Genomic DNA, 60171 nt, shown 5'->3' with positions numbered 1-60171 from the left:
GCTCCAAGCACGTTCATCCTCTCATTCAAGCTAAAGTGTAGCTCCAAGCACGTTCATCCTTTCATTCAAGCTAAAGTGTAGATCCATGCACGTTCATCCTCTCATTCAAGCTAAAGTGTAGATCCAATCACGTTCATCCTCTCATTCAAGCTAAAGTGTAGCTCCAATCACGTTCATCCTCTCATTCAAGCTAAAGTCATGTCTTTGTCTCATAAATGTACATGTGTATGCCACAATGGAAAGGAAGCTCCTGAATAGTAAGTTTGAATAATAAATGTTGTTTTAAGGCCACTTTTTAAAGTGCTTTAATGAGCATGGTTCGATATTCCTGAAACCTTCACATATTTCATTTTGAACAGGGTCCTGTATTTGATCTTATTTGTGACTTACAGCTCTGGTCAAAAGTTTTGCATTACTTAGAATTTTAGGATTGAGATTTGTCACAAAATGTCACATTTTTCAATTTTTGTCAATTTTTACATTAAGTATATGGAAAACTACAAAGCAGTATTTAATTCAATATGGTAACGTAACATTATTCAGCAGGTTTCATTCGACTTTATGAAGCACAATTACTTAATTCTATAGGGTGATTCTATAGCTCTACAGCCACCACCCGGTTGTGCTCTGTTTTCTATATTGAACTGTCTGTTGATATTTGGAAAAGCATCTCAATGATTTGCATACCACCAACTTACCAGGGATAAAGCCTACCTAATGACATAATGTGAACCTCTCTGAAGCTAGCAAACCATTTATGTTCAATTTGATTTTGGAATTCGGCTAAGACTACACATAATGAAATAAAACTGAAATCAATTGTTGTATCACTGTAGTCCAGGTAATATAGAAAGCCACTGCAAGCAAAAACTGGTGGTTAACCTGCATGTTATTCAGAAAACAGAATGAATTTGAACTGGTTAAAAAGCTATGAGGTAGAAATTAGGTAAAGACGGTGAGTAAAGCTTTCCTTGCAACAGGCAAATCAGTCAGGAAATCTGACTAAATGCTGGAAGTGTAATGCCAAGTTCTTCATGCTAAGAACAGGCATTTATGTAATGTGTTCATCTTTCTCCGAGGAGAGCTGGCAAACCGTTCGACAGTAACCCCTTACCATGATTGTTGCTATGAACAGCACAGGCTATGCCATTAGGAGGTCCAACATTTTTTTAATTAATAACAGACACATCTCAATATACTTTGCACAGAAACACAAAAAAATAGATATTATTATTTGTTTATTTAGCAGACACCTTCATCCAAGGCGACTTACAGAGACTAGGGTGTGTGAACTATGCATCAGCTGCAAAGTCACTTACAATTACGTCTCACCCGAAAGACGGAGCACAAGGAGGTTAAGTGACTTGCTCAGGGTCACACAATGAGTCAGTGGCTGAGGTGGGATTTGAACTGGGGACCTCCTGGTTACAAGCCCTTTTCTTTAACCACTGGACCACACAGCCTCCCTTAGTACTTATTGCTAAGATACAACTGTTGATATGCATATAAATAAAAATGAATAGACACTACAAGTGTCTCCATTTTTATTTCTACCCCCAGTGTGGAGCAGACATCCACAAACATTCATGAATTCAGAATACAATGTGGAAACAAAACCCAAAAAAAACAATAACACATGATTTTTTTTTTCTTCTTTCTACTGGGCCAAAAAGAAAAGGTAATAGCTCAAAACTTTTTAGTAGTATTTTTTTTTTCTCTCTCTCCTGAACTATGGAAACTCTGTGACAAGAAAAATCTGTAGACTGGCCAGTTCCTGTTCTTTTATTTATGAACAAAGCATGTTCCCTAGATCGGAGGGAGGCTCATTAGCCCTCAGCATTTGCCCATACTGGATTGCATTTAAAAAGACCTTTAGCTGATAATAGAACCCTTCCTACCAATTCCACCCACCTTTTTTTCTCTTGCTAGCTTTTGCATTTTTATACCTTTTTTTGGGGGTGGGGCGGGGGTATTTTCTCTCATCTTTTTTGTTACTGATAAAATATTTTTTCCTTTCATATATATATATATATATATTTACAGTCATCATTAGTTTTTGCATAATTTTAATGCCATTCTGCATAATAATAATAATAATAATAATAATAATAATAATAATAATAATAATAATAATAAAACACAGAGTATATTAAATCTATTTTATTTATGTTATTATTAGATGTGTTTATTTATTCCTGCGCTGGTTGTTAATACACACCTAAACATAAAATAAATTTCACAATGCATTAATTGTGTCACACTTTTATTGTGGTGTGCGAGTTTTAATTCAAGTTTAGGACTGTGTCCAGCTTATGTAGCCTCCGTAACCTGTAACTGGTATTATAATATATAGAATAACTTTTAAAAGCACGGATGGGAGTCAGTGCTTTTAAAAGTTATTCTATATATTTGTATAATTAAATATTTGTAACGTGGTACATTTGCATATTAAATACAGTAATGATTTTTTATTATTATTATTATTATTTTTTTTAAGAATGCAATGCTTTTGTTTTTTAATGCATGCCGAAACCCCAAGTTATTGTGAGTCAAATAATTACAGAACTAAAACTATTCTACCACTGTAGAAACATAAATAGTAATTTTAGGAACTCGGTGTAGTGACAACTGTGGCTAACCATACTACCAAAATTACTGTTACCCACTATTATCTTCCGCTTATTCTGCAGTCATTACTGCACGAGCTGGTTGGTGAGGCGATCCTGTGCGGTTTCCCTGCTTAGTTCTCGTCTTTTTCTGGCTTGCTTTGCAAAGCTAAAGACTAGTCCGCCGGCTTTCTCAACCCGTGTTTTTTTTTTTTTTTTTTTCTTACTTTCCTGCCCTTCTCTATTTATGAAAACGTCACTTCATGGTCCCTCCCTGTTTGAATCTCATTAGTTTCTTGTGTGTTTCTCCCCTGTCAATAATCCCTGAATCCAGACTCTCTCTATTTCCATCCCCTCTATCTGTCAATCAGCGCCGCCTTTGAACTGAAAACCACTTCCGACCAACTTCAACTCACTCAATCCGAGCGGTTCAGCTCTATCTCAGGCTTCTTTTTCTGCCAAGAATCACCCTTTTTATTAGTTTGTACAAACCACCAGCCATTGGAAAACGCTTATACAGAAGCTAAAGTTTAGCTCGGGTCCAGGAACAGAGATCAAGGGTTTAAAAACTTTCCTGTTTTTTTGCCCCAAAATTGCTCGGGGAAAATGCCGCAGCTCAACGGCGGTGGAGGGGGACGATCTGGGGGCGAACGATGAAATGATCTCCTTCAAAGACGAAGGGGGAGCAGAGGAGGAAAAAATTTCGGAGAACTCTTCAGCAGAAAGGGATTTAGCAGACGTCAAATCTTCTCTAGTAAACGAATCAGAAACTAATCAAAACAGCTCGTCAGATTCAGAGGTAAGTGGCAATGGGACCGATCGCCCCGTGTCTGTTTTATTGTAGATGTGCATTCAGTGATGTTTTGTAATATTTAATTTTGCAAACACGCAATGTCGCACCGATTGTAACTTTCTTTCCCTCTCTCTCTCTTATTTTAATGCAAATCCGTGTGTTTCGTTGCATTTCAAGGCGGAAAGACGGCCTCCGCCTAGATCAGAAACTTTCAGAGACAAATCAAGAGAAAGTTTAGAGGAGGGTGAGTTTAATCACACACTTGTTGTTTTGGTCTCTCGCACGGCTTGTTTAAAACTAAAGCACAGTCTTGCGTGTGTATGTGTTTTGCATTGAGGACTGTTTCTGAGATGCCAAAAAAAAAACAACAACAAGTTTTCAAGGCACTTACAAAAGTTTTCTTCTTTTACTCCCGCCATGTTAGCAGCAAAAAGGCAAGATGGAGGTTTGTTTAAGAGCCCACCATACCCGGGCTACCCGTTTATAATGATCCCCGATCTCACAAGCCCTTACCTCCAGAATGGATCACTCTCTCCAACTGCGCGAACAGTACACAAGCCCTTACCTCCAGAATGGATCACTCTCTCCAACTGCGCGAACAGTAAGTTAGTGTTTAATTCCCTTACTATAAAAAACACACGTGATGATGGCAGTCAGATTATTTATGCATGCATCTATACCTGTGTGATTAATTGTTTTAAAAAAAAAAAAAGTTTCGCAACTTTTTAAAGTTCTGTGCAATGTCATTTGTTTAGCCGCATACGCATTCTGTCGTTACGATTAATGCATTTCATAATTCATTTGGCTGCTGGAGTTTATTTTAACTTTTTATTTATTTATTTATTTATTTATTTATTTATTTATTTATTTTTATTTCACGTACCAATACATGTTTTGCTTACTGTAGCCAGAGAATAGCTGCAGTGTATTTTGCGTTAGTACAATAGCGTGTGATTTTTTTTTTTTTTTTTTGTATTCCATTGCCAGTAGTATGCTGTTTATAAAATAGTTTTACTTTAAGATACATGGTTGCACTTTCTCATTTGTTTTTACACGCGATAGTGTTATATTTATTGTACGTCAAAACTGATGTAATTTAATATTTTACTTTTTTTAAATGATCTGTAAGTCCACATTCTATAGCGCAATATACCATGGTATTGTTTTTATTATAATCGTTTATAATAAAAGCAATGTAAATTTAGCTTTCTACCTGCATTTCATCATAGGTATGGATATATGATAGGTGTCGCTTCCATGCAAAATGAATGCCGAATGTGAATTGTTATTCAGTAATATTTTGTTCACAGCACACTGGATGTTTGATTTTTATACAGATTCCTGAATGCCCATAGATTATCCTTAAATTATATATATATATAAAAGTGCATTGCTGACAGTTTAAAAATGTAACTTGTTTGCGCGAATATTAGGTCATTGATTTCACTTGTTTCCAGTCCACCTAGCCCACATCATAACTATGCCCCGTGATGAAAGATATCACGTTATTTTTTGTTTTTTTAATGATTGCTTTGTTTTATAATGAATAGTAAAAAAATAAATAAACAGTAATCCAACATCTGAATTGATACATTGGCAAAATAAAAATACAACTGAAGTGATCATAAAACGACGTCGTTTATCTAAACATGTCTGAAATTTATTTTAACCGGAAAGAGATATTTATAATATTAGAATATTTCAACCCTCCATATTATTGCTTCTACGGTTAAGTGCTCCTCATTGTCGTTATAATAATGGCGCACCTTTGAATCTTAAGCTTTTTAAAATAAGGTTTAATTAAGGCATTTATACTGAATTTAGTTAATAGCAACTATCAACTTTGCTTATATATTTTGAGCAGTGAATAATTATACATATTTAAGAGTTATCCTACAGCACACGAGTCCCAGTGGGACAATATAAATGCAATTGGGGCAATTTTCTAAAGCAAGTGCTGTTTATATATCTTTCTAATTATAAGTCCCTGCTTTAGAACTGCCATGTCTTATTATAGTGCAGTTACAGAAAGGCGTATTGTACAATTATAGGCCTACGTTTTCTTATTTTATCTAGTGTTTTTATTTTATTTATTTTTTTTTTAAGTAAAATTCAGTTATTTAATTGCATGGTGAGTTTTTAATTTATTTTTTTAAACGTGTTTTTATTTGCATTTATGGTTACAGTATATAAAGATATGATGGCTTAAAATTGCCTTTTCCCCCCCAAAGTATTACTTTTCTACTTTATCAATTTAATCAAGTGTCCTATTTATCTTGAGTGTGCAATGTATTTGCAGTCAAATTAGTGTATTTTGCACGCTTATTTTATATAATATAAATGCTGTTTTTGAATTTTTGTTTCACCGAATGCTTTGTATTTTTTGTGATAATTATGGTTATAAAATCTTATTGCAGTACAAGTTAGTAAATGATAGAAATATTGCACACTGGAAATTTAAGATAAGAATAAAAAAGAAGTATAAAATACTTAAAAAAAAAAAAAAAAAAAAAAAGTGGTATTGCTGCCCAGTATGGGGATTATGCAGACTATTAGGAATATAAAATAGTAATTTTCTTCTAATTAAGCTAGTCAACAAAAATTATATGATTTAGTATGGCATAAGCAATTATTCAATTTGGTGAAAAATACCACATTTAAAAATAACCCTGGCTGCAGATCATCCCAGTCATATGTGCGGGCCTACATATTGATTGCAAAAAAGCTTTATAAAAACTTGTAAACAAAGCTGTCTTAATCTGTGACAATCTTATTTAACATTAAAAAAACTAAACAAACACGCTTTCAGGTTTAAATAGCACTTGTGTTTATGCCTTATTACTGTTGTCATGGTGTAATGTTTAACCCTTTGCACCTTAAACAAAAAAAAACAGATGTTACTTCTGAGTTTAATGGAGAAAAGTGTTCAAATGACCCATCCACATGAGGTGTTGTGACAGCTCTGTGTGTCACTCATTCCAGGCATATTCATGTCATGTAGTTTTGCTTAGCATTACAAAGGTCATTACATTTTAAATGGCAGGGAAAAAACAAACACAAAAATAAAATAAATACTTGGCATCCTAAAAAACTAATAAAAATGTGTCTCTTGCATTTCCTTAATGATTGTACATGGTGAGTACCTGAATCTGAGTCCGCTACACTACTATACCTTTTTGTGTTTGGCTAAACTAAATGGGCTATGTCATGGCATGCCGGTTCACTGCCACACTCGGTGCCTTTTAAAGAGGCTTTGTTTGTTAAAACCAGGAAGACTGTGAGCAGCCAAGCTGTATTACATCATTTAAACATGTATAGCGTAAATACTGCATTGAGAGAGTGATCACATGTTCACATAATAACCCAACCCTGCACTATAACCAATAGCCCTTGGTATTATTTTATATTACACCTTTAAATGTTTACATTTCAACTTTAAAATAAATAAACAAATTATTTCGATGCATTTGGTGTAAATAATATAATAAATAAATAAAAATGTAAGGTCTTGATTCTTGGACAGGTTTTCGTTGTACCATCACAATGGAGAAGGCATATTTTGTTTGTTATAGTTGTATTAGCAATTGCCAGAGTGACAGCTGTAATCATTTTTTGTTTAATGCTTTGGCTTGAATTTAATAGTTCTGCAGCTCTTTATTGATATGCTTGTCCAGTAAAGGACATAGATTAGTATGTGGAAAGATGTACCGGTACGTGGAAGCTCTAAACATCAGCACTGTGCCTCCTCACTAACCGCAGCAGTAATATAAACGACAGTGTATTTGGCAGTGATAGCTGCAGATTTTTGTGATAATGTGCATTTCTGTTCCGTTACTAAAAACTCTGAGGAGATTTTTCCAGCTGTCTATGGAGCTGTGTTTAAGCTGGATGTTTTTGGTCTGCCCTGTGTGAGGGAGCCTGGATTTACATGTTTCCTGCAGCACAGTGATGAGATTCCTTGAGGGGGGGGGTGGGGGGGGGGTTCTAATTCCTTTTAAATTTAATTTCTGCCACAGCTTATAAAGTGTTGTTCCAGTTTTGAAATGCTAGAATGTATTTTCATTTAGCAGTTTGGACCATCATGCCTTGCTACAGCAGTATATTTTCAGAATCGATAGTTTAGTGCTAACTGGAGCCCCTCATTAGCTCACGGTGCGCTGGACATTTTTGCTTTCACTGCTCTTAGCAAGTCCAACGCTTGGGTCTAAACCCGTGTTTAAAGTCAATGGGTTAGTTCTGCTGCTGCAGGCAGAAACACACCTCACCAGAAATGTGCCACACTCTGGCTGGCAGGCAGCACAGGCTTGTAAATCCACAGGCTTTATTTACAGCCTGTAAGACTTCTGAAAGTTAAGATATTTGAACGCCATGCTGGCCTTAAAATATCTAAGGTCTGCAGACACTGGCAATGGGTCAGGGTTTCCCTATATAATTATAAGCAGTTTGAAAAATTAAACAAACAGCACAAACCACATTCTCAAACACACTCCCGTATTAAAAAAAGGAAAATAATCATATTTTTTTATATAGTAAGTTCTCCGTAGTCACTGGCTGTTCTGTTGTTAAACAGGGTTATTCTGCTTCATTTTTAGCAGGTATTTTGGAGGTTTTTTCTTTCTCCAAACTTTGGCATTCTGTTTTTTTTTATTTTTTATATGGTTTAGTAGGTAACTGCTTTCATAAAGTCCAGTATGATTAATGAATTAAGTGTCTTTCTTCCTTCTTTATGAAGGTAATTTATTTTTCCGGGGGAAAATAAATTCTATTTAGCTGAGTAGGTTATTACATTTGCTCCAGATTTGGATTGAAAGCAGCCCTGAATTTCTGAACAGCACTGTTGCTTGTTTGTAGATAGCAGCTTGTTTAATTTACTGGGATAAGCGTAACAATAGAATTGGAATTGTCATCTGGATTGTGTGTGTGTGTGTGTGTGTGTGTGTGTGTGTGTGTCTGTGAGGTTGCAGCTTTGAACAGCATTGCCCGAGAGGTGAAATAAAATGGGGTAAGAGGGATTTGGAGAAGGCCTGCACCTTATCAGATTGGCTCTACATGCTAATGGATCCTAATTGCTATCCACAGGGGCTTAATGGTAGCACGTCACTTTGTTTTGTGTCGGTTGTTACAGTTTGTTTAGGATATAGGCATCCTTTTGTTTTGCAAATTACTTTTTTGTTTAAAAATAATAATAATAATGATTTCCAAACATCACTTTGTGTATTTTTTTTAATTAATGAATCTCACATTGCAAGTAGTAGTACATGAATGTATTTGATGCAAAGGGGTTAAGTTTCTAACTAAAGTTTGGCACCATTAAAATACATTTGAGGCCTGGTAGGCATTAGCGGGGCACAGCACATTTTCAGAGCTTAATTAGTCCGAACTGTAATTGTTCATGGTCCTGCCAATAGGAGTAATGTTCAGGAAAAGTGGAGTTGCATTAAATCGGCCTCCAGTTTTTAAAACAATAAATCACTTGCATACTTGTGCAGTGATTCTAATGGAGCCGAGACCTCTCCCATCTCGACATGTGGTAAATTGTAAAGTCAATGAATTGCAGATGTAGAGTACAGTAGGGTTTTGTAAGCAGTGTTGAATGAATGGAAAAGATTCACGCTGTAAATATTTACTGAGCAGATTGCTGGGGTTTAGCTTGCTGGGCTTCATTATCATACTTCATATGATACTGTTCACAGACTGCGCTATTTAGAAGCATCAATTCTGAAATGCACTCCGAAACCACGCTGTTTGTTTTGTGCTTTTATATTTTCTCATTGTTAATGCATTGAACAACTTATTTAATGCTCTGTCCGTATTCAGGTAGACCTGTTTAATTTATGGTGTTCAAAAACAAAGAATAGCAAACTTCTTCCCATTGGTTTATGTTGATTTAAAAAATAAAACAAAATGATGTACAGTGGAACGTCGCATATCCGACCGTCACATAACCGCCCTGATCAATTAACCGCCTCGCTAAATAAATAAATATTAAAAGCAGGCTACGAGAGTAATGGCATTGGCAGCAAATGCAGCTTCCACAATGGAAAACAGAAAGAAAGCGTTATAGCAATCAGCCTTTTGGTGCATTCCCCTTTAAGAGAGGCGGGTTGTGTGCGTGTGTCAGTCATTGTGTGTAGCAGTGACGTTTCAATACACCAGTTCGAGAAAGCTTTTTTTTTTGTGCAATGTGTTTATATGATGGAGTGCACGCTTGCAGATATTGGCAGTGTGGTGTTGTAGCTTTTAAATGCATCTGAATTAAACAAAGCAAGCTTCATAAATGCAATGCTTACCGGCCGTTTGTTTTAAAATAGCCAAAGCAATATTCAAACCGAGCTGCTTATCGGCTGTTGGCAATATCAAGAAAGAGCGCAAAGTATAAGAAAGCAGAACCAGGGAGGCAGGGACTTCTAGAGTTAAGAAAGAAGCCATCAGTTGCAGGTTACTGTACATTTTTTGTTACTGTTTTGTATTTTTTTTTTTTTAAAGCTTTACGTGGAGATGGCTAACCGCATAGCAACACTGTGTATTTGTAGCCTAATTAATCTCGTTTACGTTTGCTTACTTCTAAAGCAAAAAATTCCCCCCATGTTTGAAGCAGTTTGCGTGTTGTTTTTTGTTCACTAACCTATTCGCAAATCCGACTTTTTCACCTATCCGCCTATACCCCAGTCCACAGGGGGTCGGATATGCGACGTTGTACTGTATATATAAAGTTGTCTGGATTGTTTAAAGAGAATACACAGGCAGTAACCCCATTGAGTTATTGCATGTAAAAAGGGATGGTACCTCTTTTAAAAAGGGTTGGTATCTCTTTTTGTCAGTCGTAGTTTTTCAAACTGATTGACAGTCTGCTAATAGACTTTTGGTGGCCCACATTCCTATGAGTTAGTAGGCCAAGGTGCATTGTGTTATTATACCTTCCTGAATAGGAGAACATAATTAGTGTCTGTCAAAAATGGTTATTTACCTACACTAGATCTGAGCTGTTTTTTTTTTTTTTTAAAATAGCTATTGAAATGTACTTTTTATATTAAACAGTATGTACAGTTATTTAAGCCACACTTCAAGGACAATTCAGCATAACTGAATGTTTGTTTGGGTTAGTGCGCTTATCTGTTGGGAAGAAATGTTGTGATCTGCAGGTCATTTCTACCCAGTTTCATTTCTGCAAATTGACTTTGGCTTAGCAGCCAAACACTGGGCCCCTAAGTTATGCATTTCCATAACGCTTGAATACAAAGATTGCTCTGGTACATCTGGAAGACAACGTTTGTCAGCTCTGTTAAATATAGTCTACAGGCACAGACTGTTACTCAAAACATGGAAAATAAATTATTCATTCTACGTGTGGGGAGCAAAGGGTATTAATGAGTATAATAGTACGCCCTGGGTAAGAGTGTCTGCTAAGAAAATAAATAATAACAGTGAAAAAATATATGTTGTAAAATAAAAAAAGAAAAAAAAAAAAATTAGCTGTAAATGTGAGAAGTAAAATAATTAAAATGTGCAATACACGTTTGCATACACATGTCTTCAATAGCATGATTTTGTATAGCTTGTACTGTTTAAAACTTCTAGGCAAGCCTTTCTAGAAGCACTGAATCTAAGTGTCTTGCAATTGTATATAAAAGTATCCTAGAGCCACAAGATGTGATGTACATATCCCAAATATGACAAACCTGCACCCTTCATTGTATTGTATTGCCTGGTAAGCTTGTGAAGGTCAGCTGTTACGTCTCCACTTTGGGGACTGACAGAGGGCTGTACTGTTACAAGGTGAAAGGGTAACTGATGCGTCTGCGTTCGTTCAGAAATGAAAAATGAAGGAGTGATATTAAGGTAGATCCTAAAAAGGAATAAACTGGGACATGAGAATCTAAAACTATAAATGGAAAGTATGCACCATAAAAAATGAATGCCCACAGTTCAAACCTCATCAAATACATTGTTAGGTGGCACTGATACTGATACTGAACAAGAAAAGAGCACTAAATAAACCCGGCTTGTGAATTTACACACGGGCACACACACAGTATAGAAGTGCCTTGACAAAGACGACTGCTTTTCTCTCTCTCTCTCTCCTTTTTTAAAAATGAAACCCTTGAATAAACAGTTGAGTGGACACCTGGATTGATGCTGCAGGCTGTGGGGGCTAGTGGTTGGCAGAGGTGCCGCAGGTTCAAATGTGCTGGTGTTTTAGTTGTTTTGTTTTTTTTTTTTGTTGGAAGATGTGCAACCTTGTATAAAACTGTGTTTCCACCCACCTTACAGTAACAATGTGAGATCCGTTGAGGGATCCTCTTTTAGGCCTTCACTGTGTCGCTGTATGAATTCTGTATGTAGCTGACGCTGTAAGAACTCTGTGGCTGCAGTGCCAGTGAAAAGGCTTGACATGCTCCTTTTTTTCCGGCTTTGAAGCAGTTGGTAGCGAAGTGAATGAAAATTGCTCGGATGAAAGAAAAAGGAGGAACTTGTGAATGTTGCATTCGGTGTCGGGAGCTCGAAAGTGCTTTCAAGGGAGAGCAGTTCTCAGGCCAAACATTGCAGGCTCGCAGAGAACTTCGTCCAGGACACAAAAGGTGTTTGAATGGGGCGCATAATTGCTGTTAATGTCACGGTAATGAGAGCGCGCTCAGTTCCTGCTTAGATGTCCAAAGAATAGATCCTTTAGGGATCAGATTTATCTTTTTTCACAAGGAAAGGGGGGACGGGGGGGACAAGGCTATTGCCAGGTTTGACAGACGAGCCATGTGAGTGGGTTAGTTTCATTTAACTGATTTAAGTCTCGCTCGTTCCATGCCCTTACTGACTACAGATGGATTCATAAAGTCCCACTTCCCTTCCCTAACTTCTGTTCTTAAGAAAAACAAAAAAGGATTCTATTGCAGTCCTGGAATTGCAGTGGACTTTTATTTGAAACTGAACAGTCGTGAGTAATTTTAGTGTTGTGCGCCTCTCTTTTAAAAAGAAGCGCCCTGGGAATTGTATTCAGCTTTATTCAGTTTTGCATTTTGCATGAAGCATGGTGAGGGGTTTTATAGACTAGGAACAGGAGTGTTATTGGTTTTGCCAAGGGTGCTGTTTGTTACCCTATTGGGATGTATTTGGCAGTAAGAAGTCCTGAATTTACAATGTAAAAAGCACACATGTGCCTAACAGCTTTAGAGACCTGAAGACTCCCAGATGGATCATTCAGGACCAGCATGTTGAATGTTACATGTTTTCATACGCGATCATTTCTGTAACTTATTTTGTGGCTATTTTAGGAATAATTAAACTTTCCTTCTTCTAATATTAGTCTAGCACCCTATTCGGGTGAAATAATTATATTTTTTCTTGTACAAAATTGTATTTCTGAAGAGAGATATGATTCAGTGTCTTATGTAATCCTGCTATAATTGGCCTTTTAGCAACAACAACACCAAAAAAAAAATAGTGCAGCGTTTCTTTCACAAAAAGGGCCTCCTCCTACAAGAGACTCTCTGGGCGCCCTCTAGACATTTCACATTTCAAAATAAAGATCATCGATAACCTGCAGTACAGTTACAGTAACAGGTCCTGTACCACCAGCTTAAGAATAATTGGGAAAAAGGCATTTCAGTTATCTCTTGTACCATTTGTGTGTCCAGTTTAGTTTTGGTTTTGTTTACTGGGAAAATACATGAAGATAACCTTGGTTTTTTCAGATCCAGAATGCTGAGGTGCCTTACAAGATGTACTGTAGCATTTGTTCTTCTCACAAATATGCGCTACGACTGTATATTAAATTCAGAGTGAAATTCCATTTGACATTGAATTACGGTAAATTAGCTGGCAACAATATTAAATCAGCTGGGAATAAACAGGACTGAAAGATACATTGTAAAAACGAAGGCTACAAGATGCATTGGTGGCCGATGTTTTATATTTGTAATGCTCCTAATTAAAGTTGTAGTTGCTGTTTGATTAAATCCAAGGACAGATGGGGGATTATAAGATGATTGTCAGTATGTTTGCTTGTCAAAATGCTACATTCTTATTTACACAAAAGGTGAATGCGCTTGTTTTTCCAAATGCAGAAATACATTAATTTACTAAGCGTAGGATTAGGGTTGGATTTAGCATGAAATATTGCAAACGTTGACGTGCATTAAATTGACGAAGGCTAATGAAATCCAATCCAGTTTGATAGACTACACGTGAATGGAAGTACTCTGGGCTGGGTACTCTGGGCTGCGAAACAAAGAAAAGGACTGAATGGTTTAGGGTGAAGGAAAGCTTTCCCCTTTCTCTTCATTTTTTGTGTAAATTAAATGTAGTGCATTGAAGACCTGAATGAAGAAGTTGGTGCTGCACTCTGTACAGATGTGCTACCTTAACAGTTCATATTGTATAGTTCGTATAAGAATCTAGACTATAACGTGTGTAAAGATTTAAAATTTGCTGTTCTAGTTCTGAATTAAGATTTAATTAACACAGGCACTGATTAACAAGTACATTGATAACAAATAGACTGTTACCTGTAATGTTCCCTGTCTCACGGTCTTTAGAACATATTTAATTTTTTTAATTTTTTTTATACTGTTTTAATATGTGAAATTCTTTCCAGGTGACTGTCTGATACCTGAAATATATTCAGTGTTAGAAAGCATAAGGACATGTTCATTTATAAGCAGGAATGGTATCAACTTCAACTTCTTCGGACGAAGATTACAAATAATGTATACATTGTCTGAAAAGCTGTGAAGAAAGTAGAGAACAACCAGTGTTCTGGGAGCATACTAGTCCTGAAATATAATGGCCATTGTTGTACTTGCAGAGCCTTTTTACAAATATGTATTATAAGCAACCCAGGGAAGGCTGTGCTGTTTAAGTTGGGTACATTTCCTGAGCCACTAGAAAAAGGAGAGTTACTTTTATTTATATAGCTGAATTGTTTCTTGTGGCTTGTGTGACTAATGTATTACTGTTTAAATACACACACAAAACAAAACAAAAAAAACTATACCTTCACGATTCTGTACAGGACTTATACAGTTTAATAGCCTCAATCTTGTAATTAGTTTTCAGTACCAGAAGCTTGACTTAAGTTTAGGGGGCTTGTTTTCTGAAACAGTAAGAAGCATTGGCAGCAGCAATGCCTTCTCTGCAAGCATTTGCAGGTGCAAAGAGTTTGTGATCATAATGGGCCCTGCCCGCTTTGGACTGTCGGCTGTTCCAGTCAGTATTGTTGATGATTGAAGCTAAAGAATTGTGAGCACAATTCATCTTCATGAGCAGGGAGCGCGGGGTCTGAACTGCGCTGACTGGGAGCAGACGTTGACATACGGGCCGTCGTCGTACTAATTGTTGTTTGAATTACCTGTTATGATCCGATGACAAATCTCCTACACTCCTGCCACTGGAGCAGAAAATGTAGCTGGAATTGGCATGATGTTAGCAAGTGTAAACTGGACTTCAACAAGATGGATAAATGCAATTATTGGGCAGACCTGGAGAGAGAAAATCCATTTAAATCTCGTAATGTTAAGCAGAGCCGTGGTTAATTCATTTGGCCAATTTGCGGGTGATGTACGAGTGTCAGAGAGCATTAGTCAGAGAGAGAACGGGCTGGAAGAGATGCACTGTGGCAGTTTTGGGCTTATTTCTTGCCGTTTCAGCGGGTAATGCAAATGGATCGGGCGGGCTGAAATGACAAAAAGATGCACTTGCTGCAGATGGGCTGTGCAAATGAGCCAATGAAAAGTCCATGAGGCAGAAAGAGTGGCTCTGTTGTCTTGAACTACTATTGATAGCTTGAATCAATAGAGAAGTGACTGGGCCTCCACTGTATTAGAATTTGCATTTGTGCAAAGCTTTTACTCGTGCTGGGGTTTCTCTGTGCAGGGAATGTCTGTTTGCCAAGTATAACTGACTCAGTTTGACATTCGTACTCGGAGTGAACTTTAGAACCAGGGTTCATTGCTGCTTGCAATTAGGTTACAATACAATGTCTTCTAGGCATGCCATTCTGCTCTTCAGCTTGAGAACATAGCTGCACTAATGCAATTTACTTGTTGATGAATTTCATTTTTCTATTTTTTTTTTTTTTTTTTTTTAACCATGGATACAGTCCTGTGACTGAGCCTAAAGCTTGTTTTTTACGTGGTCAAAACCAGAATTAAGCCATCGACAGAGCAGTGACTTTGTTGGTTTGTTTGCCAAGTAGTAAGTTGGTTGGCTTTTGATCTGTTGGAGTGGCTGTATATTTTAGGGATCATGATTGATACAATTTAAATCAGAATGCGTTACACATTTTGTAAATGTCTTTATTGAACTTTGTGCTAGTCCCTGGGCTTACAGTATCAGATTGGCCTTTTTGTTTTCTAAAGGGTCGTTTTTAAAGTGTAGTTCCTGATTTCTGTGTTTGATGCAGCAGATGATAGAATGTAGCAGCAACATGCCTGTGCTTTGTGAAAGCATCCGATGCTGCCTCCTGTAACAGCTTGCAGTGTGATGTAAGCAGCTGTGTTTAAACTGTTGCAGTGCTATGAAAAAGCGGTATGCAAAACAGTGGTTACTGTAAAAGACGAAAAAGAAAGGCAGTCGGTTTACAGTTGGAAACCACAGATTCGAAGTGTGTTGGGTTTTGATTTCTAAAAGATCATGGGTTTGTTATCAACAGTTAGAGGGTTTTACTGTATGCATGCGCTATAGTTCATATTAACTGTACTCTGGTTAAAGACTTGGTTTGTGGTTTTGTCTACAAAGTGCACTGTATGTCACTTGACAGACAGTTGAGCGGTTACTAATGCAAGCTGCTGAAAAGCTTTACCGCCCTTTAAGCAGAGGCAATATGCCTAATACCATTAGACACTGTAATTTCTGTAATTGTCACAGCTTTAAGACTGAGCGCTTCATGTGGCGATATGACGCTTTGTCACACGATAGTTAACCCTTTCCCTTGGCAGCTGGTAGCCACAAAAATGACCCGTCAACTTCTGAAATCAGACAGCAATAATGATTTCTGACAGCTCTCACGAAGCAGCCCACAGAAACGGCTGATGACAGGATTTGCCTGTGATGTAATTGCAAAGGGATGGATTTATCCATCTCTTTGTTTAGTTGCTGTGGAAGGGGGGCGGGGGAGGGGATCTCCTATAATCCCTGTGATTTCTTGAAGTGATTCTCACTATTTCTTCACTGCTCCTCCTCTTGAGCTGGTCAGACCAGTTTACTGTTTCAAGATTGAATGAATCAGCACAGTTTTAATTTGCCATTGGGAATGGGCAGTTGAATAGAGGTGGCATTTGAATTTGTGGCACTTGTCGTTTGGGTACTCTTTCACTTTCAAATGTAAAAAAACAGCTCATTAAAAGTGAGTTTCCAAAAAGAAAATAGCCTAGATTTCTATATTGTGCATTTTCCCAGTTATGGTCTGTAGAGTCTAAGAGTTTTTCAATATAAGTTTTAATGGACTTGTATGGCTGGCGTCGCCTATCTTGTCTCCGCCACGAGCTGTGGGACTATCTGTGTAACTGCAGTTATTTAGATTTCCCCAAACCAATACGTTACTCTTAGAACCACCACCCTGGAGTACAATCCCCCCTGTCAAGAATGAATCCAACCTTAACCTCTCTCAATCTAAAGGTGTGTACTGTATGCTAGATTGGAACTGGACCATTCAGCTGGTTCAGTGACTGGAAGACTGGCTTTAATAGTAGTGGGTGCTCTGGCTCATTTTGAGTGTGCATGCTCTTATTTTCTGTTCCGGTCCTCTGATCCAGTTAGTATGCCGTTCCTGTTCATTGTAGGGGATTCTTGCATTGTATCTCATTGCTGTACAGTGTTATGTATTGGCACTCCCTTGCTGTACCTAGATTGATTGTGATGTATGATTTGTTGCACTGGACCTGTGGCCTCAAATTCTGAAACCACCCCCCCCTACCCCACCCCCCCGAATTGTTTTCTACGACCATTGGCAGTGCAACCATATACTTGAGTAACTTGTTTGCTCAGTGTTTGAGCAAGATTAAACCCCAGAAACTCCCAAAAGACAACGCGGTATTGTTTAAGCCTAACATATACAGTTTCGTCTTTTGAAATGGTGCTGATGATTTTGCTAAAATTAGGCATTGATTTTCTTGTGGCTCTGTTCCGTGGAAGTGAGTGTTTCACTAAAAGTAGACCAGTTACCTTGTTTAACTATGTTTGCCAGAAGGACGTATGCTGTGTTAAGCTGCTTTCTTCTACTTTCTTTCAGTAGGTGGCACAAAATAAACCACAATGGAATACTAGGCCTACAAGCTAGACATTAGTAAACATGTTAATTGGGCATTATATCGTGAAGAGACTCGGTGTGTTTACCTCCTGACATTAAAGATATACGTAATTAAGTAATGGTCAGTCTGAGAAGTCCAGTCTGTCTTCTATGGTATAGTAGATAGCTAGCTAGATATTGGAATAATGAATGCAGTCTTTGAAATGCATGTAGAACCAGACTCGAGGCACAGTTTCTGTCCCTGGTAATCCTGTTTTAACTCATATTCCACATGCAGTTTTGTTTTGACTCTAAGGATCAGTTTCCCTTGGCTTTTATCCAGAAACAAGTCTGGCTTTTTTCAGCCTTCTGTAAAACCAATACGAAGGCTGTGTATTACCTGAAATTGGATTTAATTTGTGATCTCCTTGCATATAGTAACAGACCACCAAACGCGGCGTCAGTGAGTTCAGCAAGATCATGCATTTTATTTTATTAAAGCTGTTTTATGTACTTGAAATTGGTACAGTATGAATCCAGCGCTCAAATGGAGAGGGAGGGTTAATGTTAAGACTGTGAAACATTCCTAGATTGATTTGAGTCACTATTTTTCATTTAAAATGAGGTCATCATAACCATAGCTGTTTGAGTCATGAACCATTTCTGAATCTACATGTCAATTTCACACCCTCAATGAAGGTCCAAAATGTGACTTTCTTTCCAAGGCTTTAAAAGTAGTAATAGAGTCCAATATGTACGTGATATTACGTACATATTGGACAGAGGCGGTGAACTCTGGCTGATTTATAAGAGCCCACAGCAGCTGTGACACTGCAATTCTTTAGCTCGTCACAAACTCACTTCACTCCTGTGTTAATCTTTACAGTATTATTGCTCAATAGCTGCTGTAAGATTCTTGAGACATAAAAAATGAGAAGTGAAATACTTCCTACAGTGGCACTTCTTTTTAAGAGAAGTACTTTTGATAACTTGCTATGATACGATACCAGAGCAGAAACATATGATTTAGCGGCTTTACATTTTCTCCCTCAACCCCCTCCATATGTGTCCCTGATCTTCCAGATTTTCACTCCCTACTTTCCAGAACCTAGAAATGACACCGGCCACAAGTCACTGAGAGCTCTGATTAGCTCCCGAAACTGGCAATAAGTCGATTGCTTTACAGAGATGATGTAAGCCTTTACCCTGAGGTACATCAGGTTGGATTTCTCATGCTTTATCTTGTAAAGCCTAAATTAACAGCTGGTTTGGTTTGAGTTCTCCCGGATCTGACTAAAGGATTATGCCCCATTCTCCTGTGAGTCAATCTAGTTTGATTTATTGCAGGTCTATCGAAAAAGATCAATGAAAGCTCTTTGAAAGTAAAGCCTTAATCGATCGGTCTTTGCCCGTGTGTGTGTGTGTGTGTGTGTGTGTGTGTGTGTGTGTGTGTGTGTGTGTGTGTTTTGTTTTAACTTGTCAGTGACCAAGGATGTTCACATAAGAGCCTACAGTACAGTCCTTTTTCTCCTGTTGGCAAACTTCCAAAGCTAACCAAACTGAGACTTGCTGTGCGAACACTCACGTACACACCTACACTCCTACACTTTACATTTGACTTACAATATGCATTTTAGTGCATCAGCTTTTCTACTTGCCAAAAACACTTTCTAATACAGTATATAAATTCCAGTCAGCATTTACTACGGAGATTCTGTACATCAGTTGCATTCTCAGCTGTAATAAGCACAAATGCCAGGAACAATTCAGAAGTGTTCCAATACATAAAGTGCCGTGATTACTGTACATAACATACTTTTCATGGTGACAATTCAGAACACTGTTTTCGTATCAAGTGCATTGTCTTTCTGTAGATCAGCATCAATCGCAATTCAATATGCTGTTTCTGTACAGCACGTCATACTGTATGTGCGAGCTGAGACCATGCAAAGAGACTGTATGGTAATATAATACCAGTAATTGCACAACAGAGGGTTCGGCAGTACTTCTGCGGTCACCCTTGTGTGGGATTCTTCTTTATCTTGGTGTGAGCGTGCCGTACGGGGGCTGCATTTAACATCATGCTTTTTGGAGCCTCTTTGATGCAGGTGGACAATAACCGGTTGCCATGGAGAAGATGCAAGTCTCTTTGCTGTGGGTAACCTTTCACCTGCCCATGGCTGCTGTACTTTAGCAAGAAAGATCTGTTACAGTGCCCTTATCTAATATACCACATGTAGAAGAGGGAACATACAGTAAGCCTTGCATTGAATAATAGTGGACTAATTCTAATTCAATTAGATTCCTTCATATTAATAACATTAGAAAAGGGATTATAGGAAAGTATTCATTCATTGAATAAACAATTTATTTAATTTAAAAAACACCTCATTTACCCACTCCTCATTTAAAAGGCTAATGTGTTGTGATTAGATAACGTGCAGTATTATTATTATTATTTATTTCTTAGCAGTACAATATCGTATGATAAATTGGTTAAAAATTAGAAAAAAAATTTATATATATATATATATATATATATATATATATATATATATATATATATATAATGTTTTAAAGTGGATCTCAGCTGTAATTTAATTTTTAAATACAGTAGGAAAGAGAATTTAACAAGATGCTGGCTGTTGCGTTGAAACGAGATACCAAGACAGGGTGTGTGTGTGTGTGTGTGTGTGTATATGTATATATAGAGATATATAGATATATATATATATATATATATATATAGATATATATATATATATATATATATATATATATATATATATATCACCAACTATGCTACCCAGCTCCTGGTCCAGGCCCTGGTACTCTCCCGCCTAGACTACTGCAACTCCCTCCTGGCTGGCCTCCCTGCGTCCGCCACCCGTCCGCTCCAGCTCATCCAGAACTCTGCTGCTCGCCTGGTGTTCTCTCTACCTCGCTTCGCCCACGCTACTCCACTACTCCGCTCGCTCCACTGGCTCCCGATCACCGCTCGCATCCAGTTCAAGACTCTTGTACTAGCCTACAGATGCCTTGATCAGACTGCACCCAGCTACCTCCAGACCCTCATCTCTCCCTACACCCCCACTCGACCTCTCCGCTCCGCCTGCACTAGAAGACTGGCTCTACCTCCGCTACGCTCCCCTGCCTCCCGAGCCCGCTCCTTCTCCACCCTTGCTCCGCAGTGGTGGAACGACCTTCCTACAGATGTCAGGACTGCCCAGTCCCTGACCACATTCCGGCGCCTCCTTAAGACTCACCTCTTCAAACAGCACCTGTAGAACTCCTCTGTTGTATCCTGGGACACTATCACCCTTCATTTAAATATGCTTTATTTTGCTCTTATCTGCCCCCTATTTTACTGCATTTAATCCTGTACCTCAGAATATTGTAATCTCCCAAGTGTTTAATCTGTAGTATTTTGTACTTAATCATATCCTGATGTAACTATCACTACTTAATCATATCCTGATGTAACTTTCACTATTATCTGCTGTATTATTGAATTGTGGTTTGTCACACTTGAGAATTATTGTATTTCTTGTTCTTATTGTATGACTTATATTGTAACACTTGAATGTATTTGTATTTGCTTGCGATTGTAAGTCGCCCTGGATAAGGGCGTCTGCTAAGAAATAAATAATAATAATAATAATAATATATAGATATATAGATATAGATATATATATATATATATCTATGTAGATATATATCTCTATCTATCTATCTATCTATCTATCTATCTATCTATCTATCTATCTATCTGGGTGTGAGTTTTCCGTCTATAGGGACGTTTCTTGTATTACTTTACATATCCGTATAAACTATTTGTTTGTAGTTTTATAATTAGCCCCTAGGTGGCGAACGTCATTTCTGTTCATTCTCATTTATTGCACTCTTTTTTCTAACCACATTATCATTGACTGCGTGGCTGTATGATGGAGGTTAAGCTTGGCGGATTCCACTAGCACAAGCAACAAAGTCGTCATGCCAGTCTTCTTAAAACACGGAGCTGACACAGCTCTCATTCATAAATCTGTGAAAAACAAATGCCATTGGCAGTGGTGTGAAGAAAGAGATTCTTTAAATAGGCCGTATGGACAGTGGGTACGTAAAAATGACGTTCCTGGGCTGCATTTTTGTATTGTTGGTAACCGCTGTCTGAATTATGGAAGCAGTGGCAAAAAGGCCCTTTTTCAAATTATTCTCAGCACAGCTAAGTAACCAAACCCTTACATGCACCGAGCCAACTACAGGGAGGATAGGCACAACAGATCGAGTAGATACCACCGTTACTAACGTGTGCGTATGTTAGTGAACACTGTTTGGCATTTTCTATTCCAGATCTAATTGATTTCTGCAAGCCAGTTGCAGAGGACAAAAAAGCACTTGGTAAACTACACGTGTCAAGGAAGTGTGGGCCATACGCAAACACACATGGGCTGGCAAAGGCGTTAAAAACACATGTTTATCATTAAATGTAGAAGAAGCCACTAACAAGATCATCAATACGTAAATAAATAAATAAATAAAGATCATAGTATACGTGCAACTGTTATAATATAAGCTGCTAAAAAAATTCCATCTCTCCATGCTCGGCTGGTTACATGTTCAGTCTTGATTACTTTGCTTATATATAAGCAAAATGACATTTTCCCCTGTTCCTCCCTCCTAAACAGAGCTTTCATTGTCCCAGACTCTGATTTCTTCCTAAAGGCCTTGGCTTGCACACTGTTTGTGTAACATGACTACTGTTCTAAGGCACTACTGGGCAGGCCCAGTGTAGCTCCAGATTGTAACAGGAGTCGCTCGCTGATGGTTAACGTTATTATTTCCTCCAGGGGACTGTCAGTCAGTGCATATAATTTAATCAGCCTTTAGTAATTAAAGTATTGGTACATGAAAATGTAGTGCTTACAAGTCCATTGAGAGGCACAATAGCAGGAGAGGTATACAAGACTGCTAAGGTGTGGTGAGAAAGGCCCAGGACATTAACTCTTTAAGACATGCAGACACTTTTACAATGTAAAACCCCATTAGTAACGCAATCCTCGAAATTGGTGCTCGGGGTTGCAATTAAATGCCTGCCTGAACAATGCGCAGCTTGATAATATACTACTGTTTAAATCACACACTTGCTTGATTTGAGGAGTCTGATTTTAAAGCCTCTAGGATTTCAGTGGTTAGCCTTATTCATCCTTTGTCATGGAGCCACAGTGATGTTGGTGTTCAATTGATTCTAATGACACGTTTTCCAGAAGGATATTTCAGTGTCTATCTAATGGCTTATGTTGTAGTACAAGTTGTTATTCTTCTTATTACCTGCATGAAAACCTCAGGGTGAGAATTTCAATTTTCGTTCAGTAATCAGTGATATAGAAACAATAGGCACTCCTGTGTGAAAATGTTAGACCACTTTGTGCTTTAATTAGGCATCTTAAACAAGTTAAAAAAAAAAGTCTTAATTTTACCATTTGTGACTGTGTTCTTTTTCTTTTACTATTTTAACTTAATTGCATGTGTAGCCTATTAAAGTCATCAATTAAATTAGGCAATTTGTCTATTTTGACAAATTTCCAAGATTTTCATGTGCAGTGGTTTGATTTCATATGCACAACAAATCAAAACAGAAGCAATGGAGTGTTCTAATGAAGGTGTACACTGCTGTATATGGATTGTGTGTTCTACTGTAGTTAGCTCTTGATTTTAGTGAGGTTTATTTTATTTGTTTGCTTATTTATTTATTTATTACATTATTTTAGTGCACCCAATTATTTTACCCCTGATTTTTTTTTTTTTTCTCCCCAATTTGGAATGTCCAATTATTTTTTCCCCTCACCGCAGCAATTCCCCACACAGTGGACGTCCTTCTATCGCACGACCAAGCGTGCTTCATCTTTTACATCCAGGAACTCGAGAGCAGATGTCGGCGAGCTACCTGCCTCTGGAGGACAAAGCAGGGTTCTCTGTAGCGCGATGAGAAACAGTCCCTGCTGGTTTTGCCTCCCTAACCCACGGGAGGCGATTTTGCACAGCCAGGACTCTCCCCTGCGCTGTATGACTCGCCCTGCACGCCACGTGGCCGTGGTTTTACCAGGTGAGCCACTCTGAGACCTGTCAGGTTTATTGTAAACCTAGCTTCTGAGTGGCGCCCTCGAATCCCTTTACTGTAGCCATCCCTACAGGGTAGCATCTGTTCATGAGCTGCAGTGTGCACCCTTCACAACTCCTGCCTGTCAGTACCTGCTTCTTTTTTGTCTACCCCAGTAGCCTGGGCATGCTTAACCAGTTCTTGGATATCACATAGTACCCCTACCCCCCTCACCCCCTCCTCCACAACCAATCTAGTGTGATTAAGATGTGCAAGTGAATGTTGTCATGACAAGAATAAACTCCCGTACTGTGACTCTAGCTCAAGGCACTGGAGTTCGCTGGGTAAACTTACTGTCAAGGTATTGCATCACCACTCTAGCAGCACAGACAGAGTTGTATCTTGTAGCTCGCATTGTAGCGCCCACCAGCTGAACCTCAGCAGTGACAGGAGTGGAGAGAAATCAAACCAGCCTTCGGGGTGCACAGCTGAGCCAGCCTCCCCTGTTTGAGCAGGGAAACCATTCAGAACTCTGAACACAAAATCAGACGACAGTCAGACCAGTAAAAAAAAAAAAAAAAAAAAAAAAAAACCATTGCAGTTTAAGCAGTTGGGAGGTTAAAACCTGCAGATATTTGGAAATAAAGTTTATATATATATAAACTTTATATATAATATATATATATATATATATATATATATATATATATATAACCTCCAACCTCCACACCTCACCCTCTCTTAACAGGAGTCCCCCAAGGGTCAGTCTTGGGTCCTCTCCTGTTCTCTCTCTACACCCGCTCCCTGGGTCCCCTCATCGCATCCTATGGTTTCTCATACAATTTCTATGCTGATGATGCTCAGATTTTCCTTTCCTTCCCCACCTCTGACTCCACCATCCCCTCCCGTATCTCTACCTGTCTGTCTGCTATTTCCTCCTGGATGCACTCGCATCACCTCAAACTCAACCTCTCTAAATCTGACCTCCTTTTCTTTCCCTCCTCCTCCTCCGCCTCCTCTGATCTCTCTATCTCTGTTCCTCTGGAATCTACCACACTCTCTCCATCTTCCTCTGCTAAGAACCTCGGAGTCACCCTGGACCCCTGCCTGTCTTATTCCCAGCACATTCTAGCACGCACTTGCCGATTCTTCCTGAGCAACATCCGAGAATCCGACCCTTCCTCACCAACTACGCCACCCAGCTCCTGGTCCAGGCCTTGGTACTCTGCCGCCTAGACTACTGCAACTCCCTCCTGGCTGGCCTCCCTGCGTCTGCCACCCGTCCGCTCCAGCTCATCCAGAACTCCGCTGCCCGCCTGGTGTTCTCTCTGCCTCGCTTCTCCCACGCAACTCCACTACTCCGCTCACTCCACTGGCTCCCGATCATTGCTAGCATCCAGTTCAAGACTCTTGTACTAGCCTACAGATGCCTTGACCAGACTGCACCCAGCTACCTCCAGACCCTCATCTCTCCTGACACCCCCACCCGACCTCTCCACTCCACCTGCAGTAGAAGACTGGCTGTACCTCATCTACGCTCCCCTGCCTCCAGAGCCCGCTCCTTCTCCACCCTTGCTCTGCAGTGGTGGAATGACCTTCCTACAGATTTCAGGACTGCCCAGTCCCTGACCACATTCCGGCGCCTCCTTAAGAGTCACCTCTTCAGACAGCACCTGTAGAACTCCTCTTTTTTTCCCCTGGGACACTTATCACCCTTCCTTAAATGCGCTTTACTTGCTCTTATCTGCCCCCTATTTTACTGCATTTAATCCTGTACTTCAGAGTACTGTAATCTGCCAAGTGTTTAATCTGTAGAATTTTGTATTTAATCATATCCTGATGTAACTATCACTGACACTGTTATCTGCTGTATTATTGAATTGTATTTTGTCACACTTGTACTTGCTTGAACCAAAGTCATTGTATTTATCTTGCTCTTAATTGTATTATTACTTGTACTGTGATACTTGAAATGTATTTGCTTACGATTGTAAGTCGCCCTGGATAAGTAATAATAAAATTATATATATATATATATATATATATATATATATATATATATATATATATATATATATATATATATATAGAGAGAGAGAGAGAGTTAATGTGCAGGAAATGTACTGTATACTTAAGTAAGATTGTGTACAGTAAGTGTTCGCATTAGTTATAATCTCGTGGTGACAGGCTTGTGCAGTGGAGATACAGTAGTTATTCGTGATACAGTTATAAAGCATAGAGTTAACATTCATATTTGAGAATGTCCTCTTTGTACTAATGAATTTCTACATGTAATTGGTGTATTTCTGCTTTCCATTAGCCTGTAGTAAACTGCACTGTTCACACACATTCCTTGCAAGCATGCTGTCTCTCTCTCTCTCTTCTTGCTCTCGGTCTCTCTCTCTCTCCTCTTTTTTTTTTTTTTTTTTTTTGGCTTCCACTTTTGCATATATCACAGGCTGGCAGGCTAAGAGCCTGGGACTTCCCCACACCACACTCCAAGCCTTTGATCTTTTGCTTTGGAGGTAACATCAAAAGGAAGACTGAGAAAGGCAGCCACTACTGTGAAGTTCAATGTTCAAGTTGATGGCTTGGCTGAGGTTTTTTGCTATACTGCCTTCCCTCAGCTGACAAAAACAGAGAGTTTGGAGCCACATTTTATTCTGAAACATTAACCTTCCTGGTGCTCTAGATTTCATTCATATGTAAATAAGAATTATATATATATTTGTGTGTGTGTGTATTTATATGTATAACAGTTATTAAATAGTGTCTCCTAATAATAAACTGTCAAATTGTCATCTTGCTAAATACAAATCTGCATTGTGAGTTGTACAGTAATTCATGCACTTCAAATCTATTGCACTCAGATTTTCTATTGCACTCAGATGTTCAGTAATGCTCAACTGTAAGACTAGTTGTATACAGCTTCACTACACAACTTGTTGTAAAGTAAATATACTTCTAGTAGATGAGAAAGGTTGGCTTTCCTGTAAATCTACTTTAGAGCACAGTTAAAGAGGTATACAGTGTTTTAAGAGGTGAGCAGATTGAGGGAGCGTCAAAGAAGAGTGATGAATTTGTAAGCGGCTCCAAACACACATCCCTTGCTATCTTTATCTATTAATTTAATAAATTAATGAATTAAAAACTAACAATTCAAGTACTGGCTGATTATTATGTAGCACACACAGCAACTGGCATTCAAGAAGTTAATCCAGTCTGGTTTGGCTCAGTCCCCCATAACCCATTGCTTTGTGACGTCAATCATTAGAGAGTATAAAAAGACAGCTGTGCTTCTGTGTATATCTCGCTGCACTTGTGAAAGCAGAGTTTGGATTGTGACCTCTGTGCCCCTGCCTGCCTCCCACCCAGAGAGTATCACTTCCTCATGCCCACAAGCAGTGTGTGGTGCCTTCAGAAGCTAAAGTTCATGAAGGACTTTTCTTGATTAAATAAAAAAAAAAAAAAATGTATTTCATTCTTGCATGCTTGCAAACCAGATTCTTCATAGTAATTGGTAGTATTACATGTACAGTAGTTACTCCCTGCATATGCTGTCCATAAGGTCCACCTCTCCTACTGTCATTTAGTGAGGACGGCCTGGTAACTATGCTGGTCTTCTATCCCTCTGAAGCATTTGTATATACAGGAAAGCAGATGACTTTGATTTTGGTATAAATGCTGTTCAGGTGTATAGCACAGTTTAAATGAACTGTCACTTCTGAAAGCTATTGGTGTGTAAAGCCTGTTGTACTGGCATTAGGCTGCTTGCTGTCTGGCCTGTCTAACAATATATGCAAAGTCAAGTAATATTTGAACAAATACAATACATGGTTAACACCTACTACATGTTGTATTAACACAGATACAGATTGATATCCTTGATCTGAATGTGTATCACACAGTACTAATGCTGCTGTATCAAACCACTCTTCTTCATCTCACTGGTAACAGTCCTGCGTGGTTATATTTGAAAAGGTTTTCAGGTAACGAAGGCAGTAGCGTGTGATGCGGTTCTAATCTGTGAAGTTTGAACCTGTAGAGTTTTTCTCAGTAAGGCACAGTTAAGTCTTGGGGGGAGTGTTGTGGCCTGTGCCCCTTGCTATCGGTAGACAGAACCCCAAGCATTTCTGGCTGTTGAGTAAATACAGGCTCATTGGAGCCTCTTAGATATGCCCTGAGGCACAGAAACCTGAGGCCTTCCCACGTTCCACTTTTATTTTTCAGCTTGCAGACCGCCTCTGGCTATTTTGAGCTTTTGGTTATTTTATTTTATTTTATTTTATTTTATTTTATTTACTCATAACTTGTATTAAAAAGCTAAGCAGCTATGAAGAGCAATATGTAGCTTCATTTATAGTTTCATCCAGATTTTTATTTTCATTATATTTATTCAAAAAGAAAACAAGCTTTCTGACTGCTAAGTAGTGTGTTTGGGAGGGGGAGGGGGCGAATTGTGATGCCACTCGCAAAACACTGGAGTTACACAGTATTTCCCTTTTTAGAAATGAATCTCAAAGATGGCCTTTGATTGCTGTTTGTTCTTTTACAACCACAATCAATAGTTTGCTTATTAAGGGGAGGTCTGCTTCAGTTACAGGGTTTATTTGGAGGTGCGGTTGGTCGGTTAGTTCACGTTTATAAAGTAATTTAATATGTACTGTAATAATAATAATTGGGTTACAGTCATCATAAATGCAAGATAGACATTGCCTAGTGCCAAGTGCAGAACCAAGTGTATCAACTCATATTCATCAGTCCGTTTCATGGTTTCCGTCTTTAAAAGAATAATCAATTGGCTTTTTTTTAACTATCAATATCTGAAGGTTTGTCAAATGAAATGCTTTACATTAAAACGTGCACTGCTTCCTGGTAACTCATCACTTCCTGTGTTATAGGTCAATTTCACTACAGTTTTCAAACTTTAATAAACCTACATGATTTTGAAATTGTGCTCTTGAAATTTGAACTAGATTAACAACTCTATTGCATGTACGCGATGTTGAGTTTTGGCAAGACGGGGTCATGTTTTCTAATTGATTTTTGCTGTGTGAATTGCATTTTACAGAGATTATCAACTGTCAAGTGAGATTATAAAGTAAAGTACCCTGAGCATTTTAGCAAGTTACTGTAGTCTAGGCATGACATTGATGCCCCAACACACACACAACTCTTTTCACTTGTCAATTGATAAAGCCTTGTATCCCAGTAGGCAAATACATATATCCTGCCTATGACCACAAGTATTTTGAACCCAAATAAACCTTAATTTACAATCCGCAATCCTTGATCCAGTGGCTGACTTGGAGTCCCTAGAGACTGTTGCTATGGTGGAACACAGCCTGTATCCAGGCACTGTGTACGCGTCTGTACTGTAATTCATCTGAATATTGACTTGTTGCCACAGATGGGTTAGAAATCTGTCACTTCTTTCTCCAAAGCTCTGTTTCCATATGTTGGCTGTAAAAGCAGCTCTATTTGAGAATCGCACCCCCTGCACATGGTTTACATTGCTGGAGTGCTTTCTGATTGAGAGGCTAGCAACTCGGCATTGCATTAGACAGGTGGACATTAAGGTCCACTTCTTTATTTAACCTGCTATTTCAATTCCAAAGCAGGTTGTTGGATTTAGGCATTTAAAGAAAACTTTGATTCTGAGCCACCACTTTGGTTCTAGCCCAGGTTTTATGTTGCCTAATGATATCGTATTCAGAACTCAATTAGCAGTTTTTATTTTATGAGGTGACGTGTTTTAAAACTCAGTAAGAACCGGCAGAGATAGTTTGGACAGTGACCTCCTGTGGTTTCTTTCCTCGATTTTTATAGATTCAGGGATGCATCAAAAGAGAAGCACTTTCATCACAGGTCAGTCCCCTTTTATTTGGTAAGTCTGTCGTTTAGTGGCTATATTTCCATTAGTTTTGTTTCGAGAGCTCCTGTATCTCACAAACCTGTCCTGTGACACAGGAAAGGTCAAAGATCCAGGAAGGAGGGGGTTCAAGTTTAACTACTGATGAATTGTGCATCCGGGCTTTTGCAGGCAAAGCGAGCTGCATTCACTGTGTGTGTCCATAGAAACATTACAGATATATTTAACCAATTCACATGCTATTTTATTTCAACTGCAGGAGCAGGAAATACTTGTTTTGTTTTATAACATAGTGAGTATAAGTCTTCTACTGGGTTACATGTGTCTCATCTTGTGATAGTGTTAGGAAAACAATATTGTTGACACATTTTTTTATTTTATTTCTTTAATCTCTTTTTGGGCTTTTGAATCAAAATGAAAGTTAGTGAATGCGTTCTTGTGGTCTCAAGCTCGTTATTTGTTGGTTGTGTCTCAGGGGGGTCTAATGTTTTAGACAGGTATGTTTTAAGTCACCTCAAAAGCTCTTCATTGAAACAAACAAAAAATAAAGTTGCCATAGATACAAATGTTATTTTGGGCAACAAGGCACTGACTTTACAAGCCAGATTTTGATGATTTTTTTTTTTTTTCTTTTTATATTTAAGCATCAATTCAAGTTTGATGTTAATGATTCTTCACATCGTTTGATGCTAATCTGGGTTTTCAGAATACATAACACTTAGTTTTTTTTTGGCTTGTTTACATTTGGCGACAGCCAGTGTCCGGGTCAAATGCTGAAGCTGATTACATGTGGCCAAAAGATAACGTGGAGCAGAGCCTTGATAAAGGTAAAATCAGCTGAGTAAGGGTATTGAAAGGAACCACATTTTTTTCCCAGTGTGTGTGTTTTTTTTTTCCCCATGTATGTACTATATTTGTAAAAGAAATTTGATAAGTGTCAAACAACAATAAACGGACATTGTTGCTTCATCACTTTACCGCTTATTAAAAACTTCTGATGTTTCAACACTACAAGAAATAATAAAGGCTTTTGCATCAGTCTACTCGCTGTCCTTAGAAATCAGCCCACAAAAACACTGCAGTTTACAGTATGTCTTGTTGGGAGGAAAAGACTACTTGACTTACTGTTTTGGAAACAGAATAATGTTCAATAAATGGCACCATTAAACAATAGTTTTAAGGTTTTCCTTTAGCGCTTAGTATTGTGTGTCAAAATGTGGGAATAGTGTATCAATTTAAAAAAATCTGAGTTCTAAAACATCATCAGTTGTATTTTTTACAAGAGGAATAAAGAACAGTTAGAAGTTTTGTTTTTTTTTTCCTGAAAGTGGCTACAATTTCTCTGTAACCCAGGTTGACCCCTATAAAAGTTTAAACTGTTCAAACCGACAGACACCTGGTGTAACCGCAATCTGTGGCATCGCTGGCCGCCCTTCCTCTTGTGCTCCGCACAATGCAGATTCATTGAAGGCGGTGTACTGTTATCTGAGGAAGGTACCCTCCTCGTCTCCCCCAGCGAGATCCACAAGTGGGTTAAGATCGTTCAACACTGTGTAAGGATTTAGAGGAGCCCCTTGTCTTTCACTTCATAATTTAAGACAGTCAGCTTGTGTTGGGGAGGGCTGGGGGATGGGCTGGCTGAGCAGGCCTGACAGACCTAGCCCTGTGTGGAAGCCAGGATGAGAGTAGGATTATGAGAGGGAACAACTGGTCCTAAATTCTGGGAGGCAGTGTTTATTTCGCTGCTCTCTAGGAGGGATTTGGAAGGTACTTGGAGTAATTTGTTACAACAAAGTGATACTTGAGTGACAAGGAGGTTCTTTGCTTGAGGTAGCTGGCTGCATTCAAGGGAGGAGTCTGAGGCACAGAAGGTCAGGCTGACTTGAACCTCAATTTAACCCATCACTTGCCAAATGTAATTGCATCAGCACCCAGCCAGCCTTTCTGCTACTTGGCAAACTCGCAAGCAGCAAGGATTAGTGTTTTCGAACATTTGCTGTGCCAAGTTGAAGTAGATGAAGTACTTGTCACTGCATCTGCACTTTTCAGTGCCCCACTCTGTAGATCATTTCAATATTGATTGACAGACACTGGGTGGCATCTGGCCTTTATCTTTTAGCTGGGCTCACGTGACGACTTGTGGTGTTTGGAAATTGAATGCAAGGTTTCATAGATATTAGGAATATTATTACATGTACAAATACTAGAGGAATGCAAGCCAGTCACCACTGCTCCTCAGTATCTTGAGGATCGTAGGGAGAGATTGCATGGGGGGGAATATAATTGCCTTTTTTGGGGCAGCTGAAAAATAGCATTTACTATTTCAACCAGCAGATTCAAAAATATTTTTTTATTTTTTTTATTTTGCAGAGTATTTCGGAGATCTGTACATTGTGTGCCTGAAAGTGCTTGAATTTGTTTTGTCAGTCTTATAAAAGGAAACGTACTTCCCTTGTTGTCTTGTCAGTTCCGTAGATGAGGGTAAAACAGTTGCTTCCTCATTTATGCAGAACGTTTCTCAGTTATTGTGCAAAGGAAGGTTATATAAGCCAACTTTAGTAGTGCGATGCCCCCCTTTTCAGTTTCTGGGGGTGTCATTTTAAGATTTGCTTAATTTCATTTTCCAAGCACACATTTCATGCTTTATAAGCTTGTTGTCTTTTGTCAACTTCCAAGGACAGCATACCAGGGTTATGATAATAATCTAACATTAGTGGGAGTGGAGGAAAAATGTACAGAAGCTGCCTCCGCCACTGGTGTTTCAAGGCATCTATTGCCAGCGGGTCCCCGGCTGCCGTTATTGAGAACCAAAGGGAACAATGGGTCGATTCTTGGGAAGCAAACAGGTCGACCTGTGCTCTCCTGAACTGTTACCAAATGAGACTCACCACTTCTGGGTGAAGCCTCCATTCTGAGGCACTGGGGACTGTGGGACCGCTGACGGGGGACCTGAGGCCGCCTTGGTGGTTTAGGTATGCCACCACAGTAGTGTTGTCCGTCTGGACAAGCACATGTCTGCCCTGAACCTCCTGTAAAACATTTTTCAAGGCTGGAAACACTGCCTGCAGTTCCAGAATATTTATATGGAGACCCTACCATGGGGGTCTCCGTACTCCTTGCTCTCCCCTACCGTTCCACACGGCGCCCCAGCCAAGGCTGGATGCATCTGTGGTAACAACCTGTCTCCTGGTAACACTGTACTACTCCCTACGACTGTAATTGTGCAGAGGGAGCAGGTGTAGTGGTGCGGTCGTGCAACAGCTCCGCTAACATGTTTCCCTGCTGGGAGACCGCCTCCCAGAGCTTATCCAGCTGCTCTGAGCTCTCCGATGTATGAGACCGGTGGCTCTTTCTCCTCCTCTTCTAAGGAGGAGAAGAAACCAAAGAAGGGGAGGGGGAAGGAGAAGATGAGGAGGACCACATCCTATGTGATGTTCTCCTACTTTCACTAGACACAGAGCTCTCATAAGAGGATACAGCTCTCTCTTTCTGAGCGGAAGAAGGAGGGGAGCCTTGTCCAGGTGGAAAGGACGGAGAACACTCTACAGAGCTGCGTGATACATGGCACAAGTGCAGTGCACACGGTATGGTACGGTGCAGACCCCGGTCCACTACCATTACCTTGTTCACTAAGAACAGTGAACAAGGTAATGGTAACTACAGTTACTGAAGAAGCAATATCCTGGGATGCCCATCTGTATAACACAACACAGACCTAAGGCCGTGACAGCCTTCGCAATGGTACTGCAAGCAGAGACCAGAGACCCTGCAGGAAGGACTGCAAGCAGTCAGACCCGAAGCAGAGGTGAGCCCAACAACTGCTAGTGCATCGGAAGGGTAACCTCGTTCGTTGTACAAAGTACCAGCGAGAACGGGATTGGGTCTGGGACCTACAGTTACCACGGGAGCGAGATAGGGATGCCCACCTATAATGCTTTTTGACTAACCAACAAATTGAAACCCAAGGAAAGCCTACTGCTAGAGCCCTAACATTCTTCACACTAACTCTGCAAGCAGATCTCAATGTGGTACAGAGACTGTGGGAAAAACTGCAAGCAGACTGACCCAGCGCACATTTTTTTATTTTCCACATTAACCGAAGCTAGCAGCTTACGAGAGAGCACCAGTAGTTGGCTTAAGGCGTTGGATCCCGGGGAAGGAGCAGCGGAGCTGCTGGCTTCACACGGAGCACAAGGCCGCTGAGGGACTAACGAACAATCACAGCTGAGTGCACAGTACGTGAAGTAATTTTTACTAAAACACATAAAAACAATCACAATAAGTGATAAACACAAGCGAACAATCAGATATAACACTGTGTCCCTTATCTGCTCGTAGATCTCTCTCTCTCTCTCAGGCGGTTAAAGGATGACGTTTTGAGTGTCATCAGTCTCTTTTATGCCCTCGGGGGCGGGCGAGGCTGCATCACTGGCACTACGTGCAGCTTTGGAATATCTATTCAGGTTAGGCGGTATCAAAGGATTAAAACCCACGAGGTAATGGTTACATTTCGTACTTGAAAGGGAAACACGTATATATATATGGTCTGGAACTGCATTTAGGCAGAGAGCTCGTCATTCTAGCCATTGGAAACCAAAACAAATGCATTTTTATGTGGTGTTACTGTGTAATTTGACATCCATTTTTGATGCTGAAAGAAAGCAGGCACCAGTGGGAGATTTTTTTCTCAGGTCCCAAGGTTAAGAAACGAAACAAGCAGGTGTGAAACCCGATTTAAAGGGCTGGCTGTGTTTGTGGATCCCATCCCACACATTGCAAAAAGGAAATATTTACATTTTCAATTGTTATATGATTGAGAATGAATATATAAAGTAGGAGACTTTGACATAGTTTAGAAAGCTCTCTAAAACAGACAGAACTTACATTATCATATAATCTGAAAACGGTTTTCTAGTGACATTTCTACAGTTTTATCACGTGTGAGACTTATTACAGTGATGTCTGTTCTTGTTCGTGTAATGATTCCAATGGTTGTTGTCCTTCCTAGTCTAGTATATAACCGCTTCAACATTTGAATGTGTTTTTTTTTTTTAACTTGCAAATACTGCACCTAACAGTTGGCCCTAATGGTTTCGGAATGTAAATGTATCCGTTTCCTTTGTTGGATTTTGACTGTTTGTCTTTTTGGAATTGGTCTCTCGCTGGGTGGTCAGGCTGTATAGTCTTCCAGGTCCTTTCATAAAGGGTTTCTGTTTTTCTTTTTTCAATGAAACAATGTCTATGTGTTACAATATAAAAAAACACACATGTACAAGCCATGTTAGTAGTAGGAAAAAAACAAAAAAAACAGTACTTTTGGTGTATATGAGAAATTCCTAAATATTTTCCCTACAGTAATGGTGTCTATGTACAGTAGACAGATACAGTAATGTAGTAGATATCTTTGGCGCTATTTGTATTGTGAAAGCACGCAAGTGGCTTTCAAGGAGCAAAGGTTATACAGTAGCTGGGTTTAAGTGGGAGAAGGAATGGGAGCCATGGGTGAAAAGAGACCCGTTACTTGTACACATTTTACTCACAGTTGCAACATCCCCATGACTCAATTGATCGCCTTTCTTTATAAGCACACACAATTGCAGTAAACCTTGTATCCATGTTTTTGGAATTCTATTTTAAATTCCTGCAGCCCACTGTTTGCTTTGTTTCCTAAGAGGCTTTTAGGGCTTGGTCTAGCTTGACCTTCAGGCTGATTGCACTCCATTGTGTTCAGACAGCCCAGTCTTCAGCTTTCAGAAAATCTAATAAACTTGTATAAAATCTAATAATGTTCTCCATAAACATACTGTGGTTCCTTTACTGACCATGCGAGTTCTTTCAGTTTAAGAACTCTTAAGACCTCATTAGTAGCAATTCAATTATGAAGAACACCATTTGGTTCATTTAATACCCAGGCTTTTATACAAAGAAGTCCTTTGAGCAGCAAGCATGCTCCAGTGAGACCCTGTCCCCATGTTATGGTTGGGAACTAGCACATGGTCTTCATTATCTACAGAAGACAGGGCCAGGGTTTTATATTGGAGGTGAAGTATGGTCCATTAGATGGATGCTGCCTAGTATATTTCCAGGTTAACCTCCGACAGCATGTCAAGCTTGTAACCTCTCAAGCCACTGGGCTTCTCAGCAACAAAACCACACTTATGTATTTGTTTGTTTTATGTGTTTTGTTTCTTCAAATCATTAAAAAAAAGATATAAAACAAACCCTTTCAGACAGAGCTTCAGTAGTGCTGCTTATATTATTATTTTTACTTCTGAATGTGTTTCTCTCTTGTGACTAGGGCCTCTCAACACTACTGCTCCCATTATCTAGTTCAATGACTTTGTCCTTCGTCACTGTTTACCCCTTATTTCAGGAACTCATTGTCGGAAAAGATGGGTTCACCAAGCTGTTGTATCGGCCTTAAACCCTTTTTGTATGACTCCCCACTGATAGTAAATTGATAACCTGAAATGTGCACCAAGAACCCCCCTCTGCAGTAATAGCCATGACCGTAATCTCCCCAGTGCGTGCTTTGTTGATTCGGACTTGCTGTAAGACTGCTGAATCACCCACACCCCTGGGGTGTGCTTGAGCTCATAGGAAGAGCTGTGCTCATTACACTCATTTTCTTAGACCGAAGGGGTTCCTGTGGACTGAATTATTAAAGTCCATGTAATTTGCAATTAAAAATAATTTAGCTATTAAAGTCTGAAGTGTCTTGTGTTTGCTCCACTATCAACATCTCCCCCTAGGAGACATTTTTCAGTGGTGAATCAGTGGGTCCCAATTCGAAGTTGCAATTTTAGTTCTTCTCTGAATTTCTTCATTGCAGTCCATGAGCGCTTTTTTTTCCCCATAATAAAAAATGAATGGGTGCCATTTCAATTTTACTGCCTTGTAAATGTCTGCAGTTTGCAACAGGTAAACTGACATACCATGTCCGACGTTACTGAGTCATCTGGGGTGATCTGTTTTGTATATTTTTCGCTTGCTTATTAATTTCTTGTGCTATAGGCTCAGAATTCTTCATGTAATGCATTTATTGTGTTTTATAGCATGGCCACAGAATTATTCTGGCAAAATAGCATGGCTTGCAAAAGGGTTTTATTTTTTTATTTTTTTTGTCAGTACTAAATGTTTTCACCGAAACCACATGGCCTTATTAGGCGATGATTAACTCTGTGCAGGTATTTTAATAGTTCCCTTATACATTATCACGAATTGTTTATTCGAGCTTGTAAATGCTCTTAGCCAAACATATTCCACAGAATTAAGTCATAAATCATGCAATTTCCCTAGCAAACACTCCCAGCCTTTTAAGATTTAAGGTGGTCTGTCTGTAGCTAAACATTAGATCAGCATTAGATTAGATCTTGGACAATAAACACATTTTTAAAAATAAAGTTTAGATAGATGTCTGTAGTACTGTAGTTTAGTTGTTGGACATCCAATTGTATTAATTCTAAAGCAGTTTTAATGAGCTCATACACTTTTTAAGTGTACTTGTTTTTATAACCTTTGACATATAAAATGCAGGCTTACAACATGGACCCTAACTTGATGTATGTGTTCCTATAAAAATAGAACCTTGTCCCTGGTAGGTCCCTCTATCTTCTCTTTCCCCAAAACGCTTTACAATAACTTTACAGGCTTCATTTTTCTGTATTACCCTGCGTCCACAGACATTCTTCCTATTTAATCCTGCTTTTATAGACTTTCCACCTTAACAGCAGCGCTGCTGTGCCTCTAAGCATGGCTCTATAGCAGTTATCTGGCGTCTCCATTGTGCGGGAGTTGTTTAGAGGTGGCTACCACGACGTAGCTCTTTATGCTTTCCCGAGGACATCTGGGTTGAGTTAGCTCTCTCAGCAGTAGGGCTGAGGCTCATTTCCTCCAACCAACAGCCTGCTACAAGAGCTGATTCTGTCCTGACCCAAGTGAATAGAAAAAGATACAGTAGGTGTTACAGAATTCTGTCTGTTGACTTGCAGACACCCAGAGATATGCAGGCCAGGTAGCCTGCAGAGAGGGCCAGTCGCACTTAAACTAAAGCTTGAAAGGTTGTAACTGAACTCAGTTATGAAGTATGACTCATGTGTCTATATTGCTGCACATGAATCCAGTCCTTTAGGGCTGAAGTCCTCCGGGTTTTATAGTTATCGTTAACTAATTCGCTGATAAGACTTGTAAGGAAGTTGAATTGGTTCAGTTGAGTAATTCGTGGTGCAGGTGTAACAGGATCCAGGAGGCACCAGCCTTGATGACTGGAACTGTGCAGCCCTGCTCCATATTGTTGCCTGTACCCATACTATCTAAAGATGAAATAGTTTTCTTTTGTGCAGCTGAATCGCCATCGCCTCTCTGTAGATATGAAGCACAAATAGAAAGCTGTTGAGACTCCTGGTAAAAATGATGCCTAATGTCATCCGAGTTGCTTAACGGAATTCTGTGGGTTTTTGCCCTCAAGGATATTGTGCTGCTGATAAATTGTGGAGCCTGTATTATGACCATAGCATATTATAAGTACACTTTAACTATGTACAAGTACCATTATATTTAAATACAGGTGTGCAAGCACCAGATAACGTACAGTAGTCACTCATTCACTCAAGTGTTTGTAAAAACTGTATTTTTTTTTTTTTTAATCTAGCTTTTTGAGCTGTTGAATTTATTTATGCATGTTAGCCAGAGGGCCCACAGGAGTGTTGAACGTGGTGCCCAAAGTGTATTTATCTACAGTGTGGTTTGAAACAGAAGCCTCCTTGTCACTGGATTTGAGCAGCATTTTTTAACTTTTCAGACCATGTTTATGTTTTCTCAGTTCACCCCAAGACTTCATACATAGTATCATTGATTTCTATATTTGGTTAAAGTGCTACTTTTGTCATGTGATCATTTTTTTTTGTTTGTTTGTTTTCTGCATTGTTAACATTGCATAACATTGTTTTTTTTCCCATTTTTGTCCCTTTCACCATTCAGTACCTCCAGATGAAATGGCCCTTACTTGATGTTCAAGCAGGAAGCCTACAAAGTAGGCAAGCTCTTAAGGATGCCAGGTCCCCATCTCCAGCACACATCGTTGTAAGTGACTCATGCCAGCCCCTCACTTTCAGCTTTTCTTTCTGTTTGATAGTAATGCTAGGTGTTATTCAATACAGAACATTTTGAATCCTTTTCAGTCTTCTTCATTTATCCTGTGCATGGCACATACACTGTGGCTGCCCAAATAAGGCAAACTTTCTTCCAAGTGAGCCAGGTAATTAGATGTCAAACCTGGTAGCCCACACTCATTATGGTGATGAAATATGGGACTTTCTGGAATGTTTATTTCCTGTTTAACATAGTGGGTTCGGCTCAGCTTTAGCTGCCAGTGTTTAAAACGAATGCCTAGCAAGGTGCCTCGTGGCGCTGAAAGGAGACGCTCAGTGTAATCCTGTTCTGGCGAGATGTCAAGTCCTAATGCCAGTCTTACATGCTTTCTTAGCCTTTTCCCTCTCGTCGTTGGATGCCAAGTTCGTGTGAATCTGAAAAGTTGGGTGCAAGACATAGTTTGTGGTTCATGTTTCCCTGCATGTGGACAGACGCTGCCTGTAATCATATTGTTAACACCCTAATAAGCAGGGTCAGAAAGCAGGGGTGAATTTAGCACAGAGGTTGTATAGAGCAGCAGTGGAGCCCAATTAAAATGTTTTACTACCTGCACATAAATCAGATCCCTGAAATGTCACTGATTCGTACTACATGCTTAAAGCACAGATTATCTCAGTGACACCTGGGAGTAGCTGTCCTGCTTGTCTGTGATTATGCAGAAACATTTCTAAAATGTCTGTGCTTTGTACCAAAAATATAAAGGCAGTGTTTTATAGTTTTTAAAGCAGTTTTAGTTTTGTTGTCCCTGATTTTAAATTAGTCTTCGTGAATAGCACAGTAAATAGTTTCAATTCATCAAGCCCATTAACTCAAAGCATTATTGTTTAAAAAAAAAAAAAAAAAAAAAAAGAAAAAGCTACTTAATCTGTGGGAGTCTATTAAATGTGTAACAGTTACAAAGTAAAATAATGATCTGTTTCCTGCTTATTTTTCCTGCTGAACGCAATGTGGTTGAAAATAATCTCAATAGAAAATACAAATATGGTTCAAAAATTATAATACAGTATTATTTATATCCTGAATGTGGTAACAATAGTGAGGGTCATACAGTGTTTAGGTCTCTTTTTATATTATAAAAATTGCTCATTTCCTGTTTACAGTAGCAATTTGTTCTTTTAATGACAGGTTAATAGACTCTGTAACCCTCATTTATTTATTCTGAGTCTCAGCATAATAGAAGTACCACATTCTGCCGAATCAACGCCCCTGTTTGAACGACCCCCCCAAAACTTTAGCTCAAAGTTAAATTTTCACCATTATTTTCTGTTTTTTAATAGCCATGCGCAAATAATGCCTGAGGGGAAATATCACGGGTCATGTGAAAAAACCTGCCTAGAAGTAGTTGCTCTGTGCATTAATGATTCAGATAATTGCATGCACCATCAGTGATGAAGGTTCAGATGAAGAAGACGTGGAGTTTGGTGGTTTCGGATCAGATGATACAGACTCTGCAGTCTGATTGATTACTCTTTCCTGTTACACTACAATCCATATTTGTTTTTAGACACTGCAAGAGCATTTTTTTTAATTGAACATTTTAATGCTGTAGTGCTACTTCTTGATGCTCGAGTGCTACTTTGGATGCACGTTAATGTATTATTTCGTGTTGTGTTTTCACACTGGACACTGCAATTTCTTACTTGCAGAGATTATGTAAAGCCATTTATTTTAGTGGACTGAAAATTCCACTGTGGCTTTACATTTTAATGTTTGTTTTGTGAAAATACTTCACATGACAAAACAGTGGACATACTGCAGCAACTTTTGAATTGTATTTCACCACTCAATAAATATGTTACCTGCACTTCTTGATTTACTCTACCTTTTGGATTTTAAGCATGCCGAATTGTAAACGCAGTCTATCTACCTAATGTTAATAATGGCTGTAATTTCGCCCCTGCCTGAGTCAACACCCCCCCACCCCCCACCCCCCACCACACACTTTTGCCTTAATGATAACTGTACGACCCCTGTGTGGTGCCTTTACACAATCCGGTAGTTCTGGAGCTTCTGTAGGTTGTCTGTAGCATCTGTTCAGATATTGTGTTGTGTCAGGTATACCATTACTATGCCTCCTACTGTCTGTTTTGTGTTTATAGTACTGTTTCCATTTTCTGCTTTGCCTGCCTAGATTTTGTGATGCAGTATATTTTTGTTATGGAAATCAAATACTGTATGTTTCCTTGTCTTGTTATACAGTAAGTGTACACAATTTGAATTGTAATTGGTGTGGTAGTACAGCGTTACTCTCGCTATAGGAAAGGTAGTATTTTTAAACATCTTTTTATTGCATACGAAGACTGTGTGTGTGTGTGTGTGTGTGTCCCATCCCCCTCCCTTTCATGGGATGAGACCCCCTTTAACCCCTAGAGTTAGGAAAGTGAATCTGAAGTGGAGTGATAAGGGACAGCTGCATTCCCAAGTTCAAGTGAGTTAAATGAATAAGAGACTTCTAACTGGGTTAGTGAGAGGCATGGACAGGGACGAAGGCAACTTTTAAAAGCCTTTTACTGACTGTTTTTAAGTTTACTGTTGTCGCAGCTAAATTACTTTCACGAAAGGTGGTTTTTGCAGTATTTACAAGTAGTAAAGGGCCCAACATATTGTGAAACTGCAATTATTGGAAACACATGTAAAGCCAGAACAAAAAAAAAAAGAATTGTGTTTTGCAAAGTCCATAATTTAAAAGCACACGATCTCGATTTCCCCACAATAAAAACTCAAGATAAACTATCGTTATTTTGCTCATAAGTCTGGTTATAGAAACTTTTGAATTGGTTTGTAGCAACCCCTATTGAATATTTACTATACATTTACCTAGTGAAGTGTGAATGCATTCTGTTAATCTCGAACCTTCTGTAACAGTGTGCCACACCAAGATCACATTGCAATGGTCGACTGGAACTGGTGACAGATACGCAGAAAGAGTTCTAGTTCTGATATGGAACATCCGTGGAACACTGTGCTGGAATTTAGATGCACTCTTTACTGGTGCCTCAGATAGCAGAAGACCTCCGTGAAGAGAATGATATGATCCAGCATGACAGCATGATTCCCGCTATTCAACAGTAAATCCTCTCTCAATATGGTGGGGTGCGTTCCAGAGCATTAAGATAGAGTGTGACCTATCCACGGCACTTACTGCTAATGGAGAATAGCACTTCCTGCAGGAGGTTAGCTGTTTATATTTTAGACCGTAGAGGTGTAAACAGGTTTGACATCTTCTAACAAATGGCAAGTTTTGGAAATGTGAATGCTTGTGCCTGTACGTGTTAAAAACATTACAGTCCCAAGTTTTTAAAATCCTAGTGTTTTGCCTCATTAGAACTAGCAATGTTATCACTTTTTAATTTTTTTTTTTTTTAATTGTTGAAGATATTTTGTGTTGTAAGTACACTGCAGGCTGGATTGAGTGTTGCTGCTGCCTCCTTCCTGCCTGATAACTTCATGTGTTGTCGATCAGTCTCGCTTCTCTGCTCCAGTGTAGCTGCAGTCAGACCTGCAGCACAGATACCGGGGTTTTTAATATCCTCAATTAACGTTCAAATAAATACATTAATAAATAACCAACAAATAATGAATAACCAAGAACTGTTCACAATAATAAAGGGGGACTGTTGTCAATGTCAGTAAAGCAAATAAGATGTAAGATTATAATAGTTTTGGTTAAACACACTTTAAGAAGAAATAAAGTGGATGAAAATGAAATGAGAGAAGGGTGGGGATGTTACCGCACATCTGTAATACATTGTTGCAGGACTCTTTCCCTGCGCTGGCTGCTGCTGCTGCTGTGTTGGATTTTAAATCTGGAAACAGATACCAGGACCTTAAAATTGTATAGCTTTTCCAGAGCACCTCAGCCTGCGTTGGAGTGGCTCGCGATTTAACGATGGTCGTTAACATTGACAGGCTGGGAACTGGGGCATAAACAAGAAGTGTCATTCCCTGGGAGTCGTGTTCGCTGGACAATGTCTCCATTGTTTTCAGGGGCAGCAGGGGAGATTGGAATGTTAACTGTTTCCTGCCCAGTTCAACCAAACCCCAACTGAGCTTCCAAATTGATAGTGAAATGCAGCGTTGTGCTTTGCAGGAAAATTATAATTCGGCCTGCATAAGTAACGGAATGTGACCAGCAGTATGCAGGGAGACCTTTGAGACCTTAAAGGTAATCAAGTGGTTTAAAGGTCATTGTTTTAATGTGGCTATTACCAAGCAAGCTTGTCTTGTGTCTTGTGGCAGAAAGAAAAAAAAAAAAAAACATTTATCTTGTGTGTGCTGCAAAGATGGAATCTTCGAGTGGCCAACATAGAGTGTAATAGTGTCAGAACAGAACAAACAGTCGCACACATGAACTAAGCTCTTCATGTGCACGTCAATCTGGTTTGCCATCACTTGACACTGTACTTTTATTAAGAAAGAAACCTTCAAGTAGTTTAAATAAGTGTAGGGTAAACTACCTTGTAATGTATTTCTTCTATTTAAAAGCATGTATGATGCTAAGAATAGAACACCAGCACATTTAGACAATAGCACTGAGGTAGTGAACTCTCTTGTGTGATTTTGAACATTAACGGGTGCCTCAGTCTAGGCTCCCCACGCAGCACTAAACCAACTGTTAGTAGTGCAGTACATGACCTCTTGAACTTAAAGAAAAACAAAAACTGTTGCACTTTACTGATAGCCAACCAGAAATTTAGTCCAGCATGCGCCTTCTACCACCTTCTGTGTGACTCGCTGCTGATATCCTGGTGTTCACTGTGTTTCAGTGTTTACCAGTGTGATGATTTGCTGCAGTTTAATTAGACAGGCTGGACTTTGGTTCTTTTTTTTTTTTTTTGTCATGTTAATATTTTAAGATAATGAAGGCATGTGTGGGATTGCTGTACTGTGTATTAAAATAAATATAATAATAAAACTGTATGTATGACAGACTTCGTTAGTTATGTTTTATGTTTATCTTAGTTTGTGTAAGTGGCAGTTGTGTGCATGCTGTATGTGTGCAAGGTCAGGACATACTGATAATGCTACCGATAACTGTTACCAGTAAATGCAATATGCATTGTTTACTGAACCTGCTTTCCTCATCACATTGGAATCTGCTCCCATGACAGTAGACTCATTTTCACTACTGTACTTCTACTTGCAGAGCTAAATTGACAGTTCTAAATGTGTTAACATTTATTTGTTTATGGAAAATGTAGCTACTGTATTTATATATATATATATATATATATATATATATATATATATATATATATATATATATATATATATAAAATGCATTTCAAAAGTAACATGACTCTGCCAGTTCATGGATATGCTGCAGGGAAAATACTGTATGCACTGGAAATATTAACAGTAGACCATGGGTAAGAGTATGTTTTAGATAGTGCATCATAGGGGGCTCTGTCACAGCATTTCAATGTGTGTTCAGTGTTACCACAACAGCGCTCAACTGCGCCCTCTATGATTTGTCACCCTGTTCTTCCATTGCTACCTGCTTTATCCATGCACTGGTAAAGCCAAGTGAATTCTGAATCACCCTGTATACAAGATGTATGTGTTTATTTCATGGTACATATTCTCATAGGAGTCCTAGAATACCAAAAATAAAATAAGGCTGTTAAATTTTGCTGTACATATTTTGCTTACATATCCTTGGTGGATAATGTATGTTTACAATCAAGTGACTCGGGACATACTTTGCATTTCAGGGCCCCTTCTGCTTGGAATTCCCAGGACAGGGAGATCTGAGTCTTCACCAATTTCAGTTGGTGAGAATTTAATTCAAAGTATCTTGTAGCTGGTTTTAAAATGAAATGTGTGTTTTTTTGTTTTGTTTTGTTTTGTTTTTTTAAATCTGCATTTTAACTGCTGTATAAATGTATTATATTTATTAAGTACAGATTAAAAAAAATAATAATAATTTAAGTAGTTTAACCTCCCAGTTAATATTCCTAACATTTAAATAGAAAATATGAACTGAACATTAAATATTTGATATTGAAACCTTAATGGACATGTTTCTAAGATGTGAATGTAGTTTTATTCTTAAGCTTTTGCCTCTTCCTTTTGAAGGACATGTACACATGTGTGTTTCACGCAAAGACAGCAAATGTGAGATGCCTTTTACATTAAAGTTACCTGCACTTGGCAAGCTTTTGCTGCTAAGACTTGTCTTTGCTAGGCTCAGATGGAAATTGTGGGTGTGGCAGTGTCTGTTTATATGGCTCTGCCATATAGTCATGGACTGTGAGCTTCCTCAAAGTCTGACTACTTTAGCTTTGGAAGAAATATACTGTCGTAGTGTAAACAGCTGTAAAAAAAGATCCTGAGGATACAAAGCCAATACCACCAGCTATAGGTAGAGTGCATTATTGTGAAGTTAGTTGCATATAATTAATGGACAGAGTCAGTTTAATAATGTAGTTTCTGAGTTTAGCCTCTTGGCAGCTTAACAATTAGATTTGGAAGTCAGTTGGTGGGGTTGATCTCATCGCTCATGTGGGGCGAAGTATTGTCTGAAACATATGCATGAATATATGTACATTTTATTATCTGGCTGGATTGTATATATTTTGAATCTGTTAAAGTCAAGCTCAGTTTAGCCAATTGCAGTGGTTTGTCTTGTCAAGATACAGTGTCTATCTCCGAGATGAACTTGCTTTGACCTTAAACAATAACTCCGATGTTTCAGCCTTCGTGTTTGATATCTTGGCTCAAAGGTTATATTTTACAGGGACACAGCCGAGGGCTGAATTCACCAAAGTTGGCACCGTTCTTGTATAAGGGCTGCAGCATTTTGTTCAGTCCATAACTTTAAACACACAATCAACATGGTTAGGGCTCTGGACTCTTGACTGGAGGGTCGTGGGTTCAATCCCAGGTGGGGGACACTGCTGCTGTACCCTTGAGCAAGGTACTTTACCTAGATTGCTCCAGTAAACACCCAACTGTATAAATGGGTAATTGTATGTAAAAATAATGTGATATGTGTATAATGTGATATCTTGTAACAATTGTAAGTCGCCCTGGATAAGGACGTCTGCTAAGAAATAAAATAATAATAATAATAATAGTTGTGACATTACACAAACGTTTTATATTTTGTGTTGTCTAAATAATTTTACGAAATGAGCACTACTCCGGGTGAAATATAAAGTGAGTGTATGTGATTTCCTGACTTGTGACTTCTCAATTGAATGGGTTCATATTCAGTTTTGCTTCTGGAACTATTCCAAGCCCTGCTTAGTGAGCATATCTCTACACTGTAAATAAATATAGTTTTGTTGGAAAATGTTTAAGGTTTACATACAGTAGTGGTGATGGTTGACCAATGAATCATGCAAGCAGAACAATAACATAATATACAGCCACTAACTCATTGTGTGACCCTGAGCAAGTCACTTAACCTCCTTGTGCTCCGTCTTTCGGGTGAGATGTTGTTCTAAGTGACTCTGCAGCTGATGCATAGTTCACACACCCTAGTCTCTGTAAGTCGCCTTGGATAAAGGCGTCTGCTAAATAAACAAATAATAATAATAGGGCTTCTGATATAGGTTTTAAAGGGGAAGGTAAACTGTGGGTTTTTGTGCATTAAAATGATTTACAAAGTAATAAAAAATAACATTTGCCATACAAAACACATCATATTTATCATATAATACGATAACTTTTAAATACGGAATGCGGCACTTTCTGTTAGCGTGTTCCGCCATATTGAGAGTGATGTCACTGGTTGGATAACTCGACCGGCTGGAGGATTTAACATATAATCACAAAGTGATTCCCTTCCCCTTTAACCGATAAAACGCCCCCAATTAAAAAATAAAATAAATAAATAAATAAAATCGGTGTATAGACAATAAACACCGAAAAACACTGGAAACGATTACTGAATTCACGATGACCTCCCCTTTCCCATTAGAAAAATAAATAATTCCCAGTGCAGCTGGCCAATGCCCCTCCTTCCTGTATCTATCATTGATTCATTTGGAATACTTAAAACCCGCCCCAGCTACTAAGTGGCAGCATTTCTTTTTGAGACTCCGCTTGTGAGATTTAAAACGAGATTACAATTAGGAATGGAGACTTTGTTTAAAGCTGTACTACAGTTAAGATACAGATCATTTAAAACAGAATTGCAAGTTGTTGTAGTAGCGTGCAGTCAAAATCCTAATTAAAGTTTTGTTTTAACAACAAAAAAACATGAAAATGAAAACCGTTGTTTTTTTGTTTTTTTCTTTCAGCGTGACATTGCCAACCACTGTGCACAGTAAAAAATGCAATTCTTGTGTGCTTTTTTTTGCGTACCTCCCTCAACAGGAATATACTGGAGGTGCCTGTACATTTTACATATACCTAGACAACCACTTAATCATCATTCTGAAACCTGGGAAGGTCACAGTTATTGAGTATCAGAATATATGGAGCTGCTGGTCCCAAATGTAATTTATACTGTACAGGACATGTGCTGTGGGCCATGGTCTTCACTAATAATATAGTAGCTTGTGTGTTTTACTCGTTTAAATCTACAGCAAAACTTTGAAACTTTATTGCCATGGTGAAGTATTTCCTATATCTGTTTATTGAGGTCCTGTTTTGTCACAAGAATGTGCTGCATTGCATGAGGTGTCTAATAGACTTGTTTCTGTTTTGCAGATTTAAATACTAACAAAAACAAAAAAGGTATCCACAATATATTTGACGAGTAACATTGCAGCACATTCATTTGTGAAGTGTAACGTCAGGGTTCTGAAGGTCAGAAGATAAAGAACATGTGACATTTAGTTCCTTCGGAAGTTTAAACAAAAAGTTGCTCAGGCCCACTCATTTTATGGCCGTGTCTTTGGGGGTGGGGGGGGGGGGGTTTGCTGTTTCAGTAGTTCGAGTGATTGACACACGCTGTCAGACAAGCCAGGATTCCCTTTTAAAAATGTTCGCATTTCCAGTTTATTTGTGTGGCGGAACTGAGTGCAGTTGTACTGAATTATTATTAGAACTTGTTTTGACAGAGTCCCAGGTGTCTCTTTGTTGGGCAGGCTGTGGTTCAGCGGATTTACCAATTAGTGTCAGGTCCAAAGGGGGCATCGGTTGGAAGGTCATGTGGCGAAAGGAGCGCTCAGTAAGATGATATCCGGCATCCAGTTGGAACTGTGTAACGGAGTGGCTTGGGAAAGTTTAGTGGTGAGTGACAAGCAGCCTGTGAGCCTCACAGTGGCACAGATAGCAGGGTTTCGCCCAGATCCTTTTACCTGCATTGCTGGTTATAGAGCATTATCCCTGATAAGATAACGTCTTGGCATACCGGTGATATGAGGCATCGTTTCAAACTTTGCATAAATACCTGTGATATGATGCATAATTTTTTATGTGATACTGTCTTTTAATGGACCTGCAAGTTCAGCTTTACTTTTGTTATTGCATTTAAAGCATATTGGTGGCCTACTGTAGGTTTTCAGTTGTGGTAGAGGTGTTTAGTAAGTTGTAAAGCGGTTTTGTGGGCCACTCAAACATTCTGCGGATCAACTTCAGCCCTAATCCATCGTTTTGGATTTGGGGAAATCCCTAAAATATGGAGGACCATTATAGAGAGTTGATTCATGGTCAGTGTGACTCGTTTCTCCAGGAGGTGAGGTTGGTATAGTTGATATTTGACAGAATTAATTGTTATGGCTGAATCCCGTATGACAGTAAGGTTTAACACCTTCTAGAGTATTGGCTGGGTATGCTGGCTGGGCCAGCTGCACTGAATTTTGCTTTTCCACTGTAACAGAAAGTGCTGGAGGATTATTCGGGAACACTTGGTGTCTGATTTCTGAATAGTTTCACTTTTTTTCTTGCATTGCTTTCAGATGTGAAAGTGTCAACTCAACCTAGAAGGCTAAACCTACCATTTTTGCTGTTATTTTATATTGGCAGACTGCAGCTGACATTCATATGCTGAATGTTGAGTGCATCGATTTGAATATGGCAGCTTCTTTAACAATTTAAAATAAAAACAATCTACTACATTATTGTTACAGAGCTCCCCAAGCTTTAGCACCTATTACAGACAGCAGTAATCTGACAGGGTGTGCGTTAAGACCGAAAAATAATTATAAAGAGAGACTAAGATACAGGTATCCAAAAAAAGAAAAGAAAAAGAGAGCCAAAAAAAAAGAAGGATGATGGAGAAATGTTTTCAATGTGGGTCATGCCTTTGGTTTAAAGGAAATGTGATCTTAATAAAAACAGGAAATAGATTGTGTGAGCAGCCTGTTGCTCACAGAGCCAGCGTGATCCCCGATCTCCTGTCTCTTCAGAGTGATATGCTTTTCACTCAAGCGTGTGGCCAGGCCTGTGCCTCACTCTTACCCTCTCTTAGGATAACAAAGTTGGCAGGGAGATAATGTTTGGGGCTTAACATGATACAGGGTTGGGGTCAAGGGTGAGTTAGGGGGCCTTCAGTCAGCAGACATTCATTTTTACGTGTCATCAGTACCAGCCCTTGTCAGATCAGGCTACATTTACAGCAAGCTGAAGTGACAGGTGAGGGGGCTGCTTGTTTATAGCACAGCGGAGGACAGAACCTGTCAGCTGGGAACTTGGAAGGGAAGCGTGAACCATGTACAAGGCAATGCCAAGAAGACCACGTATAGTTTTGCTGGGTTTCAAAGAGGCACGATCTTTAGAATGCTAAACTTGTTTTCATTATACAGTATATCAGTGTGGTTGTTTTGTCACACACCCAGTTTACAAAAAAAACCATCTCGCTATGCGCTGTAGGGTTATTTCTGTCCTAAGATGAAACATTCGTCTGTTTAGTGTACATTTCAAATGGGAAATGCTGTGCAGTGTATTACATGCTCCATGCCCCATGGGTAGTGTGCTTTGGGATCCGTCTATATAGTACTATGTCCTGTATACTAAATTCATTGACATTACCTTGGAAGTAATTCAGACAGGTTGAGTTAAAGGTTTTCTTGTATGTACTTACAATTACAATGCAAAAATATATGTAACTATAAATCGATTTACTACAGTAAATGCAAATTCAATTCAAATGTAAAGCTATATAGTTACATACAAATAAATATTGGCCTGTGCCCGGCACAGAGAGATGCTAACAATATGTATTTCTTTGTTTTTACATTTATTTTTCAATCTGGACATTTGTACTGGAACGTTGGACTGTATCTGTCTCCATCTTGTGTTCAAACCGCAGACAGTGGTTGCTGTAGCTGCAGGGTTATTGGCATGGAGCCATGCAGGAATCAACTGCTTAGTTTATTTAGATAGAGTTCCATTCAGCTTTGATTTGGAGTGTTGAACTTGTAAAGGCATTCCAGTATATTCTGGTTATTGTGTATGGGATGTTGGAATATTATGTATTATGTATTAGATTGTATTTTTCCCACCAAAAACAAGAACTACCCTATTGTCCAGTTGTTGGATACAACCTGTTCCCAATTAGACAGAAAAGTGTTTTGTTAGAATGTGTATAATTTGATGATCCTGTACTTAGAATGTTTTGTGTTTATTGCATTGTCAGTCTTTCCACAGTCATGACAAGGGCTCTGTGTACATTTCTTCTCCTCTTCAACAGACCTTGCAAGCATACTGAGTGATTGAAAGGAGGCAGGGGTATGGTGGGGAAGATAAATTCATTTAACAGGCCTTGTAATAGTTGTGCCCAGGGGTCAGAGAGGGTGGTCACACTTGAGTAACTCTTATCTCCTGTTTTAACTGTGCTTGGAGTTGTGCTAACCAATACAAAACAAGCAATCTTTAGTCTAATGTAGTTCCTCAGTATGTAATGACTTGGAAGGTTGCCATTGTAACCCTGTGGGGAGTATGGGGCATTGGAGCATTGAGTATAATGCCTCTTAAAGTTATGCAGCTGAGCAAGGTTCAATTATAGCACAGCTGCTTCGCATCAGGGCTCAGTTGCAAAGGAGAAAACCTTTGCAGCAGGTCTGAAATCTTCATTGAGGCTGCAAAAAAGCTTTGCTGCTCCATCATTTTGAACTGCACAGAGGTATTTCCCATCATGCATTTTGACGGCTGCATTACAATAAAATGTTGTACAGTAGCTTTGAAAATGCTGTGCTTCAAGCTGGGTAATTAGTTTGCTCGATTTTGTTTTTCTATTTAAAAACCCTTGACTCACTTCAGCGCAGGATGAGTATAATGACATGACAGGTTGACAGGTTTCGTTGGCTTTTTTTCTTTCTTTATTTTAAAGACAGTTACAAAAAAGGTTAGCCCCGGATCAGGGTAATATGGGAATTGGTGTATTGCGGCAGAAGCAACTTTTTTTTTTTTAACTTTTATGAGAAAATGCTGATCAAACAAAGTCCTTACAGCTTTGAACTATTTCTGTACTCTTCCTGGTGCACTACAGTGAAATCAATAAGTGCAACTCTTAAACGTTCCTTTCTGTTTGTTTGTTTGTTTTTTTCAACACTTTATATATATATATATATATATATATATATATATATATATATATATATATATATATATATATATATATATATAATGTCATCTGTATGTCAACGCCACTGAGACAAAAGTTCAAAGGAAGAATTCCCATGAAGTTACAGTTAGGCAGTTATCCATGTAAAGTGCCTATATCGTTGAGAAAATCAATTGAGAAACATCTCTGCAAAATGTACTGTTTTTTTTTTTTTTTGTTAGTTTTTTTTTTGTTTTTAATAATACAGTATGTTCCCAATCTAAATCTACTGTAGTACTTCTTCATGACGTCTCCCGTTTATCCAGGGTCTGTTCAATACAAAGAGGTGAGTCTGATGGGCTGGGAGGACCGCACGGTTGCAGCTATATCCAGGACTGCTGCTTTTTATTATTTGGTATTAGCTTGCATGGGCAGCAGCATGGCAGCAATTCAGTTTGTTTATTAGAATATTTACCCGAGCAGCACTCCTACAGCACTGTCCAAATCAGTATTGCACACTCGCATGGGTGAAAGTGCTCCGTCTGTAGAGGGAATTCCGTCAAAATGTCCTCTCCCAGGTCCATTCCTATGATTCGTGTAGAAATGCCAAAAAAACCTGGTGGTGGAAAACGAATTGTTTCGCACGTATTTCATGACTTGTGACCTTTTTAGTATTTTTTCTCCTGTTGAACTGTAACTTGATTGAGTCCATAGGCACCTAACCCCTAGAGCACAGGGGAGGCACACGATATATTTTGCCACTCGACTATTTTTGCTCCGTGTAAACACAGTATTAGTCTGTGTTTTACAGCAGAAGCCTCTGGGCAGTGTGGCTGCTACAAAACAACATGATTAATTAAATATCGGCTAGGTAATTGTTAGTTTAGTCTGTTTTATACTCCATTAATTAAATTATATTCAGGTTATTTATGTATTTTTTTAAAAACAAGGACGTTCGTAGGTTCGTGTTGCTGCGGGGCCATGAACGGGTTTAAGTTCAACAGCAAATCTAAAAAAAAATGTTACTGCTGTAAGCACCGGTAATAATCTGCAAAATAACACAATCCCGTTTTTACTTTTAGAAATGTTTTGTTTTATTAAAAATTAATTTTCAGCTTTCATATTGAATCTTGTGGTGTACTACTCACTCATTCAAGCAAACTAAGTTGGAATTTACTTAAGACGTTTTTCAAGTAAAGTAAGCTCATTTGTGTATAAATAATGACAATAGTTTAATCTTATTTTAAAGGCACGCACCTGAATTGTAAGGTAATTAAACTGTTTGCTTATACTCTCCCCATCGTTCTGCGCTCTGTCAGCCCTGGTTAAAGATATAAATAATGTACTCGATCCGAAGGAAGTGCAAAACTTGCCTGAATATTAAAGTAAAAAATATATATGAAACGACTTGTTGCACGAGCAGCAGTTAAATTATTGTTTTACATTATTGTTTTACATTATTGTTTTGCCCTCTAACTCAACGGACCATATTTAGAAGCAGCACAAAGCCAAAGACACAATTTCTTAGAGCAATAAGACCATTTTAATGGTATAAAACAAGAAACAACTCTTGACTGGTCCTTCCTGCAACTAAGTTTTATACTGTTGAAATTGTTATATTCAGCAAAAAAAAAAAAAAAAAAATGTCTTTGCATCTGCTTCAGAGCGAAGTCTTTTTCCTGTTGATTAACAAAGAATCACAATTTAAATACACAAGCTGAATTTCTTTTGCAAATTCCTGTTTTAGACCTCTTTTTTTCTTAGTGAAAAGGGTGCTGCAACATTGGGTTAGTCTTGGATTTCTTTATTTTTTGGTAAAGCTTCCTATTTTGAAACCTATTAAGGATGTGAATTTCCTCACTGAAAGAAGCCTTGTCTTTTGAAAGCTATCTAAGTACAACATGAACAAAGCTGAGAGATATGTATCTGTAAACTGCCTATACTGTAGCTGGAAACCTGCATACATTTTACAAGATTGCGATTTAACCTCTTGCTATCATAAAATGTGTTCTTGTTCATTAGGGGCTTGACAGTTTTCAAGTTTGCAGTGCTGCTGTGTGTAAACAGGCACCCAAGCAATGTGTGCTGAGGGTGATTTACGCGTTTTGATGTTTCAGTTTAACAGCATGGTGGTTAAGTACTTTGGTCTGTTTTTTCCTCTTTTTTTTTAATTGACAACAAGTTTCTGTTAATTGGGCAGACATGCCCAGCTGTTTGCATTGACAGTAACCAGTTCTCTGGGAGAGGAGGAGAAGGAGGGTGTAGTCTGGACAAGTATAGGAGCTGACTGATGGATTTCTGCCCCAGCCCCTCCCACAACGTGGCCAGCTAGTTGGGAGTAATTTGAACTTAATTGTACCCTTTGGGCATGATCGAGTGGAGTGCTGCTAAACAAAGTGCAGCAGGGCAGGTCGTGTGGTTTTCTTGCATGCTTGTGTAATGCTGTGGGTGAGTGAGACTGGCTGGGCTGAATGGTTGATTTAACTCCCAAACAGACAGAGCTAGTAATGATTTGTCTTTGTCAGTCTCTTTAGTACAGGCTGCTGTGAGTTGAGGGAACGTTATGGGTCTGAGCATGCCATACCCTCCCAGGATTTTGGAGATTAAACCTGCAAAGCCGACGCCTTTTACCTCTTGTGCAGTAGCAAGGCCTAACAAGTGTCAGCATGTTGCTTTTAAGTTATAATTCTCTGTTAGACATTTTGTATGATCGCTGGTTGTTTGTTTTTTTTGTTTTTTTTTATAGGTGCATAGTAACAGATATGTATGCTTTATTTTTGTATATATTTTCTTTGGTTTTACATCAACATATTGACTTAAATGTGCACAGAGTCTTTAGTAAATTAATTTTTTTACGTACATTGTAAGTGGTCCACAGAGGCCTTGAAATCTACTGCAGACACAAGACCTCAAAATGCATTTTTAGATCTGTTTAAAGGTTTTAAATATTTTATTTAAATGTATTACTGTATTTGGAAAATCAAGTGTCATTGACATTTTATTTTTTAACATCTGTAGCACATTGTGAATAGTTTGTGTAGATAAAGACATCTTCCTGAGTCAAGGCTGTCATCCAAGGTGAGACTTAATGGTGGTCGTCAGAGGAGGGCTTTTCACATACAGATCTGTATAGAAACCAGCCAGCCAGCCATCCCAAGATTACCTGATCCAATGACAATAAAAAATGAATGGTATTTCCGTCAAATCGCTCCTCTGTGACTGAATGCTTTCACCAAACAAAAGGGTTTTCAAGGCATCAAATAAGAAAACTTAAAGATACTTTTTTGTTGAAACGTCTGTCGGTTTCTTTAGTTCTGTAAGTCTCCTTGCACTCTGAGCTTTAGCAATCGTCAGATTTGGAGAACAGAATGCTTTTATTTTCTGTTCTGAATAGCAACATACACAATGTTATACTGCTAACACGCAGTAAAATTTTTGCGATGTTCTTGTGCTGTATATTTCTACTTCTGTACTCTTGACTCTTGACTCTGCAGATAAATAGAAGTTTTCTGTAATTCAATAGGTTTGCCATGTTTACTATCATTCCTGTGCCATTTCTATATTGAAGGAGGAGGGCAGGAATTCAAGCCTACATTTGTCGCTGTGGAGCAGAATTTGTGCATTCTCCTTCCAAGTCCTTTTCTACTCTGTGGGCATAACATGGTCCTTTTATTTGATGGCCCAGCAGAATGAGCTTGTACAATAGCTTATGGGAATTATGTCTTTTATCCCAGTCAAGAGGAAATATTTCAAACGGTTCTGAGATACAAGAAGATCTTCCTTATTCCTTAAATTCATTATGCATCTCTTGGGATTGCAGTGCTTAGTTTACAACGATATATGGGGGCCACAATGCAATTCTAATACTTTATTAAGTACTAGCAGGTAAAATGTCAATTTTAAATATTGCCGTGATGGGATCCCACTTTCGAAAAGGCTGTACAGTTTTTAGTGCATTACACCTATTCATTTGCTCTATTGAAACTGTGAGGCTCCGTAGCACGGCAGAGGCGAGGGAGTCACTGTGAGCTGAAGTGCTCACATAATGCTGCAGTCAGCTTATTTTGCTTACAGACAGCTCTGGCATTGACCTAGCTGATCTTTAACAATCAAACTTTTTAGTTATGTATGGCCTCCGCTTAGCAAAGGCAATGGTGTGCACATGCTGTAGAAAGCCGCGTTCAGCAGCTTAGCATTAGCAGTTTTCTAAACAGCCCTATTTATAATACTGCATTGTCCTGCACTCTTCTTCCGTGCAGTACTTTGTCACTCCTAATGGTAACTATCCATCAGTCTCCAGTGGCTGGGAATGAAGATAAATTGAATTAGTATAACACAGTGTTCAATGGCAAATGATATAATTAGACTGTCAGGATCCCTTAAGTGTAACTTAATGCATTTAGTAGTGTTAATTTTAAGGTCCCGCTGAGTGGCCAAATTCCCTTGATTAACTTCTTTATTATATGAGAGTGTTGAAACTGTTTGTTGTTGGACAACTTGTTCTTTTAAGTAGAACATATTTAAGGAGTGTTTTTTAAAGCCATTTGTCAGTTTAGATGGATGCAGATAGCCCTTCCCAACTCACAACAGCCTTTCTTTCCTAATTCAGAGCTGTGAGTGTGTGTTAGAGGCGTGCTACTGTATGTAACTGTATAGGCCTAGGGTACTAATACAAATCTAGACATTCTTCAAACCAACTTTTTTTTTCTTCTTCTTTTAAATTATATATAAAATCCCTTTGCATTTTTATAAATATGTTCTGTTCTGCATTAGAATATGTTAGGTACATAGTTACCTACTGACATGTATTTTTAAATGTTAAAGGCCTTTTGGAAGCCGCTAATTATTATTATTTATTATTTATTCCTTAGCAGACGCCCTTACCCAGGGCGACTTGCAGTTAAAAAATACGTATCAAGAATTACAGTACAATTTAAGAGCAAGATACAAAATACAATGACTTCAGTCCTAATAAGAGCAAATACAAAACACAGTATGATTTGATATTGGGGCAGTTCAAGAGCAGATAACAGTTAATAGTTACATCAGGGTTAGATACGAGTGCAGGTGAAATACAAAATACTACAGATTGGGTTAAGTGCAGGATTAAATACAGTAAAATAAGGAGCAGGTAAGTGCAGGTTAAAGTGCATTAAAGGCAGAGTGCTATATTGTCCAGAAGGGAAGAGTTGAGTTTTACAGGCGTTGTCTTAAGAGGTGTGTCTTGAGGAGGCGCCGGAAGGTGGTCAGGGACTGGGCAGTCCTGACATCCGTAGGAAGGTCATTCCATCACTGCGGGACGAGGGTGGAGAAGGAGCAGGGCTCTGGAGGCAGGGGAGCATAGCGGAGGTACAGCCAGTTTTCTAGTGCAGGCGGAGTGGAGAGGTCGGGTGGGGGTGTAGGGAGAGATGAGGGTCTGGAGGTAGCTGGGTGCAGTCTGGTCAAGGCATCTGTAGGCAAGTACAAGAGTCTTGAACTGGATGCAAGCGGTGATCAGGAGCCAGTGGAGTAGCGTGGGAGAAGCGAGGTAGAGAGAACACCAAGCGAGCAACGGAGTTCTGGATGAGCTGGAGCGGGTAGGTGGTGGGCGCAGGGAGGACGGCCAAGAGGGAGTTGCAGTAGTCTAGGCGGGAGAGTACCAGGGCCTGGACAAGCAGTTGCATGGTGGAGTAGTTGGTGAGGAAGGGTCGGATTCTTTATATGTTGCTCCGGAAAAATCGGCAGGTGCGTGCTTGAGTGGAGATGTGCTGGGATTAGGAGAGGCAGGGGTCCGGGGTTACTCTGAGGTTCTTGGCTGAGGAGGAGGGAGAGAGCGTGGTAGATTCCAGAGGAATGGAAATAGAGATCAGAGGAGGGGAAAGATTAGAAGGGGAAGAAAAGGAGGTCAGATTTAGAGAGGCTGAGTTTGAGGTGATGCAAGTGTATCCAGGAGGAGATAGACATACAGATAGGTATAGATACGGCAGGGGATGGTGGGGTCAGAGGGAGGCAAGGAGAGGAAGATTGAGCATCATCAGCATAGAAATGGTATGAGAAACCATAAGCTGTGATGAGGGGGCCCAAGGAGCGGGTGTAGAGAGAGAACAGGAGAGTACAGACTGATCATTGGGGGACTCCTGTTGAGCAAGGGCGAGATGTGGAGGTTGAGCTGCACCAGGTTACCTGGTAGGTGCGGTCGGAGAGGTAGGAGGAGAACCAGGCCAGAGCCGTGCCAGCGATTTCCAGGTCAGCGAGAGAGGATAGGAAAATAGAGTGATCGACAGTGTCAAAGGCAGCAGAGAGATCAAGGAGAATTAGGACAGAGCAGAGAGAGGCAGCACAGGCAGAGTTTAGCGAGTTAGTGACAGGCAGGAGAACAGTTTCAGTGGAGTGAGCAGAGCAGAAACCAGATTGGAGAAGGTTGATTAAAGAGTTTGTGGATATCAGAGATTGTGATAACTAATGTCAAATGTGGTCTAAAATAACCCTTAGTAAACACTGTGAGGCATGTAGCTTGATGATTGGTGTATATATCCCTGTGTGCCTGTCTATCTGTTTGTCTTCCTGTACAAAGTATGTTATAGTGCAGAGCACGGTTGGAAATAACATTGGCTGAAGTGTTCTAATTTAATAAGTCTCTGAAACTCCAGGAAATGGCTTAATTTCACATTAAAACACATGACTACATCGTGGCTAACCAATTAACCCCAGCACAGCTCATTAAAAACTCTTTCATGGTGCAGAGTGACTTATCTACTAACACAGGACATGAGACAGACTTTGTAAATCCCATACTCTGACTGTAATTGGAAAGGTAGATACGAACAGTTAGCAATAAAGTGACACTGTGAACTTAACTTGTTCCAAAAACATGATTACATATTTGTTTGGGAACAGTGATTTTATAGGGTATCTTTAAATATATTTTGTATTATTTTTATTAAGCGGTGTGTGGTTAGTTAAAGCTGCAGTACAAAGTTTAGCACACGCTCCAGTAATTAGAACCTTCACACATCTGAAGCAAGACTGTCACATTTTTGTACTGTATCTATGTGGGTGCAAAATGAATGAAATCATTAGTAAATACTAAAACTGACCAGCATTGTACACCTTTTGTATTAGCTAGAAATGTATTTCGTCAAGTAAAGAAAATGTATAATTTAAAACTGTACACTAAATCTGCTCAGTGCAAGTTATTAACTTCAAAGCATTTTGAAGTGTTTTTAAAGCGGAAACTAATTGAAATTGATGAAATAGATAAGCCTTGACCCTAATACTCGTTTAAACACGCACGCAACTTTCTCTGCTGAAAGTAAGTATTGGTGGCTTTTTAGTGGTTGTGTGTGTTTGTTTTTGTTTTTTTAATATATAAATTGTGAGTGTAATTGAAGGCAGGACTAGAGGAGGAGACACTTAAGTTTTCTTTGTAAATAATCGATCAGGCGCTTCTGAGCTGTGCCTAATGGACCTGTGTGCGGCATCGTTTTCAAGGACAGTGTGTGGCAGTGAAATCACGACCACAAGCTTGCCTCCTGTCAGCAGCCTGCGGTCACTGCTTGCTGTCTTGTGAGCAAAAAAATCTGTGCTTTTATTGACCAATTGAAATCTATACACCTTAAATATGGGGCTTTTAGAGCTTTTTTTCTTTTTTTTTTTTTTTTTTTTTTTTTTTTAACTTTTTAACAAGAAAAAAGTTGTCTTGCCGTAACTGGTCTTAATGTAAGGACTTTCCGATAACAAATAGAAATAAATGTACGGTACATGGTTTTGCGTACAGACCCAAGCACATTTTTCTATGTTGTAGTATCCAGTTATATAAAGTGTATTTTATCAGTCTATATTAATTCAATCTTCTCAAACTATATACATCATAGCTATTTATTTCTTTAATTTTCATGCATGTTCAATCTGATCAAAATTGTTCTGAAAAGTAAAATAGCTTGTGAAGCAAAGTTAAAATGCATTTGAAAGTTTTATCGGTCTATATTTAATGATGTGGTACTGTATGTGTAACTTGTTTCATGTGAAAATGCACAAATGACATCTAATTTTTGAGATGTGTATTTAAAAGAATGAAATGCTTTGTATGTTCTTTCATTTAAAAGCGTGGAGAAGCACAGGTTTGGCAATTAGCTATAATTATTATTTTACAAGGGAGAAGATTTCAGCCAAATATTGTCTGCTATCAAATGACAGTATAATGACACTGAAAAATAACATTGAGCTTGGGTGCCTGTCATTATGCATTTACACAGATATGCTTTTATAATGGGAATTTATTGCGGCACATTGTTTTGCTGTTGGCTTATTTGAGTACAAAATGATACCAAGTCTTAAGTCAGAGTGTTCAAATCTAGCATTGAGCTACGACAGAGGTGCTTTTAAATGTACTGTATGATTACATACCATTTAGAAGCAAAAGCAATTGATTATGGGTTACTGTGGCTTTAGGTTATTCAGGTTTTATTCAGCGTCTTGCATTATAATTTTTTGTTTGCTCTCTAGAAATAGCTTGTGGAAAATTGTTAAACAAGCATTGGAAGTAATCTAATATAGGCAGCTTGGCACTAACAGCAAAAACCTTGAGCCATTTATTTATTTATTCACTTATTCGTTTTACTGAAAGCAGCATTGCTTTTAAAACCACTTTTAATAATACAAAAAAAAATAATACTTGCAGCTAAATTATTTTAAAGCACTAATTCAATCAAATCTACAACTTGCAACATGTTTCTGAAACGTTATATTGGGATATATATATATAATATATTACAATCGTTAATTGTAATGCGGGGAAATTATTATTATTATTATTATTATTATTATTATTTATTTGCCTTTCTTGTTAGCCGAGACTAGAACAGGTTTGTTAATATTGCAAGATTAAATACAGGAAGCCACCAACAGATTAGTGAAAAGAGCATACGTTAAAACAGTGATGGTTCAAATACAATTAAAACAGCACTCAGATAAAATGCAGATTAACATAAATCATTCCTATTATAAATATCAATTTA

At 38.8% G+C, this 60171-nt stretch overlaps 1 pseudogene; it reads left to right on the top strand.

Annotated features, from left to right (window-relative positions):
* Window positions 1-3212: 3212 nt before the first annotated feature.
* On the top strand, window positions 3213-44544 carry LOC131732197 (transcription factor 7-like 2; annotated as a pseudogene).
* Window positions 44545-60171: the final 15627 nt, after the last annotated feature.

The sequence above is a fragment of the Acipenser ruthenus genome, unplaced genomic scaffold (assembly GCF_902713425.1).
Source record: "Acipenser ruthenus unplaced genomic scaffold, fAciRut3.2 maternal haplotype, whole genome shotgun sequence".
Classification (NCBI taxonomy): Eukaryota; Metazoa; Chordata; class Actinopteri; order Acipenseriformes; family Acipenseridae; genus Acipenser; species Acipenser ruthenus.
This window is presented reverse-complemented; position numbering and strand designations above follow the sequence as displayed.